Raw genomic sequence first — 72089 nt, 5'->3', positions numbered from 1 at the left:
GGATCATTTGGAGGTCATCGATATCACTGATGGGGTGGTGACCGTTGCTAAGGTTCCTTCCCCTCTGAGGAAGAGAAAAGTGTCACCGTCTGCTTCCACCGTTGCCGAGGAGAAGGCTGCCCCAACCGGCCCTCCGACTAAGAGGGTCCAGACTGGTACGGACCTAACCTGCGGTTCAGACTTAGCTGGTTCGTTGGACATTCCTGATGACCGACTTTCTGATGTGTCGATGCGTGTTGACGTGGATGCTCTGTGTAAATTTTTTGTAGATCCGCCGTCGGCACTAGCCGTTCTAATCGAGCGGCGGCTCGAGAAGCGGCTGAGAAGACGGGTGATAGAAATGTCACCGTTGACTCCTCGATTCGAAAGATTTCTTCCGACGAGCTCGTGGCGGAGGGTGAGAAAATATATAAGAGGTGGCGAAGTGGACCCGTATAGCCGCTCTCACATCATGGAGCAGGAAAAAAGCCGTGGCCCAATCGCCCCGCCGATCGCAAAGCTTAAGCTTGATCTCTCCGCTGCAAGGGTGAAGCCGGAAGGCTAAGCGGACCTCTTTGCTTTGCCAAGAGGCGTGTGGGGGAAGTTGAGAAGCTGCTGGAGGCCGAGAGGGCCAAAGTCGAGGATGCTGATGCCGCCACTGCCAAGATGATGGAGGAGCGGGACCGGTATAAGGGCGCTTATGACGCCGTGGTTGCCAAGAGGGAAGAGTGGAAGCATTTGTTCCATAACCAGGCGGAGGCGCTCAGGGACACGCGGGCTTCCCTTGCTCAAAAGGAGAAGGATATCGAAATGCTTCAAGATGATCTCCTCCCTAAAATGTGCGCCCAATACCGGGACCAGGCCGAGGAGGCGACCGGGAGGCAATCAAAAGCTCATCCCGACGGCTCCTTCCCGTGGGATAAATTTAAGCGACTTACGGATGAGATGGTGATCTTTGCGGAAGCGGCGGCGGGAGAAGGCGGCGGCGGCGAAGGCGGCTCGGATAGGCGAGGCCAAGGCGGCCTATGATGCAAAGGTGAAGGAGGGTGAGAGGTCAAGGAACTTGAAAATGTCGAGCCCTCTTCGAGCCGGCCACCGAAGATTCTCGCTGCGATGGAGGGCGAAACGAATGGCATAGGGAGACGGGCGGTCGTCACGGACTCACCCGGCATCTCGGATAGCTTTAGCTGTTCGGGGGCCAACTATTGAGCATTTCCTCCCTGCCACTTTTGGCGCTTCAAATGATATGTCTGTAATCTTTTGCTTTTCTTTCCCGTGTTTTGTTAGTAAAACTCTTGGTAGGTTGTGTTTAGACTTATCCCTACGGGGACGGCCGTCGTCTGTACTCTCTCTGTAACTGTTTTCAATAAAGTTCGTCTTATTGGCCTTTGGCTTGGCCGGGGCTTTGATCACAATCCCTCACTTGTCTTTTTGCGTTATTAATTGAGTGCCTTCGTTTTTACCTTCGGTATGACCGAGGCAGTTTGAATGCATGTCCCAACTGTGTTTAACGTCTTTAGCGTGCCGACCGGCGTGTTTCCCGTCGCTCTCGGCTTTGACCGAGGTAATCGGGGTTGCGGTTCGACAGCGTTCGTAACTGTGTAGGCACATTGACCGCTAGATTTGCGTCTCAATTGCACTGAGTATACGTTTCTTCTAGCGTATCGACCGACGTGTTCCCCGTCGCTCTCGGCTTTGACCGAGGTAATCGGGGTTGCGGTTCGACAGCGTTCGTAACTGTGTAGGCATATTGACCGCTAGATTTGCGTCTCAATTGCACTGAGTATACGTTTCTTCTGGCGTATCGACCGTCGTGTTCCCCGTCGCTCTCGGCTTTGACCGAGGTAATCGGGGTTGCGGCTCGACAGCGTTCGTAACTGTGTAGGCATATTGACCGCTAGATTTGCGTCTCAATTGCATTGAGTATACGTTTCTTCTAGCGTATCGACCGTCGTGTTCCCCGTCGCTCTCGGCTTTGACCGAGGTAATCGGGGTTGCGGCTTCGACAGCGTTCGTAACTGTGTAGGCATATTGACCGCTAGATTTGCGTCTCAATTGCACTGAGTATACGTTTCTTCTAGCGTATCGACCGACGTGTTCCCCGTCGCTCTCGGCTTTGGCCGAGGTAATCGGGGTTGCGGCTCGACAGCGTTCGTAACTGTGTAGGCATATTGACCGCTAGATTTGCGTCTCAATTGCACTGAGTATACGTTTCTTCTTGCGTATCGACCACGGAGGAGATAAATACTGGCGGAAAATTTGGATGTTTCTTCACTAGATATAAACACGCGCCGGGGTGCCGACAATGGTTTTGGACACCTCCGCCGCTTATACAAAGTATTTTCTTAGGTTGTCAGTGTTCCAGTGGCTCATCAATGGCACGCCCCCCATGTCGGTCAGCCGGTATGTACCCGGCCTCATCTCTTCAACTACTTTGTAGGGTCCCTCCCAGTTGGCCGTTAATTTACCATGAATATTTCCTTTGTTGGTGGCGGCCGACTTCCTTAGGACCAGATCTCCTATTTTTAAGTCCCTTTTGTGGACTCTTCGGTTGTAGGCTCTTTTCATCCGGTTTTGGTATACTGCCAAGTTGAGGCGTGCCGTATCTCGGCTTTCTTCGACCAGGTCTAGGGAGGCTCTCAGGCTTTCTTCGTTTTCAACTGGGTTAAAGGTAGCCGTTCTGAATGTTGGCACCGTCGCTTCGATTGCGGGATCGCCGGAGCCGTAGACTAAGTGGAAGGGGGTGTACCCCGTTGCTTCTTTCTCCGTGGTCCGAAGGGACCACAGGACGCCGGGTAGTTCATCGGCCCACCTTTTCTTAAGGTCTTCAACTGTCTTTTTCAAACCGTTGAGGATTGTTTTGTTGGCCGCCTCCGCCTGCCCGATGCTCTGTGGGTGACAGATGGAGGAGTATGCAAACTTGATGCCAAGCTCTTCTAACCAGTTCATTATCAGGTCACTCCAAAACTCTCGGTCGTGGTCAAATACCATAACTTGGGGTAATCCGAAACGAGTTATAACATTTTCCCAGATTACCTTTCTGACGGCCGCTGTGGTTTTTGCCGGTACTGCTACAGCTTCAACCCATTTGGTGAAGTAGTCAACGGCGACGATCAAAAACTTCCTTCCTCCGGAGGCCGTTGGAAATGGCCCTAGCATATCCATCCCCCACTGTGCGAAAGGGAGGGGATTAAGCACCGGTTGTAGGTCTCGGGAAGGGGCGTGTATCACCGGAGCATGCATTTGACAGTTCGTGCATTTCTTGGTTTTAGCCTTGGAATCCGCAAGCATGGTGGGCCAGAAATAGCCGGCTCGGAGAGCTTTGTGGGCCAGCGTTCTTGCCCCCATGTGGTGACCACAGATGCCTTCGTGAATTTCTGTCAAAATTAGCTCTGCGTCGGTTTGGGCGACGACATTTCAAAAGTGGTCTTATTACGGACCTTCTGTATAATTCTCCTTCAAACAACAAGTACCTGGCGGCGATCCTCTTTATCTTGGCCGAGAGATTGCGGTCCTCCGACAACTCATTTGCAAGTTTGTACTTCATTATGGGAGTCATCCACGTTGTCACGGCCTCGATGTTGCCCACCGCGCAGAGTGCGTCAGTGATGCTTTTAGCGGTCCTGATATCCACTAGCACGGTTCGGCTGATATTTTTGATGGTTGAACTGGCAAGTTTTGAGAGAGCGTCGGCCCGGTTGTTCTCAGATCTGGGAACGCATTGGATTTGGAAAGATTTCAATCTCGCTATGTCGGCCTTTACCCTTTCCAGGTACCTTACCATTCCGTCGTCCCGAGCCTCAAACTCTCCTCTGATTTTGTTAGTAACCAACAGTGAGTCTGTCTTCAACACAATGTGTTCTGCTCCAGCAGCCCTAGCTAGCTCGACTCCGGTTATCACCGCCTCGTATTCGGATTCGTTGTTCGAGGCCGAGAAGGTGAATTTCAAGGCATACTCAAACTCGTCCCCGTTTGGGCTGATGATAAGGATGCCGGCGCCTGAGCTGTTCGTCGTGGAGGAGCCGTCGGTGTAAACCTCCCATACACCTGGGTTTGGCTCCTCTTGATATGTGCATTCGGCTAGGAAATCTGCAAGTGCTTGCCCTTTTATCGAAGGCCTTGGTTTGTACTGAATGCCGAAGGCAGAGAGTTCCACTGCCCATTTGACGAGCCTACCGGATCGTTCGAATTTCTCCAAAGCTTTCTCCAATGGCTGATCGGTTAGGACCGTCACGGGGTGTGCGTCGAAGTAAGGTTTTAACTTCCTCGCGGCAACGACGACGGTGAAGGCTGCTTTTTCAATCAGTGGGTAATTTCTCTCGGCGGGCAACAGCGTATGGCTGACAAAGTAGATTGGGTGTTGCTGTTTGTCCTCTTCCCTGATGATCACAGCACTGACCGTGGCCGAGGTAACTGTTATATATAGGTATAGCGTCTCCCCCAGCACCGGCCTGGACAGAGTTGGGAGAGTCTGAAGATGAGCTTTCAGTTGCTTGAAAGCCGTGCTCTGTTCCTCCCCCCAGCTGAAGTCTTTATTCCCCTTCAACACTTTGAAGAATGGGGTGCTTTTGACGGCTGACCGAGAGATGAAGCGGGCGAGAGCCGCCATTCTCCCGGTCAGCATCATAACCTCTTTTCGATTCCTTGGTTCCGGCAGGTCTAGGATTGCTCGGACTTTGTCTGGATTGGCATCTATGCCTCTGGCACTGACAAGTACACCTAGGAATTTACCTGCCCGGACACCGAAGTTGCATTTCATTGGGTTGAGCTTCATCTTGTATTTCCTTAGTGAACAAAATGTCTCGTGTAAATCGGCCAAGTGCTCGCTGTCAGACTTGCTCTTTACAATAGCATCGTCGACGTAAGCCTCAATGTTCCGTCCTTTTTTATTTTGGAACACTTTGTCCACCAGCCTTGTGTACGTTGCTCCGGCGTTCTTCAAACCAAACGGCATCATTTTGTACATGTATGTGCCGTTAGAAGTGATAAATGCGCATTTAGGCATGTCTTTCTCGGCCATGAATACCTGGTGATACCCTGAGAAGGCGTCCAGCAGGCTCAGCATGGTGTAGCCCGCCGTGGCGTCAATTAAACTATCTATTCGAGGCAAGGGATAACAATCTTTGGGGCATGCTTTATTAAGGTTGGTAAAGTCTACACACATTCTCCATGCCCCCGATGACTTCTTCACCATTACAACATTGGCTAACCACTCAGGATAAGTACAAGGCATGATGAAACCCGCCGCTAGTAATTTATCTACTTCGGCTTTGATGGCTTCATCCTTCTCGGCCGAGGAGTTCCTCATTCTCTGCTTGACTGGGCGAGCGGTGGAGAGTACGTTCAGCTTGTGAACAATCACCTCCCGGCTCACGCCTGGCATCTCGGCCGCTGAGTAGGCGAAAACATCTTTATTCTTCCTCAGCAGGTCCAGGAGGTCGGCTCTGAATTTTGGTTCCAGGTTGACACCGACAGTTACGGTGCGGCCCGGATCAATCTCTACCTCCTCGGTCTCTGCTCCTTCGACCATGCCGATGGTCCGAACGTTTCCGGATCTGGGGGTGTACTGTATCTGGAAGGATTTTAGTTCTGAAGCGCCAGCTCTCACCCTCTCTAGATACTTTATCGTCCCATAGTCCCGGGCTTCGTACTCTCCTTTGATCTGGTTGGTCACTAAGAGTGAATCTGTCTTCACCATGATGCGCTCTGCCCCGGCGGTTTTAGCTAGCTCAACTCCGGTTATCACCGCCTCGTACCTGGATTCGTTGTTTGAGGCCGATGAGGTAAGCTTCAAAGCGTGCTCAAACATGTCTCCGTTTGGGCTGACAATAACGATGCCGGCCTTCGAGCTATTCGCCGTGGAAGGGCCGTTAGCGTAAACCTCCCATAAGCCGGGATCCTCCTCGGTCTTCGAGACGAGCTTATGCGCCTCCCCCCGGTCCGAGACATACACTAATGTTAGGGCCCGGATGGACATCACAGCGTCGGCTTCGCTCAAAGTGACCCGGCCTATGAGGGCGTTGTGGGCAGACGAGCCGTCAATGACCACGAACTCGGACATAACGTTCCTGGCCGCACTTCCCTCGCCGAACATTACTGGCAGCTTGATTGATCCCAGGGGTACCAGGCCGGCCCCAGAAAAACTGTACAACGGTTTGGTGTAGGAGCTCAAGTCTTCAACTTTCAGACCGAGGTCGAGGAAACATTCTCTGTACATAATGTTCGTGTAGGCGCCCGTGTCAATCAGGCATCTCTTCACCAAGTGGTTGGCTATGTCCAGGTGGACCACAAGTGGGTCACTGTGAGGGGCGATGACTCCCTCGTAGTCTTTCTTCCCAATGGTCATATCGGGGATGTTGGAAGCGGGGGTTGCTGTGTTGGGCACAAAGTTGATGGCCTGATATAGTTCATTCAGGTGCCGTTCGTGCCCATGAGCGGACCCACCGTTCTCGTCGTCCCTGATGACGACATTGACTACTCCTACTCGCTCAGAAACGGATTCCTTATTTGACCTGTCGGTATCTGTTTTTCGGCCTCCGGCTACGTATTTGCCGAGACTTCCCGTTCGGATTAGATCTTCAATGGCGTTTTTCGATGCCTAGATCATTTGTTAAGTGGCGGTGTGGCCGTGGTACTCACGATCGGCTCGTGTCACCGTCACTTCTCGCCCTAGGGGGCCTTTCCCACTTCTGACCTTCGTTTTTGCTCAGGGTGAAGACCTCGGCGGCGGATACGACCAGAGGGGTGTGATTATTGTACTGCTTCCGGTAGTACGGTGCCGAACTCCCCCCGGCGCCCGCCGAGTCCTGTTTCCTGGCAGGCTGGCCAGACCGTGACCGATTATTGTCACGGCGCTCTTCATTCGGGTTGTTCTCCCGGTGGCTCTTCTTCTCTGAGTGGTCGGCCCCGCTGGGGCCTACCCAGATTTTGTGGTAGTCCTCCACTTTAATGGCTTGATCGGACCCTTCCGCGACATCAAAGGTCAGGCCGCCGCGTTTGATGAGCTCGTCTTTTAGGTCTCCCCTTGGGAGGCCTTTCATTAGCGCGAAGGCTGCCAGTTCGCTGTTCAGCTCACGAATTTGCTGAACCTTGGCGTCGAACCTCTTCAAATAACCTCGGAGAGACTCGCCTCCCTCCTGTCTGATAGTCAGGAGGTCCGATGTTTCCACGGCCCTCCTCTTGTTGCAGGAATACTGGGCTAGGAATGCGTCCTTTAGGTCGGCGTAATAGTATACCGACCCGTCGGGCAGCCCCTTGTACCAACTCTGTGTCATCCCATGCAGTGTCGTTGGGAAGATTCGGCACCAAATCTCATCAGGTTGCTCCCATACTGACATGTGAGACTCGTAAGCCTCGACGTGGTCAGTCGGGTCACCTTCCCCTTTGTATGCTATAGGTGGTAACTTCAGCTTAGTCGGCACCGGGGTATCTAGGACGTAGGCGCTGAGGGGTTGCCTGACTACATGTCGGACGACACGCGGCGATCGGCTCCTCGCATTCCTAGTTCGGCTTCTCTCCTCGTAGCGAGAAGGACTTCTCCTCCGACTCTGGCGAATCGGGCTTCTTCTCCAACTCTGACGAGTTGGGCTTCTCTCGCTCCTCCGGGGTGTGCCTCGTTCGTGCCGCGGCGACACAGTCTTCTCACGAGTGCGAGAAGGACTTAGGTCCACCACGACCACTTTGGGCTCCCCCGGTGTCTTGACAGGGTCAGCTTCTCCTAATGCTCCGTTCAAGTTTCTTGGGGTCACATTTTGGGCCCTGGTCTCCTGGACGGTTTCCGCCGCTCTTGTCGGCGTCACAGTGTGAGCCGGCGTACTCCCAATTAGGTCCAGGAGCATCTTCAGTTTTGCTATGTCAACCACATGTCCCATGATGGTGACCTGGTCGGCAGACAGCGGAGTGTCTGGTATTATTGGCATCCCGTACTCCGGTTGAATCACTTGACCGGCGGAGGGTTGCACAGCTCCAGATTTGTGGACGGTATCATCTTGGTAGAATTCGGTTTCGTCGGTCACGAATGCCTCTTGTTCTTTCGACATCTTCTTGGCTTTTGGGGTGGGTTTTTTGTGTGTATTTTTGTTTGGGAATGAATGTGACTAGCTTCTAGTGTCTATCCCCACAGACGGCGCCAATTGTTCCGGGTGTAATTCCAGAGCAAGTATTGTTACCACCCGTGGCTTGTAGAATGATGTCTTGAGTTGGATTCCTTACGTCTCTATCGTTCCTCTCGGCCTCTCCTGCAACAATGAACGAACTGAGGGCTTGGCTTTGTGCCAAGCGTACTCACTCCGACGCTCAAGTCAGTGAACTTAATGGGATAAGTTGCTATTACCTGACTAAGGATATATTGTAGAGAGATAAGGAAGATATTACCAGATGAATAGTGATTCTTACGTTAATTTGTGGATCCTTTCCTCAATGAGGGTTGAGGAGTATTTATAGGCTTTCACCTTTTGTCACGTAGTGGCCAAGTGGCCAAGTGGCTAGCAGGTGGAAAGACCGTTCTACCCTCGGCCGATGGACCTATGGTAGGCCGTAGAGGGGTCTTGGATATGAGTACGCGGATATGTGTCCCGACCGGTGGTTGTCGCCGAGACCCCAGTTGACAGGCCGATGGGTTGCATCGGCTAGACTGTCAAAGTCGTTGACTTGTTGTGGATATCTTTGACCTTGCTCAATATGTTGACTTGGTCAGCGGTGTAGAATATGCCCCATTAGAAGTTAATGTGATATATAAACCATTTTATAAATTTAACAAGTTACACTTATCCCTATATTACACACGCCTTATAAGATTTTTAAATCCAAGTTAAATTTATGATAATCGAACTAAGATAAGTGGTGATATTATCATCAACCTATTAGACACTCAATACATTCCGCTATTTTTACTTTTGACAAAAAATGACTTATGATATCACCACAAATTGTGAGATGTCATAATCGTATAACGCATCACAAATCAGAATTTGTGCAATAAATTACTCAGCTAGTCTTGCTTGTGACGGGCTAATCCCGTCACAAGCTTGTGACCTCTCACAAAAAGGGAGAGGGGACAAGGTGGGGCACCCCCCATATGCTTCCCACTGGCCTTTTCATGAGCATTTTGTGAAAGAAAACGGTATCCGTCACAAGCTTCTGACAAATATCGCCTGTCTTCAATGAGATTTTGTGTAAATTACTGTACAATTGTTGAAATGTTGATTGGTTTTTCCTTGAGTAGCAAAGACAAGGGGTGTGGTCTTCATGTCACTTTGACCCTTCAATGCGTGTTGGTGGAACCCTAATTATATAGTACGTACGAATGACTCAATAATACTACTAGCGTGTAACTACTAGTTTACACATTAAATATATAGTACACTTTTGTTTGTTTTTAGAGTCATGGTAGACCTCTTACAATAGGTAATATCCATTTGTCGGGTCTCATTTTGAGACTAGCTAGTGATCGATGCATCACAATATTAAGGTGGTGACATTCAAGAATGATTAACTTCTACAACTTATTATTGATGGTATATCATTGAGAGCAATCGAATGTTCTCGTAACGTATTATTCAGCTAGATTTACATAATAAGATTACCCTACGATTAAGACAATAATAATGACATACACAACGTCTAAATATTTCCCGCCGATGATTCCACATAGTTTAAGACGATATTGTTCACCCTCAGTTCAAGTCAATTGTCTAGGGGACTGATATTTTCACGGGAGTAATGTTTAAAGCCACGATAAGTACGTCATGCATAAATTGAAAGATTCTTTTTTATTCATGTGTCATGGGATTTGTGGCATTAACACATTAGTTGTGACATTATGCCAGCACTTTGTTTACATATTCCATTTTTAGGTATTTCATTCATTTATAATTTATACGTTTTTATGTTAAGAATGTTTCTAATAAGATAAACCCTAATCACCACTGATTACCCTACTATTACGAGGGTTTCTAATTTCCACATAGTTTAACACGATTATATATGTAAATACTAAAACCCTAATCATCACTGATTTTATCGTAGATTCAATTAATTTATAATTTATATATACATTTTTATGTTAGGAATGTTTTTAATAAGATAAACCCTAATTACCACGGATTACTCTACTATTAGGAGTGTTTCGACATAGTTTAACACTATATACTTATGTAAAACACTAAAACCCTAATCATCACCAATTTTACCGTAGATTCGACTAATCATAGTATTTTTTTTTTTTCTCACAAGTCACATCCAATTTAATTGGAGTTTGTCCCAACCCTAATATAATGTTTTAGTTTTCAGTACTTATAGTAATTGTACTAATTGTCGTATACAATATTGTGTCTAATTGACATTGGTCAATAAAAGTCATAAATTCAGTAATATATGTACGAGTACGAACTGTCCAATGGTTTGTTACTTTTGTCATTCCATTTTTTCCTCTATTTTGTCAGTAAACTAGTTTATATTGTCCCTTTTACTAGAATTTAATTCTTATTATTCAGTCTATTTGCATGTGCACATAAAGTTATGGAGTCAAGTCTCAATCTATATTTGCCCATACCTTATACCTATTCACCTATTCAGCTGTTTCTTGGACTATTCTTCATTTATATTCAGCCTCGGAGCAGATAGATCGGTCCATGGAGAAATAAAGAAGTAAATTATTCGGTTCATCCCGGTTAATTGTTTGCATTTTTTATTTGACACAAAGATTAAGAAATAAAGACGTAAACTAAAATGTTCATAAAGCCAATAACTTTATTAGTCTTAAGAGATAGCAAAAAATCATGGAGTAGTACGTAGTACTAAGAAAATGTAGTGATCAACGTAATCTGTACGTGGGGGCGTCGCAGATTGGTTACCGGTTCTCCGAAGATTATGTCGATGCCTCATCTCCTCATCTTCTTATACTGCTTTTCAAAATTCGACTTCCGCTTCTCCCATTCATCTTGCAGGGAAATGTTATAATTCTCTCTACTCTATTGTTATGCTATTAGGAAAATATTATTATTGATATTACGAAATTAGATCTTTAATAATATTGTATCTTCAAGTTTAGGTAACTATAAAAGTCTATTTTACTTTATAAATATGCTCTTATGTATTCATCTTATTCATCAAATCATAAAAGTCTATTTTACTTAATAAAAATTCTTATAGAGGGGACACATTAATGATCACGGAAGACCTAAGACTTTTTCTACAACATAATTGTTCTCCTCATACAATACATACCCTTTTTTGTGTAAAGCTAGTTAGTAGTCACACTGTTAAGATTATAGAGAAGGGAGGAATTCATAAATGATAACTGTATTATTGAATGATCTGATTTGATGACAATACATAGATAATATATATAATAGATGACGATATCAGAAACCCTAGATTTTTAGCCGCCTAATGGGCCTAATATTGGACCTATTATCCTAATACCCTCCCGCAATCGTAAAGGCAGTACATGTACGAACTTTACGATTGGAGAAATACAAAGAAAACATAAAAAGAAATCGTCATCTATTCTTCATCTTCGTGAATAGACAAGAAAATCAAAATCTTCATCTCTTTTCCATCTTCATTAATTTCTTCGCAAGGTTGGTAAGATAAACGAGTATTAAGACTCGTTAGAAATTTATTCGAACAAGAACGTTAAGTTTTTCGGACTTGTCGAAAAAAAAGAGTTAATTTGCAGGAACCCTAATCGAACCTGACAAATATCAATAAAACGGAAAATTATCCGTTAATTTCAAGATTTGGAGAACGTTGAACTTTTCGAACTCCAAATATATCAAATTAAATACCACCTTGAAGAAGAGAATTTAAATCAAATTTCAAAGAAAAAAAGAAATTGTTTCTTTGTTTTTTTAGATCTATTTAGACAAAATTTTGAATAACAGAAAAGACATCCGTTTAAAGGTTGAACGGCAAAAAATTATACGGAGTATTAGAACCACGATTGATAACATCAATGCTATTATCAAATTGGCATGTGCACCATAAGGTGGCTTGACATGGAATGAAGATGAATTGTGGTTCCCTTGATCTTAAATCCTTGGAAACCTTTGCTGCAAACAATGATACGAGTAATTTTTTTTTTTTTTTTTTTTTTTTGATTGGAAATATGAAAAGTACAGGTAATTGGAAATTGATTGTGAAATCCCGCCGGTGGGCTAGGTTAAACACCCACCGGCAGGGCAGCGGAATTTATTTAGGCCTCAAGAGCGAGAGGCTCTGATACCATGTTAAGATTATAGAGAAGGGAGGAATTCATAAATGATAACTGTATTATTGAATGATCTGATTTGATGACAATACATAGATAATATATATAATAGATGACGATACTGTAAACCCTAGACGGTAGCCGCCCTAATGGGCCTAATATTGGACCTATTATCCTAATACACACGGACGATTTTAATGCTGACGGAATTGAACTCATATCATAAGAATTTTCATACGAAATTACCAAATCATTGCATGTTTCAGGAAAAAAAGATTAACAGTGAAATTGAAAGGCCTGGAATTTTACCGACAACTACAGCCAAAGTAAATCAAAACTTGTACTCGGTATTTTTTTACTGTAAAGAAAAATTTTACTGTAAAGAAAATAAAAATCATGACCCTTCAATTCTTCAAATAATGCGACCTTTAGCTGTGATAACGATGGTGGGATCGAACATTACTACAATGCTTTATTTTGGCATACTTTAGCTTCTATGTGTCAATTATTAGATTCTTAGACGTACTAGAACATTTTTTACGTGAAGAGACATAACATGTCCACTTGCCATGCATCTTCTGGCCGCCCCCTGATGAGTCACAAGCTTGTAACGTCTCACTATCGTTTTAAATAGTGATAAAAAGGAAAGGTAAGTAACTTTTCATCATAATTAATTACGTTCGATTATAATTAATTACATTAGTCTTAGTTAAGTTTGATTTAATCTATTCAATTTAGCTTATTTTTATTTTTGACAATTGATTAATTATATGTTGTAAATGATTGGACATATTGTAAATTTGCTTCCACTCATTGTCTCATTTCATCAAAGTTTTTACGTTCATATTAAATTACCTTGGCCCAAACCCAAGTTTGAATTGCTGCAGTGCAATGATAAAAGTATCTAATCGAAAGTAATAAAACGTGCATATATCATATACTTCCTCCATTCAACTCCACTCTACCATGTTTCTATTTTCATCCATTCAACTCCACTCTACCACTTTCCAAAAAAAGAATGCCAAATGACCCTTTTGACCTAATGACAACATCTTATTTACACAAATTGCCACTAAATAGCCCACTAAGTTTAGCCAACAAGATTTAATAAACCAATTTGCACAAATCCATTTGTACTTTAATTACTTGTTTATTGTTACCTTAATACTTGTGCATTTTATAAATTGGTAGAGTGGAGTTGAATGGAGGAAGTATGACATAGAACCAAGTGACATTAAATAAAAGTAATAAATTGTGCATACATGGTACAAAAGGAATTATTATTAGTAAAGATGGTTATGGCCTATATACGGTAGGAATTATTATAAATAAAGATGGTTACGGCGGTACGGCCTATGGTGAAAATAAAACGTGATAGTCATTTTGAATCATGATTTAATATACTAAATGTAAAAGTCTTTTGAATTATGATTTCATATTAGGGTTATAAGAATGGTTATAGATCGTTCTTAATAATGACTGATAACACCATTTTAACCCCCATATTTTGATATCCCGGACCCATTTTTGTCATAATAAATGAAGCATTATAAACTCATTTAGTTAGTATTAGCTTTACCCGATTACTTTCCCTTCACTCTTCGCGTAGGACATGTTTTGGGCATTTTTTCCGTACTTATGAACCCTTTTTGTAGGTACCGTGCTCCAAGATATAAGAAGAACGAAGTTGGAAGGTGATTCGCTTGAAGAATGGGAGTAACTAGGAGAAATTACGGCCGAGGGGCAAAACTTTGCCTGGACCGGGCATAATTATACCCGCCGGTAAAACTTTGCACGACCGGGCATAATTATACCCGCCAGGTAAAACTTTGCCTGGACCGGGCATAATTATACCCGCCGGGTAAAACTTTGCCCCGGACCGGGCATAATTATGCCCCTACTGCAGATTTCGTTTCTCTCTTGTATTCTCACCTAACTCTTTGTACTTGATATAAATACTTAATTTCCCAGAAAATTAGGGATCCAATCCTAGTTTGGGGAAGAAATTTGTAAGGTTAAGAGAGGAAAACTCAAATCCTTTGTAACTTGGCAATCATTTTTCATCAATCAAAGATTATTATTATTGTTCTTACCTTGTTCTTCCTTATTGTTCATCCTTTCAATAGTTGGTATTGTTTCTTTCCTTTTTCTCTTTTCTCCCTTGTTCTTCAATTGTTTTCCATTGTTGTTTGTTGTTGTTAGATTTCTTTTTGTTGGAAGTTGTTGAAACTTGTTGTTTGTTGATAGTTTAGTCAAAGTCTCTCTCTCTTGTTTGTTGTTCATGTTAAATTTGCATCTTTCTTGTTTAATTGTTGTTGTTTCCACCATTGTTGCTCTTTTCATTGTTTATCTTTTCATTATTTCTCTTTCCTTTGTTCATCCTTGGATAGTTGTCCTCAAAGACTTAATCTTTGAGTTGATTGAGTAAAAGATTGTGACTTTTAGTTTAATCAACCTTGTTATTAGATTAAATCACTTTTCCTCATAATTATTGTTGGATTGTTGAATGTTTGGTTGTAGAATTCATCTTCCACCCATGTTCATGTTTAAAGATTCCATCTTTATTGTCTATTTTGCAATTAGGACCATGATTAGTGAGTAGTCTCCCACTAGGGCTCGGTTTGACCCAACATGAGTAATTTCACTAATTGAATTTCATAAAGGCTAATTATTTGGGGAAATTGGTGAGGGTAGGTTAGAGGATTGACTTGGTTTATGGGTTGACTTTTGGGTAGTGTCGATTTGTAACCCTTGTCCACCAACGAGAGTTGGTTAGGTTGTGATTTGGATACCCGAGATTTGACCCTATTGTTGACCTTGGTTGAGACCGAAAGGGAGAACCGGGGTAGGACACCTCTAATCTAGCGTTTGAAATCGACCCTCGAGAGAGGGAGTGGGATGACCCGGGAATTGACGGGGCTTAATGACCTTAGCAATTATTGGACTACCTTGGGAATAATGCATGTTTTTGGGGTAGTCGGGTATTGAGTTAGGGATTCCGACCTTCGAACCCGAGAGGGGGGTTGGTGGGTAGTACTAGTGTCCTATTTCGAACCCGAGAGGGGGGTCTTAGGCGAATTAGAGTCGTCACCTCCTCACCTAACTACCCTTGTGATTAGCCAAGAGATTTGATTGTGTGGAATTACGAATTGCTTGGGAAGAACCGAGTCTTAGGTTTTTAAATCATTTGAATTACATCCATTTAGTTTATCTTGCTTTTTCTCCTATTTTCTTTATTTAGTTGTTTTACCTTGTTGTCGGTAGTTCTAGTATAACCTTCTCCCGTTATTGTCGACTTAGCTAAACCATAGAGTTAAAACGATTAGTAGTCTTCCTTGCTCCTTGTGGGATCGACCCTTAATAGTGTACAACGATAGAATCGTGCACTTGCGAGGTATAGCTTGATACCATCAAGTTTTTGGCGCCGTTGCCGGGGAGTTCGGCTAGATATTAATTGTTTTCGTTCTTGTTTAGACTAAGTCTTTTGTTACTAATCCCTCTCTTGAGTGTGTAGGACTTTTTGCATGGTTAGGAGAGCTCGAAGAGGTCAACCAATACGCCCGATTGACCACGAGATCGAAGCAACCGCGAGAAGACTAAATTCACTCCGTAGAAGAGGGCTTATAGAAACACCGATTCCTCAAGAAAATCCAGTAATTGAGAACCTTCAAGAAGGACCACGGGTCTTTGAAACTTTCGAAAATCCTTTTGCAACACCGGAAACGGAAGTAACAATGGCCGCGGTTCCAATGAGAGATAACTTGGCTCCGAAAAAGGTGGTGAATCCAAGTATTGTGAAGCCACCCATTCAAGCCAACAATTTTGATGTGAAAGCCACCTTGCTACAACTTGTCCAAGGGAACCAATTCGGAGGGGGAGCCACCGAAAACCCCAACGAGCATCTCAACGAGTTCTTGGATAGTTGTGACATGTTCAAGGCCAATGGAGTGACGGAGGATGCCGTACGCCTTAGGCTTTTCCCTTACTCTTTGAGGGGAAGTGCCAAGGAATGGCTTAAAAGTTGTGAACCCGACTCTCTTCGGACTTGGGATGATGTCTCTAAGGCTTTTCTCAACAAGTATTTCCCACCCCAACGAACCGCAAGAATCAAGAGTGAGCTCCAAGGGTTCACCCAACAAGAAGATGAGACCCTTTATGAAGCATGGGAGAGGTACAAGGGCCTCCAAAGGCTATGTCCTCACCACGGTATTGGGGATGATGAGCTCATCAACAATTTCTATGAAGGGTTAAACAATGAGATGAAGATGAACCTTGATTCCGGCTCGGGGAAGGGAGCTTTGGATAAGATAGATCACAAGACGGCGAAAGAGCTTATTGAAGAAATGGCTTCTCGTACCTTTCATTGGAACAATGATAGGCACAAGAGGAAAGGGAAGTCAACGGTCGAATCGGCCAACAATGTGGAAGTGAAAGAGATGATAGAAGAGCTTAAGCAACAAGTTGCCTTGATGAGCTCAAGCAAAACATCTAGCAATTCTTCTATGAGGAACCAAGTCTATAGTTGTGAGCTTTGTGGAGACCAAGGACACCCACCCAATGAGTGTCCTTTGGTGGTTGGAGATGGAAGTTGTATGGAGCAAGTGAACGGGATATGGGAGTCTAGTCCGGCCAAGCAAGCATTCAACAACAACCAATATCACCCCGGATTGAGAGCCCACCCAAACTTCTCCTATGGCTCTCAAAATGTCCAAAACCCAACCTTCCAACAAAAATCACAACAACCAAACTTCCAAACTCAAAAACAAAACACTACATTCAACCAAGGTCCACCGGGTTTCCAAGGGAGAACCTTCCAACCAAGGCAACAACAATTTCAACCACTCAACCCACCAACCAACCCACCTTTTCAACAAACCACCCAACCTTTCCAACAAAACACCCAACCTTTCCAACAAACCACCCAACCAAAGTCAAGCTTGGAACTCATGACGGAACAATTGATGACTTCACAAAACCAACTTGTCAATACTCAAACACAATTCATCAACCATTCCACTCAAAAACATGACGAGACAACCTCATCCATCAACCAACTTAGAACCCAAATGCAAGCCTCTCAACGAATGACGGACAACCAAATCTCCCAATTGGCTACCCAAATGAGCCAACTACAAGCCTCCCAAGGGAAATTCCCGGGTAAAACCGAGGAAAATCCGAAAACCATGAATGCTATCCACTTGAGGAGTGGTAGGGATTTGGAAGACCGGGAATTTGTCAAGAAAAGGAAGAGTAGTAGACCGGGTAATGTCATTGAACCTCAAATTTTGGTTGAACCTCCTAAGGTAATTGAAGAAAAGGAGGGAAAAGATGAGCTTGTGGAAATTGTTGTGGAAACTCCAAAAGTGATTGATGAACCAACAAGGGTAGTTGAAGAGCCTCAACAACAAGTGGTAAGAACTTATGTACCACCGGTTCCCTTTCCACAAAGGTTGGCAAGAGCCAAACTTGAACAAAAGTACGGGAAGTTCATGGATATGATGAAGGGTATCAACATTACTATGCCTTTCATTGATGCCGTAAAGGAGATTCCAAGCTATGGAAAGTTCTTGAAGGAGCTCATCTCAAACAAAAACTCCTTGAGCCCGACAACTACGGTGAACTTATCCAAGGAGTGTAGTGCAATTCTCATGAATGAAGCTCCTCAAAAGCTTGAAGACCCGGGGAGTTTTTCCATACCTTGTAAGATTGGGACCGTGCACATTGAGAGGGCCTTGTGTGATTTGGGGGCAAGCATTAGCCTTATGCCTCTCAAAACTTTCAAGAAATTGAAGGGTTATGAGCTTTCACCAACAAGGGTTTCTCTCCAACTTGCGGATAGGTCGGTAAGGTACCCAATCGGTCTTGTGGAGGATGTCTCACTCAAAGTGGGTAAACTTGAATTCCCTTGTGACTTCTATGTAATGGACATTCCCGAGGACTCTAATATTCCCATTATATTGGGGCGCCCTTGCCTTGCTACGGGGGGTGCCATGATTGATGTTAAGAGTGGAAAAATCTCACTCCAAGTGGGTAATGAGAAGATTGAGTTTGAACTCAACAATTCCATGAGGTCTTCTTCTATGGGCAACTCTTGTTGTAGGGTGGATATGGTGGAAGATAACTTGGATGAACTTAATTTAGAGCCTTCATTTTTGGATCCATTAGAAGCTTGCCCAACAAATGAGAAGGGAAATGGAGGTGATCTTGAGTTGAGAGTTGATGTGAAAAGAGAATTGGGTGAAGATGAAAAAGGGAAAGAAAAGTTGAAGCTTGAGGGTGGAGGGGATCACCCCAATGTGATTCCTCCCAAATTTGATTCTAGCACTAATACCCCTCCAAAAATGAAGCCAATGGTTGAGAAGAAGAAACCAAGAAAATGGAGAAAGAAGGTGAAAATAAAAGGGAAATGTGAGTCAAGCCTTGAAAATGAAGAAGTTCTTGTCCATGACAAGAAGAAGCTTGAAGAAGAAATTGACCGGAAATGGTCGGAAGTGCACCACGCCATAAGCGGTGTATATGAAGTGTTGTCAAGGCTTGGAAGCGCTTGCTCCATGAGAAAATTTGAAGTTGTTAAAGGGATAGCGGGATTCCAAGAGGGGGATCCCGGTTGATTGAAGACTCTTTGATGAAGAGGTTTGGTGGAGTTACTTAACAACCACCACAATGTATATATTCTCCTTCTCTTTAATTAAGTTTTTATCGCATTTTGCATTTAGTGACGTGACCCAAATAGGAGTTAATCTAAATTAGCTCTCTATGCATTCATGTAGTATAGTTTGCATTGTCCTTTCAATTATTGCATATAGTATAGAGCATGCATTGAACTCTTATTTTTTTTAAAAAAATCACAAAAAAATTGAAAATGACAAAAACCACCAAAAACATGTTACTTTATTTCACTAATATGCCCTCCCATGTCTATAAATAAGTGTGGGGAGGGCCTAAAAAAAAAACAAAAAAAAAAACATGTCTTTTAATTTGTACTCCCTCCACACATTTATTTCCATTTGGAAGTAATATAAATAAATAAGTGTGGGGAGGGAGTTCTCATATCAAAAAACCCAAAAATATGTCCTTTTAATTTTTCAAAACCAAAAATCACAAAAATATGTTATTTTCCCTTTGAAAAATCAAAAATCAAAAAAATATGTTCGTTTCTTTTTCTTATTCACTCCCTATGCTTTTGTCCATTGAGGACAATGTACATCTCACGTGTGGGGAGGGAAATATCCACTCTTGTGCATATTTGTTTATATTTGTAAATGTTTATTAATTAGAAAAAGTGCCTAAAAATTGAAAAAAAATTCTGAAAATCAAAAAATTGCATTGTATATATATGTTTTGTCTAACCTTTTGGCTCGGCGCATTGACCACTTGAGGCAAAAAAGGAGCTTGAAGACCGCTTGGTATAATCCTTCCTATCTCTTGCTCCTTTTTACTATTCTTTCTTTTTGGTATCTTGGATATTTTGAAGGAGAATGGGAATTTTGTTCCTTTGGGTGTCTCCTTGGGAGACCGTTTGGAATTTTGGTGTTGATGTGCTGCTAGGTTTAGCCAATTTGTTGCACGTTTCATTTCATGTTTGTTTAAATTTCCGCATGCATTTGTTCACATGTAAATATATGTTGCATTCCTTTCTTTTTGCATTGAGTTTGTAAATAAGTTTTTAAGGAAGAGCATGGTCAAAGGAAGGGAACCAAGTACCCCCATGATGAACTAATGTGCCCAATTGTGCCTTTCCCCTCCTCGTGACTCGCGCCCGTGGCCTCTTAGTTAGCCGAGGAAGGAGGGCTTGACCAATGAGTTTGGACCGATCTTGTGAGACCTAGGACCGTAGACTAGACCTTTGGCTCGACTTAGCTACTCAAAGGCAAGGGTAGAGCCTCCTAGGGCGGGTACATTCATACCCCGCCCTCATCTAGGTTCGAGAGTAGGTCTCCTCGCGAGGCGTGTCACATCATTACGCATAAGTGTGTCGCATCGTCCTTAGATCATGAAATTGCATTACATTTTTGTGCATATGATATGAAGCAAAAATCAGTTTATATGAACCTCACATAGCCAAATAGCCTTGTTTTATTCCCTACATTGATTCCCTTTTTGATTCACCCCCTTTGAGCTTAGCCTTTTCATTTGGCAAACCCACCAAAATAGCTACATTCCCATAACCACCCTCCCTTAATCAAGAATTGGTCGGTTTTTGTAGTTGTGTTGTAGGAGGCGATTTGGGGCATAGTGATGGATAGTATACATATCCATTTGGGTCGGAATTTGGTATGATTTGGCTTTATATATAAATAAGAGGTTTTGAAAAAAGAAATGAAAAACAAAATAGAAAAGTGAAAAAGTCATGAAAAATTAAAAAAATGAGTTGTGTTGTATATATTTGTTTGTTGTCAAGAAAAAGAAAAAGGCAAGCAACACCCCTACTCATCATTTAAAGGGGTAGAAAAAGCCGTTGCTAGATAAAAAGGGGCAAATTGATGTTTTTCCAAAGATGAGTCGGGTTTGCACATTTTTTGCATGGCTTGGGAAACCGAGTCGTTGTTACGGTGTAGACGTTACCATTTGTTGAAATAAAAGGAGTTTTATCAAATTTTTCCTACTTGAGTTGGGTTTATGCAATTTTTGCATAGTTTTGGTCATCATTGCTATGTTAGGGCATAGACGTGTCTCATATGTTGCAATAAGAAATGGGTTTAGATGTGTCGGCAATTGTTGATTTGAACTCCACATATCCAAACGGTGCTTGCACCAATCCCGTTTCGACCTACTCCCTAGCCCCGTTACAACCCTTTGCTTCGTATTGTATGCATTTTTATCATTGCTTGCATTTCATTGGACATAGGACGGTCTTACACATTAGACTGCGGGCACGTTTTCGCCAGTTGAGTTAGTTGAGTGATTTTGGTTACTTAATCACAAAAATCACCCCGTTCTTTCATTGAGTGACGAGCGAAAACCGTGAGGATGTCGTTGCCTTGGTCCCCTTAGTCATGGGTCCTTTGGTTGAATCTTGTGTCGGTTTTGTAATTCTCGGCGGACTTGCCCTTTCTTCCCTTTCCCCGCTCTTGAATTTGTTTCTTGAGCATTGGTCACACAAGGGTTGCTTTTGTCACATTTAGGGGGTTGGCACCTCAATTGGCACTCCTGAGACGGTACTCCCGACCATGACCATGTTTTGTTGTTTGAAAAATCCGACCACTTAGATGAGGAAAGTGGATCATTTTGTTAGATGCATTCTATTTGTTGATTACGTGCTTTCATGATGAATGTGTCGAAAGTTTTGTAGCAAGACCCAACTTGCCTTGCAATAGGGCACTCTCCCCTCATGGGTGTCAAATTGCGAGTTGAAGGGGCGTTGAGTGCGCTAATACTCGATCGGCTTAAGTAGTAGTTTAGTTGAGTGATGCTTATATTGTGCATCCACTCTCCATATCTATCATAATGATGCTTTGTACATTTGGTTTTGGACTTACTCGGGGACGAGTAAGGGTCAAGTGTGGGGAGATTTGATAACACCATTTTAACCCCCATATTTTGATATCCCGGACCCATTTTTGTCATAATAAATGAAGCATTATAAACTCATTTAGTTAGTATTAGCTTTACCCGATTACTTTCCCTTCACTCTTCGCGTAGGACATGTTTTGGGCATTTTTTCCGTACTTATGAACCCTTTTTGTAGGTACCGTGCTCCAAGATATAAGAAGAACGAAGTTGGAAGGTGATTCGCTTGAAGAATGGGAGTAACTAGGAGAAATTACGGCCGAGGGGCAAAACTTTGCCTGGACCGGGCATAATTATACCCGCCAGGTAAAACTTTGCCTGGACCGGGCATAATTATACCCGCCAGGTAAAACTTTGCCTGGACCGGGCATAATTATACCCGCCAGGTAAAACTTTGCCCGGACCGGGCATAATTATGCCCCTCGGCTGCAGATTTCGTTTCTCTCTTGTATTCTCACCTAACTCTTTGTACTTGATATAAATACTTAATTTCCCAGAAAATTAGGGATCCAATCCTAGTTTGGGGAAGAAATTTGTAAGGTTAAGAGAGGAAAACTCAAATCCTTTGTAACTTGGCAATCATTTTTCATCAATCAAAGATTATTATTATTGTTCTTACCTTGTTCTTCCTTATTGTTCATCCTTTCAATAGTTGGTATTGTTTCTTTCCTTTTTCTCTTTTCTCCCTTGTTCTTCAATTGTTTTCCATTGTTGTTTGTTGTTGTTAGATTTCTTTTTGTTGGAAGTTGTTGAAACTTGTTGTTTGTTGATAGTTTAGTCAAAGTCTCTCTCTCTTGTTTGTTGTTCATGTTAAATTTGCATCTTTCTTGTTTAATTGTTGTTGTTTCCACCATTGTTGCTCTTTTCATTGTTTATCTTTTCATTATTTCTCTTTCCTTTGTTCATCCTTGGATAGTTGTCCTCAAAGACTTAATCTTTGAGTTGATTGAGTAAAAGATTGTGACTTTTAGTTTAATCAACCTTGTTATTAGATTAAATCACTTTTCCTCATAATTATTGTTGGATTGTTGAATGTTTGGTTGTAGAATTCATCTTCCACCCATGTTCATGTTTAAAGATTCCATCTTTATTGTCTATTTTGCAATTAGGACCATGATTAGTGAGTAGTCTCCCACTAGGGCTCGGTTTGACCCAACATGAGTAATTTCACTAATTGAATTTCATAAAGGCTAATTATTTGGGGAAATTGGTGAGGGTAGGTTAGAGGATTGACTTGGTTTATGCGTTGACTTTTGGGTAGTGTCGATTTGTAACCCTTGTCCACCAACGAGAGTTGGTTAGGTTGTGATTTGGATACCCGAGATTTGACCCTATTGTTGACCTTGGTTGAGACCGAAAGGGAGAACCGGGGTAGGACACCTCTAATCTAGCGTTTGAAATCGACCCTCGAGAGAGAGAGTGGGATGACCCGGGAATTGACGGGGCTTAATGACCTTAGCAATTATTGGACTACCTTGGGAATAATGCATGTTTTTGGGGTAGTCGGGTATTGAGTTAGGGATTCCGACCTTCGAACCCGAGAGGGGGGTTGGTGGGTAGTACTAGTGTCCTATTTCGAACCCGAGAGGGGGGTCTTAGGCGAATTAGAGTCGTCACCTCCTCACCTAACTACCCTTGTGATTAGCCAAGAGATTTGATTGTGTGGAATTACGAATTGCTTGGGAAGAACCGAGTCTTAGGTTTTTAAATCATTTGAATTACATCCATTTAGTTTATCTTGCTTTTTCTCCTATTTTCTTTATTTAGTTGTTTTACCTTGTTGTCGGTAGTTCTAGTATAACCTTCTCCCGTTATTGTCGACTTAGCTAAACCATAGAGTTAAAACGATTAGTAGTCTTCCTTGCTCCTTGTGGGATCGACCCTTAATAGTGTACAACGATAAAATCGTGCACTTGCGAGGTATAGCTTGATACCATCAATGACACAGAACCGTTTTGTACTGGACCGTTCTTGTATCTTATGATAGTGGTTATAGAGTAGTTAACGCATTCTAGTAAAAAAATAAAGGGGTACGGGCATAAGAGCAAGTCCAATGGTTTGATTTGGGGACTTGCTTACAATTTTCTAAAATTGCAAGAAGCTAGCCCAACCATTGGAGCCTTGCAGGTAAACTAGCTTAGTTTGGACTAATAGCTTCATAAAGCTACTAGTTTAAATGGACCCACAAGAATAAATTGACCAACAGGGAAATAGTGGTGATATAAAAAAAAATAAAAAAAAATGATATGTGGGGTTCATCCAAACTACTAGTATATTGGCTAAATCATTGGAGTAATTTGTATCTTAAAATTATTGTAACTTAAAATCTAATGTGACAAAGTTAAGCTAGTACATAATTTCTCAATCATTATACTTAGTTGTTCGTTTTAAATTCTTCCAACTTTTAACTAGATGCAATATAAATGACAAAAATAATAGTACCAAATAACCAATAGTTAAAGCCTACCCAATTACCTATTGTTAGTGATGTTATAAATTCAAAATAGATGTGACATCGTCCTACATTAATTAAACAGGTTGATAGATAAGCTTTAATAACTAGTGCTTAAAAGGATTATTATTACTTATATCAATAAAATACACTTTATGTTCTGGAAGCTCATGATACGAACTCCATAGTTAAGCGTGTTTAACCATGCATGAGTCTGGGTTGGTTTGGGCACCCACGAATAATGGCCATGACCCAATCCTAGGGGAATGGAGAGTTGACGGGAAAGGGTCGGGTGAGCTTATATCGGACCCTGACTTGGACTGTTAATTGGATGGCCCAGGTCAGCCCGAGTTCAGGTTGATCGTCATTGGAAAGCCATATAAAAGAAGGATTATACCAGGGTTGGTGGCGGGTTAGAAATCAAGCCAGGATAGACCGACAGAGTAGAGTTAGGGTCAGAACGAGTCGGTTAGGGTTTGGTCTAAGTTTGATGGGCTGGGCCAAATTGAGATTGGACAAGCCGGTCGCGCTAGGCAAGGTTGCGTTCACCCGCACCATCATTACAAAAGAATAACAATTTAACAACTTTGCTTGCTTGGAATGAGAGTAATTATTAAGGGAGTAATAAGAGCTAAAATAAGAAGAAATGGGAGGAGATTGGTGGTTGTGGAGGGTGGAAAGAGGAGGTGATGGAGGAATTACTACCTCCATATGGAGGTAATGCATTACTTGAGGGGGGAGGGTAGTAACAATTACTCCCTTAATGGAGTGACTATTACATTATATTTCCCCATTTTTATTCATTTCTATCTCCAACCTCTATACATTCCCTCCATTTTTTAGTTCATTTGAGCTCTATTACTCCCTTAATTATTACTCTCATTTCAAGCAAGCCCTTAGTATTTGTGGTGTACTCTAGATACACAATACGAGTACTAGTGTAAGCTTAAGATCCAAATTAATACAAGAGAATGAGGATTTAACAACTTTTACTCCCTTCGTCTCGGTCAATTGTTGTCATTTGGTTTTGGTACAAAGACCAAGAAAAAAAGGAGGGAATCAATTGTTAGATGACAAGTGGATTAAATTGAGTGTGAATGATCAAATTTCTCGATCATCAAATGCACTACTAAAATACGAAGTAGAAAGGAAAACAATTGATTGAGACGCCCAAAAATAAAATAGGAGAACAAATGACCGGGACAGAAGGAGTAGTATTTAACAACTTTTAGTATTTGTATTTAGTTAGAACTTTATATTTGTATTTTCATAATGTAGTATGAGTGATATGACTTGAACTTAGGTTGATTGACCCAAATTTCAACAATTTGTTTTACACAAATTCTTATTATAGACGGGAGATATTCGTCTATAGTTATAGACGGACCAAATATTCACCCACTTTAAGCATAAGACAAGCAACAAGTTGTATTTAGTTAGAACAAATTGAGTATGAATGATCAAATTTCTCATCAAATGCACTAATAAAATAGAAAGGACAACAATTGATTGAGACGCCCAAAAATAGAATAGGAGAACAAATGACCGGGACAGAAGGAGTAGTATTTAACAACTTTTAGTATTTGTATTTAGGCTTTTTTTTTTTTTTTTTGGTGAGATAATATTTGTATTTAGTTAGAACTTTATATTTGTATTTTCATCATGTAGTATGAGTGATATGACTTGAACTTAGGTTGATTGACCCAAATTTCAACAATTTGTTTTACACAAATTCTTATTAAAGATGGGAGATATTCGTCTATAGTTATAGACGGACTAAATATCCATCCACTTTAAGCATAAGACAAGCAACAAGTTGTATGGTGGGGCCCAAAAATGTCACTATTTTAAGCATATTTGACTCGTCTTTCACTTTAGACGGTTATATCGGTCTATACTCAGACTATTTGTTTTTTTTTAACATAACTGATTATGTGATTTGTTACAGATTAAATGATTTTGGCTGTTTAAAGTGCTCTTCATAACAGTAGATCAAGTACTAGAGTCGACAACATCTAAGTTACAAACACAAAAAGTGATGCGTATTCAAATCATTCGTATAATCTAAACACTATGATCAAGAAAAAAATGCAGTGATGTGAAATAGTACTGAAAGGAAACATCACTGCTTGAAAATAAAAAACATTTTTACCCTAAGATAACTGCGATTTACTGTTTGCAGTAAGCTATACGGAAAACTAGCGTACACTTCACCTCCTACATAGACAAATTGCTACTGTAGTAATTTGCATAGTATGTGTTGACTTTCTTCTCAACTTTTGTAAGGTGAATTAATTACCAATTGTTCTTTCCAATAACAAATACAATTGGTCTCCCTTGTGACGGGTTACCATTTGTGACGGATATTTTGTGAGATAAAATGGTAACAAAATGGGTTAGTGGAGAAAGGGGACCACATGAATAGTGTTGCAGAGAGAGAAAAAGTGGGTACATTGTGAGGTAAAATGGTATCCGTCTTCAGCTTGTGACGGATATGTCATGTCTTCAATGAGAATTTGTGTAACAAATAAAATTATCTGAACCTTTTAATTAGCGGTGGATTTATGGGGCTAGCACTCTAGCACTGCTCGTCCGGACATTGAGAATTTCGTATTTTTTAATTAAAAATTTCGATTTTTTTTAGGTCTACTTTATATGGCATTGTCATTTCGCCCCTATTGAAATTTTTTGCCCCCTAATTTGAAATCCTGGTTCCGCCACTGCTCTCAATGTAATGAGTCAATAACTAAACTTAAAATAATTAGCGTTGATTAAGTAGTAGCAGAACCAAAATTTGAAGTTAGAGGAGCTAATAATGTCAACCGGAGTGAACTTGCTAGCTTAAGTAATTGTGCAAAATCAAACATTTTGTTTTGAGGTCAGGTGCGAAAGATTTCAACAGGGACGAAGAAAGTGTAATAGTACAAAGGAAATTTGAAAAAAGTTCAAAGGTTGTAACTAAAAACTTTGATATTTCTATTATCGTCCAAGGTAGCGTGCGCCCATACTTCCTTAACTCCGCTACTACCTACAAAATCTCAATTTCATTATAACACAGCTAATCATTGATCACAATTCACACATATGAATGTCATTATTTGGGAATTAATGACATTTATATGTGTGATTAATGATTACTTGTGTAATAATGAAATATTACACAATATTATTATACAACTGATCATTGATCACACATAAATGTCGCTAATTCTCAAATAAGTTGATATCAAAATCCAAATTCCCAAAATCAAACATTAATATTACTTAACTTCAATTGATTAATCAAATTACACACGTCCGAAATAACAAAGCTTATAATTAACCCTACTAATCTAATTTAATCTATTTTACTTATAAATTCGACTTACAACAACTAATATTAAAACCAACATAACATACCTAAATTACACTTCTACAAATAAAAATATTCATAATCGATAAATATTACTCCGTACTCCGTACTCCATACTCCATACAAACATACTCCCTCCCATTCACAATAAACCTCCCATTTCATTTTGGCACAAAAATTAAGGAAACACACTACCCCACCATATAATTAAATTTGGACCACACAAATACACTACCCCACCATACAATTAAATTTAGACCACACAAACACTTACCAAAAAAGGAAATAGGGAGGTTATTGTGAATAACCGAAAAAGGAAATAGGGAGGTTTATTGTGAATGGGAGGGAGTATTAATTAAATATCTGGTGACGTCCTATCATTATTCTTTATTCCGAAACAACCTAATCAACTAACCCGCATTAGCAGCTGAGAAAACCAAACTTGGCGAACCCCCATTATTCTGTGAACCCACTCCAACTCCGACTCCGATTCCGATTCCGACTCCGACTCCGCGCTTACGCTTCTTCTTCTCATAACTAATACCTCTAGCCTTAGACTGAGAATCCCTTACCTCCCTAAGGTAAAGTCTAACAGCACGTGCCCCAAACGGATTTTCCTCAGGCCGACCACCATTCTCCTCAAAAGCAGCCCGTAACCGCCCGATCAGCGCATCGAGGGATCCCCAAGCCTGTCGAAGCGGACACGGGCACGGAGCGGGCGGGTTTGGGTGTCCGTAAAATGGACATACTTGAGTATGTACCTTAGTTTTACCAAATTGGTCTAAATAACGTAGGAATTCTAACACGTGGGCCCCACTACATCGGTTTAGTGATAAAGGTGGTCTATGGTTCTTAAGGTATTGTCCGAACGTGTTCCAGTCTCTTCTCTTTTGGTTCTCGTACCTTGATGAAGATGATGTCGGGTTCAGGTTCGTGTTCGTGTTCGTGCTCATGGTTAATGTTGAAGTAGTGGCAGTAAAACCTTCATGGTTATTATTATTATTATTATTATCATTATTGTTAATATCAATATTATTTGAAGGTAATTCCATTTTTTTTTGGAATAAATGGGAGATAATTATTTTTGTGGGAGAAAATGTAGAAATGTGTAATGGGTTATAGTATGAGGGGTTGATATTTAAGAGGGAAAGTGGGAAATTTGTCGTATTAGAAAGGTAGGTTAATAGGTCTCTATTATTGATGATGTGATTGGACTAGTAAGCAATTTTAACCACATCGTTTTATCTACTATAAGTAACAAAGGTACTTGTCCACTCATTAAAATGTTTGAAGGAAGTTTATAATGTAATGAGTACGTAATTTGATTGGAAATGTAACAATTAGTGTTATTGATTGATTGATAATCAATTTTCATTTTGTTATTAGGAATCTTTGAGGAATTTATTTTCATTATAGAGATCTGAAGTATCGATTTTTTCAATTTTGACATGATATTAGAGGTTAACGATTTTGAAATTTCAGATTTAAATCGTTCGAGTCTTTTAATCTTATGAATTGAGTATCAATAAATGGTAAGAGACTTGTACATTATCCAATTTTTAGCACCTAAATTTACTTCGTAGGCTTGAAAAATGAATAATGTAGAGTTTATTAATAAATTTGGCTGGAATTTTACAAGTGGAGTTTTACAAGTGAAAAGTTAAGAGCTTCTATGTGAATCGATCATGTAAGCTGATACTTAATCCTTATCCATCATTGATTTATATACCTTAATATAATAAACATAAAAAAATGGCGATAGAGTAGAGGTGGTCAATGGTGCGGCCTAGCTTGGCCTAACCAAGTTCATTGGGCTGTTTTTTTAGAAGTTTGTCCTTAACCCAGACCAGTCGCTTCTCCTTTCGGATCAGCCTTATTAAAAAGTTTCATCACGGCAATGCCTTAGTCCCGCCAAAAAGTAAAAGACAAACAACTTTACTAATATCCCGTATTCGAGACAGGCCAGTTATTTAAGCAATGAGGGAGCCTAGTCCCTTTCGGCCCCTACCCACCTCCCATCGCAGCCAGCCTAGGATACAAGCAAGCCATACCCAATCTAAGCGAAGCGGCGAAGCCCGACCCGTGACCACCTCTTATGTCCAAATCACCATAAAGAAAGGCCTAAATCCATGGAAACAATGACCTCACAACTCACAAGTGACATGACCTATGCTAGATGATGGAATTTTAATTATTAGTGAGTTGTATTATTATCATCACAAATTATTGTATGGGACTGTCTTATAGTATAAGACCAACCCATAATCCAAAAGCCCAAACAATTACTTAAAGCTCCCTTTTTTTAATCAAATAACCAAAAGTCCTTGATATACTTTTAAAAAAAATATTTTATTTTGATAACCTAAAATTTTATATTAATAAATTGTATATTTAAATATGTTAGTTTTTATCATAAAATATCGTGCTGTTAAAATAAAAATAGAATACTAATTAACTTAGAGGTGTTATTTTTGGGCTTATCTCCTTTTGGGTCAGTCCTATGCTATAGGACGGTCCTATAGGAAAGTTGGTGTATTATCATTTATAGCTTTAATTACAAGAATTGCTGAAATTACAAGTGTAATAGGTCTTTTTCCGTACAACACAAGTCGAAATCTAAAGGCCCAATGGTTGCAAATACACGGGGGGCCCACACCACGAGTAGGAAGTGGACATATTTGACTTGCTTGTTCCTTGATTTAGAGTCCCCCAATAATGGAGTAATATTCATCCATTTGTCACAAAACTTGACAAATCTTATGATAATTACTGTCTTAAATCACCAATTATGATCCCTACGCTAAAGCCAACACTTTTAGCTGATTGTGATGGAAATAATAATACTCGTAATGTAGGATGTCTCACCTTAATTCATTTATTTTTATTTTATTTATATCGGTTTGAGTATTGTCTTAATTTAAGACAAGTTTCAAACAAGAATTTTGTGATATAAAAGGGTTATAACTTATACGGACCACGCTTATATATACTCTGCAATTTAGCGAGTGTAGTTGGTCTTGAGTAGATGTGTTTAATTAGTCTGTAGACAGTTTATTACGATACACGTATATACTTATACATAAAGAGTTCATAATTGCATATCGTCTCTCATTTCCTTTAATTTCAACAATCATGATCGGCAACAATTAATGGTTCTAAATTTAGGGTGTATATTAATACACTCTTAAAAACTAATGGAACACTAGAATTATATGTAATGGATAGGAATACCCCTAATTTTATTATAGTAACAAGTTGAAAATTGAAGGGCAAATCAGTCATATAAAACATAAATCTAGTATCCCCGGATATCTTTTGCGTATATTTACGGCCACTCTAAATTTATGCTTAAAAATAAAGGGATAGTGGAGTTTAGAGGAGGAAAAATTATTAAATGAGTTTGAAAAAGGAAATGAAAAATTATTAAAAGAGTTGAATGAAGAGGATCATAATTCAATGATTGTACGCAAATAACTACGGAGTAACAAAATATAATTCTTCATTTAAATAAGATAATAGGGGTTGATAGTACAAATACTATCCTACAACCAGTTGTATAATAGCATTGTACAACTGCCTCAAAATTGTTGAGCTTTTTTTACAAAGTTGTTAAGCTATTTTTCAAGTTATTGAGCTATTTTACGAAGTTATTGAGCTTAATAATTATTCTGTTAAGCTTAATAACTTTGTACCATAGCTCGATAATTTTGTTAATAGAGCTCGACAACTTTGTAACAATGCTCAATTACATCGAATAAATTGTATATACAACCAGTTGTATAATACATTAATTGGGTTGATAGCATAAATCCTTTCGTACAATTTTCTGCCATAGATCTTTATTATTAGTTGTAATTTATTGCTTAATTTATCTATCTACATCGTCATAATTAATTGGGTAAGATCTTAATTAATCAAAGACGATAAATAGTGTTATTGCTATAGCTAGGTTGAGCAATAATTCAATACTCCGTATATGTTTGTTTTGTGATGATCCTTAGCTGCCTATTATTCACGTGTTTACGTATTGCATGGTTTAAAATTACGATTATTAATCCATCCACACATGTACTTAGGCCCTGTTCTTTTGGACTTAAAGTCACTTAATTTAAGTTCACTTCAGATCCATAAGTTCGATTCGATTCAAATTAGATCCTATAAGTTCGATTCGAATCCTATAAGTTCGATTCGATTCGATCCTATAAGTTCGATTCGATTCGATTCGAGATCCTATAAGTTCGATTCGATTCGAGATCCTATAAGTTCGATTCGATTCGAGATCCTATACGTCACTTAATTTAAGTTCAATTCGAATCCTATAAGTTCGATTCGATTCGATTCGAGATCTTATAAGTTCGATTCGAGATCCTATAAGTTCGATTAAGTTCGAGATCCTATAAATTCGATTCGATTCGATTCAAATCTTATAAGTTCGATTCGATTCGATTCGAGATCCTATAAGTTTCAAATTAAAAAAATGGGCCTTACAAGCTACAGTGTGATTGTATAGATCTAACCAAAGTTATTCAATGTTTTAATTCAACTAAACCTTTCCCCATTAAATATTTTACGAGGCGTTTGGCAAGATGGTATCTGAAAAGACGTTCCAGTTGAGATAGTTTGTTATTAAAAGGGTAAATTGAATTAGGGCAAACTAGTTTTTTCTGGTTGCAATTACACATATAGGCTCTACTTGTCCACCTTCAAATTTTTAATCTAATTTCTTCTTTCTTCCTTTTGAAATTGTATCTGACCTAGAAAATGCCTAAACGACATGTTAGTATATTTTTCATGTTCGTCATGGGTATAATTTGTGATGAAGGATTGTTATAATTTCTTGGAATCTCATACGGGTTTTTCACACGAGGTCGAGTTATCGTTATATTAAAAAAGAAAAAATATAAAGATCCTTAATTTCTAGAGTAGTAGTATAATAGTAATATAGTATCTCTAGTAGGGCACAAAAGCTTTAATCCATGATTAATCAGGTAGGACATGTTATATATCTGATTTTAAAAAATTCAATATGCAATCCCATAGATTTAGCTATACCACTCACGCCACATCAATTATAATATGCAATTAATCACTAACTTCCAAATCTATTGTATGGTCAATTTTTCTCTAAAATAGGTAAATTAAGTCTCTCTTGCTCAAATGCCCTAAAGGGAACAAACAATGTTCAAGTCATCTTTATAGGTGAAATGTTATTTGATTTATTCATTTTGTTAACTACTAAAATCAAGTTAATTAAGAGATAAAACTAAATTGAATTATATATGAAAAATGATTTAAATTAACCATCATTCCAACCCGTTCAAATGATATGTTTAAGAGCTCTTAAACATATTATTTGAATGGGTTGAAATGATGACTAAATTAAATAACGCGGGAAAAGGTGAGTAGGACATAAGAGCATCTCCAATGGTTACCTAAAAGGACTTGCTTGCAAATAAAAAAGATTTCAAGCTACTTGCTTAACCATTGGAGCACTCCACATCAACTAGCTTACATTGAGCTAGTAGCTCCATGAAGCTAGTAGCTCAAATGGCCCCACAAGAAAATATAACCAATAGAAAAATAGTTGTCTCATTTATTTTTTTATTTAGTAATTAAGAATTAAATAAATTAATAAAAAAGTGTGTTAGTTAGGTCTCATCAAGCTAATACTAAATAGGATTCACCATTGGAGTAACTTGTAGCTTGAAATTGTTGTTGCTCAAAAAAATGATGTGGCAAAGGTAAGCTAGTACCAACTAGCTTACCATTGTGGATGCTCTAATCACTTTGACAGTTATACAAGTTACAAACACATATTTTACCTTTATATTTAATTTGGATCGATATTTCAAGTTAAAACAGTTGGTAGGAATATTTTTTATTTTAGCCTTGCCTGAAAACAAAAAAAGATAAATGTCAGTTTAATTTTATGTGCTAAATCTGCTAATTATTAAGATAATTTGCTATCGAGTAATCCGTCAATTGAGTTAATATCAAGTTCATGGGTCGGTTCAGATCGGGTTAGGTCAAGTACTGGCTTGTTGTTCGTATAACCTTGTCTCGAGCTGGAACGATATTTGTTCACACAATTTTTGCATTCTATAGGCATATTAAGTAGGATTTCTCGGGACAAGTCAAATCAACTCTACAATTAGGCTTAGCAAATAGGTAAATCGAGTTGGATACTTGGATTCGGTCGGGTCAGTTTTATCGGATCATTTTTCTGTTTTGCAATGATACAAGTTAGATCGGGTAGGGTCGGGTCAGGTCAGGTCATGTCGATTATTTCGGGTTTAGGTTATTTTCGATCTATTATTATTAAGTTCTTAATAGTCAGATTGCTGCTATAAATATTCGAATCAGGTTATATTAGTTCGGATAAATTCCGGTGATGAATCATGTTAGGGTGTTGGATCGGATGCCGGATCGAGTTATTCGTGTTGGGTCAGTTTTAGAGTTGGAGGAAGAAGCATAGTCGACAAAAAAGAAGAGGTTGCACGTGGGAGATAAGAGGGCTCCGCACGGCTGGTGGGGTTTATACGTATAGAGGAAAAGAGAGGAAGAGTGTGAAGCGCAGGCGCAGAGGTCAAATCCAACATAAGGTCGCATCTGATTGACCGCAGATTCCGGGATTCTCGTGTCCTGCTTCTTTAATCTTTTCCCATTTTTTGCTCTTTTTTGGGCCCACTCTTTTAACCTTTCTGGCCCGTTTTAGGAGCCCATTTCCCCCGTCTACCCTCCTTGATTGTCTTTCATTCATTTTTTACTTCATCCATGTCATCCATCTCCTTTTTTCACCTCATGACTTAGTCAGTGGTGGAGGTAGAATTTAATCACAGGGCACGGAAAATTTCAGCTACAAACAAGTAATTGTATAAGGGAAACTTGGAAAAAGAAAAAAAGTAATTTAACTAAAAATTTGAAATTCCCATGCTCCATCGGAGCTGAGTGTCCTGCTAACCCTCTTCTAACTACTCCCTCCGATCCACACCAAAGGTAACATTGACTTTTTCACACTTGTCGAGGCACGTTTTGCAACGTAAATATCTTTAGTTACACATTATTAAAAATTATAAAAATTTGATATTCTTATAGCATTCATGACGATGAATCAAACAAGATCTCACATGAATATATTTTGTCTTATAGATTAAGAATAATGTTAAAGATTCCCTACGACCATGAATAGTGTCAAAAAGTCAATGTTACCTTTGGTGTGGATCGGAGGGAGTAACTTCTAACTAAAGCACTAGACTTGACCAATGAGTATGTGATATCTCAGCACTTACAAACATATTCCATTTTAATATTATTTTAACCAGTTGTGACGTGTTTCAAACTTGTGGCTCGTTATAAGATCATCCCCAGGCAATGGTCATGCTAATAAGGTCACACCATTTATACTTTACTCTTAATTATTTCCATTTCTCCAAAATTTTCTACTTTTCCAATCATTTATCATTTATTCTCCCTAAATAAACTCTCTCTCATCCTATTACTTTTACTCCTACCTAATAAAAATAGAATATCTCATTTTCACTAGGTCATGAAGAGGGTCATGAGGAAGGTCAATTTTGTATATGTTATTTAGATTGGATGAGAAATGTCTAATTTCGTCGAGATTGCTTGAAAATTAGATATTTCAATTCATCTTTATGAAAGATAAAATAGGCAAGTCTTATTCTAGATAATACATTGATCTATCTAAATAAATATGTTATTTATTGTTGATATTATCAGAACTACGTTTCTTTTTACTTGGCACAAAAAATGTGAAAAAAAACAAAAAAAGAACATTTGTAATATCGTTAATACAACGTCCAACACCTTGTAATTTCCATACACCTCATGCATTATTCTCATAAAATGAGATTAATAATTTGATTAGATCACTATAAATCATACAATAATCTTACACGATTATATTACTAAAATATTTATAACCAAGAAACTAAAACCCACTCAATTACAATTTAATGACACATTACTAAGCAATTGAAGAGCCATGTAATGTGAAAACCACCTTTGTAAAATCTATCCTATTATATCGTTAATTCAGCGTACGACGACCTTGTAAGGTTTGCACATCTCATGCATTATTGTTATAAAATAAGGTTAAAAATTTGATCAGATTACTATAGATCATAGAGTAATCTTACTACACGATAATCACAAATAGGATTATACATCCAGTTGTACCATAAGCATGGTACATCCAAGTATAAGAATTCGAGCTTACTTGTAATTTTTCCTGAGCTAATTTAAATTTCATGTTTTTAATGTGTAAATGAATGAACTCAATACTTTCTAATAAAGCTCATATTCTTTAATATAAAGCTCGGATACTTTGACACAAAGCTCAGGTTCTACACCGTACAACATATACATCTGGTTGTATAGTCCATGAATTGCACGATAATTACTAAAACATTTATAGTCTAAAAAACTAAAACTGGCCTAATTACAATTTAATGACATATTTCTAAGCAATTGAAGCCTCATGTAATGTGAAAACCACACTACATTTGTAATATATATCTTGTTATATAATTAATACATCATACAACAACCTTGTAAGATTTGTACATCTCATACATTATTGTCATAATATAAAATGAGATTAATAACCTGACCAGATCACTGTAGATCTTACAGTAATCTTACATGATAATTAATAAAACATTTATAATCCAAGAAACTAAAACCTACCCAATTACAATTTAGTGACACATTACTAAACAATTGAAGACTTTTGTAATGTGAAAACCACACTACATTTGTAATATATATCCTGTTATATAATTAATACACCATACAACAACCTTGTAAGATTTGTACATCTCATGCATTATTGTCATAATATAAAATGAGATTAATAAACTGATCAGATAACTATAGATCTTATAGTAACCTTACATGATAATTACTAAAACATTTATAATCCAAGAAACTAAAACCTACCCAATTACAATTTAATGACACGTTACTAAACAATTGAAGACTCGTGTAATGTGAAAACCATAAAACATTTATAATATCTATCATGTTATATTGTTAATACAACGTACAACAACCTTGTAAAGTTCGTACACCTCATACATAAAATAAAGTTAATTAATAATCTGATCAGACCACTATAAATCATACAGTAATCTTACTATACAACAATTACCAAAACATTTATAATCCAAGAAACTAAAACCCACTCAATTAAATTTTAATGACACATTATTACTAAGCAATTGAAGACTCATTGAAGATGGTGGTTATAATTGAATATTTTAGATGCTTTATTACAAATATTCACCACACCCTACAATCAATCAACTGTAAACACAAGTTCAACATAAATATTGTCGATCCAAGAGATGATAATTCAATGTACATGTTTCACCAATTAAGGAAAATAATTGTTAGAAAGAAAACAAATAAAAGAAAACATTAATGGAGTTCTATATTCCAAAAGAAAAATATGCGTCGCCTCTCTCGGGTGCTTTCTCTCCCGTCATTCAAAGTGATTGATCATACAAAGATGACAATTATAATAATAATGCTTGGTGTGACATGAAGAGACAAGTCCGTCAAAGAATCTCTTGATCATCATCATTAATCATTTCATGATATTGCAACCAAATAAATAAAGGCAAATTCTCAATTAGGACGGGCCTTTTCAATATGAAATCAAGACATAAAAATATCGTCATTTTATAATAAAACTGTTTAATGACAAAATGTTGCCGTTAAAGTTACCGCTTAAATTGTTCTGATAAATTTTTTTATCAAGAAATTGTCACATTTTATCGTAAATGGGTTATGGGTCACATTTTTTTTCATCCTAAATTAAAACGAAAATGACCCGTCTCAAGGGATACTAGCCGAAAAAAGAATTAATACTCCCTCCTGATCAATAACTGTTTATTTTCTTTTTTGAGTGTGTTAGTCAAGTGTGATAATTTCCATTTCTGTATGCCAAAAACGATAGATTACTATTGACCGGCACTGAGCGAGTGGTTATTGTGTGTGATGTTTTATAGAGTAACAACTACTCCCTCCTATTCATTTTAACTCTCCCCTTTCCTTATTTAGTAAAGTTTTATACTTATTATAATCACTTTACCCCACAACAATATCACACAATACTCATACTTTATCTTATTTTAATCAACTTACCCCACAACAATATTTATTTTAATCATCTTATCCCACAATAATACCTTCCCTCTCTCCAATTACCTTACATCACCACAATACTTTACAATAAAATAACTCTCTCCTTAATTTGCGTGCCCTTTTGAAATGGGAGAGTTAAAATGAATAGGAGGGAGTATAAAGTAACCACTTTAAGATAAACTGTGACTTTATTTTATTTTAACGCGAGTTTATAATATTAAAACATCATTTTTTAAATATTAAGTTTTATGCATACGTATCATATGACGGTCTCATATTATAATTTGTGAAAAAATAAAATAAACATTACCATAATTATGCTACGTCGCTTTTTAATGATATAAATCGAATTTATGCCATTTTGTTGACTTTTATTTACCTTTTTCAACTTTGCACGAAATGAAATGTAATTTTCATCATTATTTACCTGCTTTGAAAGAAACAGATTATTGAGATGGATGATATTACACGGTTTATGTGCGTTGAGTTGACTACATGGACATATTCATTAGCTACATGCATGCATGATTCCATTTGAGTACATCGTATGCCATCTTAATATAAAGTTATGATCTAACCCTTCAATACAAAATATCAAGTGCGAATCTTACTAAATTTACTTTCGTGGGGATTGTTTGATAGACGTGGCAGTAATCAATTTATGTTTTTGTATGCTCGATCAGTCGATCCAGCACACTCTTTCTTTTTGATGACGAGGTGGTTGAATCCTCTCGGACCCATGCATTCCCGCACCACCTCATGGACCATGTAAGCCACCCCTTTCGGGGGACTGTAATGACCAAGTGATCATCGCCTCAGCTCGTAGTCGAACCCAGGACCTCTTAACTCCTGCATTTCTGCAGGTTTCAAAATTTAATTCGGCTACCACTGAATTAACACCAATTGATTTCTAGTACTCTTTCCGTTCCAATCAACCCTTTAATCGCACGGTTTCGGTAAGAGATCTCTACCCGTTAGTCTAACTCTCATTTTAAAGCCCATCTATTAAAGAGGGAACTAAACACCATCTTGTTTTGTGATAATGGCCTTGGAATCTCTTGAAGGAAGGTCATATTCTTTTCGTCTGAAATGAGCTGAACTAAATTGAATGGAGTAGTAAAGCTGAATTGAACTTAACTTAATGGAGTTGAGTTGAAGTGAATGGAGTTAAAGTAAGAGTTAATTTCATAAAGATATGAGTTGAACAAAACTCACTAAAATTTGACCTAAAGTCAACTGAATATAGCTGAACTAAATTAAAATGAGATAAAATTACGCAATAAACAACATGGCCTAAGAGGGTATCAAAGATAACAACCAATCATCATGATTGAAAATAGCCACTAATTATCATCGTTATATTTGAAATACTACTCCATTAACGACCAAATCTAGGATGATGATTAGATGGAATAATCAAATTAATTAGATTAGATGAGATGACATAATCCAATCATAAGGAACTGTCGGCCGTCTTGCATGACAACTTTGGTCTTTGGCACTCATCATATATACCCTCCGTCCCGGTCAATTGTTGTTCTTTTGTTTTGGCACAAAGACCAAGGAATGAGAAAAAGGCTAATAATTAAATGACAAGTGGAACAAATTGAATGAGAATGATCAAATTACTCATCAAGTTCATTCTTAAAATAGAAAGGACAACAAATGACTGAGATACCCAAAATGAAAAAGGACAACAAATGACCGGGACGGAGGGAGTACAACACAAAGTATATGTCGTCGGTCATGTAACTTGTTAACGCAATGGTTCACATTTGCTAGACCAATTTTGTGTTTTATTATTAACACTTAGACAAAGTTAGTATTTTGTAAAACCGTACACATTTTTATAATGTAAAATAAAATACGTAAAACACTAAAATTATAAGCAAGTTCGCAAGATTGTCACATTTAGATATGAAAGATGAATAGTACAATTACAAAAGTACCTTAGACATGATTACTATTTACTTCATAAGAATTAGTATAAAGAAATTGTCGGGATATCAAAAGTCTCAAAACATCTCTAGCGAACAACGTTATCTAACTAACCATGCTGGCTCATTCTTTTTATTATAAGAAAAATAATAAAATAAAATTAATAAAATCTTATTTGTCATGATGTGAACCTTAACATCTAAAACATATTACGGATTATATAAAACAAATTTTCAAAAAGGTATTATAAAATCCTCAATGATTTTTATTTATTTATTTTATGTAAACCCTTATAAATGTACTTGTCAATTTCGTTACTGTGTCGGTTATAATAAGTAAAAATGCGGCGAATCCGGTGATAACTCAAAACTGTCTCATAATAGACCTCGTGATTTATCTTTGGGCTCAAGCTCTGATCTAAACATGGTAATTAATGTGGTAATGAGATCACTCATTTAGGTTAAAACAGAATCAATCATATCAAGTTTGAATCCATGATGAGTTATCGTTGAGCCGAGACACTATCAGTGAACATGACGGTTGGATTCAGACAAAAGAATTGTTAACACTCTTAGTTTAACCTTAAGCCGAATAGGTTTTCATTCACCAAAATTCTCGGTTATATATGTAACACCAGGCATTATTGAACGTCTTGGATCACGTCACTTTTAATTATCGACTCTACAATTCTATGAGTATCATCTCTCATTTTCTTATGTAAGCAGGGGCGGAGCTAGGAATCGAATCCAACGAGGGCGAAAAATTCCAGGTAGGGCGAACAAGTAACGGTTTAAGGGGATGTCGGAAAAAAATGAAAAATTTTGAATTTTTCATCCGCCAGCGGGGACGAGCGCCCCTCCTAGACCTGTCAAAACTCGACCCGACCCGAAAACTCGACCCAACCCGACCCGTTTTCTTAGGGTTACAAACCCGGTTTTTTCGACTCGCGATCCGTTTGACCCGAACCCGAAATGACCCGATATTTTAGGGTCGAGACCCGACCCGAACGGGTCGACCCGTTGGGTCAAGGGAAAATCATGAATTTTATTAAAAATATTATTATTTATATATTATATTTGAAAATATAGTTAAAAAATTATTTTTTTATTACTTAAAATTAAAAATTCAACTCAAAAGTCAATTTTATATAACTTTTATAATATTTAATAATAAAACAATTATTAAAAAAACTTTATTTTAATAATTATATCAATATAATTATTGTATATGATGAATATGACTAAAATAATAATTTTAAACATATTTTAATTTTTAAAAATATATTTTTAAAATTAAAAAAATCATTTAAAAAAGGCGTTAAAAATTATTTCCTGACCCGTATTCTGACCCTAACCCGACCCGTGACCTGTATGACCCGACCCGTATTCTGACCCGACCCGGGACCCGACCCGCCCGACCCGTTTGACAGGTCCCCTCCTAACCTCTTAACTCCACGTCTCCACCACTGGTCCACTATATATGTAAGTATGTAAGTACTCATTATTTTTAGCTTTGTTAATTAAATTAAGGAGTTAATTATGGCGAGTTAGGTGGCAAATGATTTAGGAGGCAATACACAAAGGGTAAAAACTAATTAATGGACATTTAAGCACTAGATTATGGTTGGGTTGCAGTCTGACAATCATACTATTCATAGCTAATCGACTGACTCGATCATGCTCCAACTTTTATGATCATCTTCATTATTTTCAGTGACTACGCTTCCAGTTTACTTACACAGTCTTTAGTACGGTTTATTTGGACTGGTATTGTTTTTTCCAAATACTTTTCAAGTGATCTCTCTATCTTAAACATAAAACGAGTTAAATATTGTTCTATATAAATAGTTGGATAAAAGCTTATTATTCTCTAGGCAGTCCGACTTTTTCTCACATTTATTTATTTGACTCATTCTATTGTTTAAAATAGATATGTGCCTTTTAAATAAGTATTGACGATAATTTCCCAATACTTGTGAAATTAGTAATAGGAATATTTATAATAGTTGGACCTCAACCATCACCTTAAAGTTTTGGTTGAGTTGGTTCATCTATTATGGTATCAGAGCCAGTGTAACCGAAGGTCACGGGTTCAAATCCTGACAACCTCAAAACCCCTCAAAAACTCGAAGTTGAAACCCAACACACGGTACGGGGGAGCCGGTGCACAACTAACCACTCTTCAAGTCCGGCGGGCATTTGAGTGAGGGAGCGTAATAGGAATATTTATAATAGTTAGGCCTCAACCATCACCTTAAGGTTTTGGTTGAGTTGGTTTAATTATCAATTAGTACCTTTTGATAAACCATTATATCTATATATTTATATCATAATAAATTCTTGTTTAAATTCTTGTTTATAGTGGAAATATCCTTTTTTACTATAAAATAGGTTAATAAATGAGATTAAAAACAAAATGTTTATGCAATGACAAACTCTAATCCCCTATCTAGCCATGTTCTAGAGAACGACAACATATCATTTGTTTCGGAGTGATTAGTTGGAACTTGGAAGGAATTATTAGTGAAAAAAAAAAGTGCAAAACAGGTAAATTCAAAGGCATAAAATCCTCCTTATAATAAGAGAATAAAACTTATCTAAAATTTCCATCTAAAGCGCTCAAACTTATATATGGCAACAATTAGATTTTCATTTACTAAACTAATTTTCCATTTAAAATAATTTATATATAAAAACTGTATCTCCTATTATTAACTTCTTGACGATTTTTTTTAAAAAATAATTTGATGTAGTTAAAATATTTTCATAAAATGCACAATTCATGAATTATTCGATTCTTTTGATTAATTTTAATATTAGTTATTTTTTATAAAAATCCATGAGATATAAATCTAAAATTTATAACTAATACACTAATATTTACCGCGCATTTGCGCGGGATCTACACTAGTGAAGGATTAAATGAGCGGAAATAGCCGAAAAAAATCAATTTGATATCAATTCATGTTAGATAAAAAAAATCAAACATAAACAAAAATGAACTATTATTTTTTTTTTATTACGAAAAAAATCGAATTTGATTCAACATAAAGAAGAAAATATTTAATACTCCCTCTATTATTTTATATATGTCATTCTCACATTTCAAGACACTCACTTCTCTCTTCAATATCTCTCAAAATATATAAGTTAATAATATGAAATGTATTCTCTTTTGAAAGAAAATTTTATGACGAATCTAATGAGATAATTTTCATAATTTTTTCTAAAGTATATTTTTATATAATTAAAAGTCAAAGGTTTACCTCGTAAAACGAAAACGTCATATATAAAATAATGGAGGGAGTAACTTACATTGAAAACACCTAACACCTAGACAAAATTCCTCCTCCCTTCATTTATCTCCTTTTCCTTTCTCTTAGCTGTTATATGCCCTAATTATAACGATGAATGCTGAATTCAGTCGTCTGATCCAAAGCAATAATACAAACCAACATTCAATAGGTGTATGTATGTGTATCTTGAATGTATATGTTAAGAACTAATTAAACGCATACATGCAGTTTATGCAGAACAAGGAAAAATGTAAGCAATATGGTACGAGCTCTAAATGCAATCTTAAGTGATATACATGTGTATCATGTTTTGGTTAAACCTTTATCTTCTTATATAAATAATATGCAATGAAAGTAATAATTAAGCAATATGGTACAAGCTCTAAATTCAATCTTAAGTGATATACTTACATGTGTATCATGTTTTTAGTGAAACCTTTTATCTTCTTAATGTTATTGTATGTACATTTTGTATTTCAAAATATGTTAGTATCTTTATGAAAGATTCAACGTGTTTGTTAGACTAGAATCGATTATATCATCAATTACCAACAAGGCTTAGCCCAACGGTAAAGAGTCTAGCTTCTTACTTTGAGGCCAGGGGTTAGATTCACATTATGTACGTTAAAGTATAACCCTGTTACAAGGCAATTTGTAAATACTACTGTAAGCCCGCAAAGAAGTCAGTGGTTTGCCCTGACCCTGGCCTCGTAAGGTGGCTAACCCTTTGAAGTTTGACCTATACTTGTTTGTACCAAAAACACCAATCAATTATCAACATTGTTGTTAAACTCTTGATCTGGATGTATTTAGGATCTTATGATTTAGCTTGCCGCAATTTTTTATAATAAGTAGAATCTTAACCCGATTCTAAGGCTATACGGCCCGTTCCTACATCATTAACATTTCCATTCTTTTTTGTTTACTAAAATTTATATATGACTTTAAGACAGAAACGAGTATAAGATAATAGTGTTTTGAGATTTAAACACGAGAATTTAATAAATTTTGATAAAATAATTATGTATTTTAGTTAATTAAAAGGCGGTCTTACGATTCAACGATCCGATTTTAAAGATTCAATCCTAGTAAGTTAATCGATCCAATCCTAACAACATTGATTATCACTTATCAGAGTTGCTTGTATAAACATGTAATCGTTTCTAGTTGACAAATAAGTCAATCTTTAGTGGCACAAGGTGTAGGTGTGTAATTACAATCTCTAAAGTACTTTAAGGTATTGTAAACGACTTAGACTATCATATGTAAAAATATTATAAATAACCATAGAGACTCCTTGCTCAAAATTAACTAATGAGTGACTTCAACTAATATAAATAAATTAATATACATACTAATTCAATTTTAAGAGGGCATAGGTATATATTTACTACGGAGTATAACTGTATAAGACATTAATGAATGTGAGATTGACTCGATGACTTATGTCGAGCTATCCCCATTCCCCACCGTGTTGTACGTGTTACCTCTTTATTTTTGTCATGTTCGTAATTTCATTTTCATGTACTTTGTAGTGGGGAAAGAGAGAAAGAATAATAAAAAAAATTGAATAAAAGAACGCATCACTTAACTTTGCATTTCTTATAACAAACTTACAGAAATAAATGTGCTTTATTGATATGAGTAGTAGATATTTTAAACACTAATTACTTGAGCTTAGAAGTGAAATTATTCAATTGACACGAGATATTACATAAATAGCGCAAAATGACAAATAAACGTATTAGATTAAACTAAGAGTATGTAGTTGCCATGACATTGAGGGTGGCAGCCTCCGCGACGCTCATTCCGTCCCTCCGTGTGCCTCATTAGCGAATAAACATGTATATATATGTAGTGGTGACGTGGTGTAGCCAAATAGAGTAAGTGTAGAGCTTTTAGGACAATAAACGTATTTTGCCACTCAATCTATTTGATTAGAAAATTTTACGTCTTTTAGCCTAGACTCTATAGTTACGTCTTTTAGACTATAACATAATAAAAAACCTAACAATTATAATGAAATTGACCCCATCTCTAACAATTCTGGATACGTCACTATAATCACATGGACGGATTTGGGGACTAGGTAGACAACAAAATTAAATCTCATTATTTGTTAATTGTCCGAGTTTTAGGCAAAAGAATAGTTACATTTATAGTAGTACTATTAGGTAAAATAACATTAAATCTTTTAATATGTTATCGGAATCATGAAAAAATATTTTTCTAGATCGGCCACTGCTTCACTTCAAATCCCCAATCAAAATTGAGATATTTTTTCAGCTTCAATCTAATTGCAAGTAATTAACAGATCTACTTACACAAAACTATTTAAACAAGCATTCACAATTAAACTCATGTTTGCAACCTAAAAACAAAAAAATTAGAAAATAAAACTCATACGAACGTTGAAGCAGAAATAATGAACAATAACGAAATAAAGATATAATCAATTTAAACTTCTTATTATGCTTACCAAATATTAAAAAAAAAAAATACATATAACATACTACGTACTACTATTTAGTACTCGTAACGTAACAAGTACGACTACGTACGTACTCCGTAACATAATAATGAAAATAACATATATCTAACCGGCAATCTGGTGGTGATAACAACGGCGGCCCATGTTTTAATCTAACCGCCACCAGGAGGCGGTGGCGGTTGAGACGATGTCGAATCAATTGAAAGCGGAGGCGGGGGTGGAGGCGGTCCAACCCGCCTCCGCTTTTTTTTCTCATAACTAACACCTCTAGCCTTAGACTGAGAATCCCTAACTTCCCTTAAATAAAGCCTAACAGCCCTAGCACCAAACGGGTTCAACTCGGGCCGTCCCCCGTTTTCCTCAAAAGCGGCCCGTAGCCTCCCGATCAGAGCGTCGAGGGATCCCCACGCTTGTCGGAGTGGACACGGGCATGGAGCGGGCGGGTTTGGGTGTCCGTAGAAGGGACATACTTGTGTATGTACCTTAGTTTTACCAAATTGGTCTAAGTAACGTAGGAACTCTAGGACGTGGGCCCCACTACATCGGTTTAGTGACAATGGTGGCCGGTGGTTTCGGAGATATTGTCCGAAAGTGTTCCAATCTCTTCTCTTTTGGTTCTCATATCGACTACTACTATTACTATTACTATTATTCGGAGTAGAATTAACAAGATTAATACTATTATTATTAGTATTAGTATTAGTATTATTAATATTATTTATTAGATTGATATTAGAATTTGTAATAGAAGAGGAAGAAGAGGATTTGGATGGTGAAGAAATAGAAGAAGAAGAAAGGAGAAATGAAGTTGAATTACTAGTTTGGTGAGAATCCATGTTTAATTTTCTTGCTTTATTTGTTTGTTTTTTTGTATATATGGCTAGGGTTATTGGGATAAAGCTTGTGAATAATATTGTAGAAAGGGAGAAGAATAGTGTAGTAGTAAGACTAGTAATAGTAGTAAGAAGTGACAAGTGAGTTATTGGGAGAATTGATGAAGTTATATATGGTATATTTATGGAGGAACCACTACTACAAATATGTCCAAAGGAACCATAAATAAGAAACCGGTTAAATTATATAACCGGTTTCTTTAATATAAGAAACCGGTTAAAAGTGAAATGGGGTTTCTTTGTTAATTCATAAGATACCGTATCCTTAAAACCGGCCTCTTAGAAATGACGTGTCCCATCTCTCACTCCTCAACCTCAAAAGTGAAAAAAAAAACCTACCTCAGTAAAAAAAAAAAAAAAAAAATCACTCGATCAAACCCACATTCTCCACACCTTCATCTCCATTCTTCTCTCAGTTAACCCCCTCCCTCTCTAATCAATTACGACCGACCTTCTTCTCTAGCCTCGCCACCGACGACCTTCTTCTCTAGCTTTGACACCGACGACCTTCTTCATTTGCTTTAGGCTCAAGCATGAACAAAATCATAAATCTAATCAATGGTCGATAATTCAATTCCACGAAATTAGGGTTCTCTATATAAGAATAATGTGAGGCGATTATTGAGAGAACTTTCTGCTATCAATCTTCGGTAGTTCATGCACAATACTAAGTATATCTCATTTCAATTTATGGATTATTTATGGCTGTTCTGTTATTTGCGAAAATCAGTTGGTAAGGGCATTATACGAATTCTATTTGTTCAACCATATATTTTTAGGAATTAAAATATCATATAAAGTATGTACTTGTTTGTTTGATTGCAGTCGCATCTTTTGAAATCAATCAGTCGGATAGTGTTTGGTTGATTGCAGTTCCATCTTTTGAAATGAGGTCAATCTTGACATTGTTGGTTAATGAATTTTGTTTCTTTCGATCATATTTGTAGGTTATGAGATAATTGTGTCTTGGTTTACGATTTGATTACTCACTTCCTGTATCTACATGTTTCTTTTTGGCTGTCAGGTTTTCTCATCACTTGATAGAGAACCATTCCCTTATATCTGACCACAATGCAGGTGGGCAATGCACTTTCAGACCCTTACCTCTCTTTTGCAGCTACATTGAATGGTTTGGCAGGCGCACTTAACGGATTAGCTAACCAAGTATTACCTCCTTCCATGCCTCCCCGGTACTAATAATTAATGTTGATGTGCTTCCTGGTTGTTTATCTTTCTATTGATCTAGTAAGCCAGCCTATGAAAACATTGGCAATAATAAATTGATCTTTCTTACCTGCTCTTCCCCTCATCCTCTTTCTCTTTGGATGTTTGATCAGCTGGTGTGATGTTTGCACTTTTAGAGCTCATGGTTTCTTCTTTAACTTCTCGTGCAATCAAGGTTACTCTGGCTTCAGGCTTTTCAAGTTTATGTCTTTTATCATGTTTAATACTAACCCTCATATATATTTTTTTAGCCCTTAAACATACACGTGTCAAAGGTGTTATTCAAATTTTTTTATTGATCATGGAGATACATCAATTTTAGATTTAGCTATTGCAGCTTAAACATGTTCACAATGATTCGTGACTATCACAACTTTTTTTTTTTTGTCTGAGAAATGATTTGTTGTCCTTTCTTGCCACAAGTTTTGGTCATAGAGAAAGCTATTTCACGTTTCATCCGAAGCACAATCATGTTGGTGTTATTTACTAAGGATCCCCTCATATCTGGAGCAACCAATTTATGACACTATTTTTTGGGTTTGGGTTGTGTTTTATTACCCATTTATTTGTGTTTTGTGCATCCCTTCTTTTGTTTTTGTCTCGTAGTTACCAGTGATCATGATAATCACGTTAATTTGTGTTATGGATCAAATAAGTTGATTATGAATGCTGAGAAAGCATCACTACTGAGCAAATGAAAGATTATGTCTGGACACTAAACAGTGGCCAAGTGAGTCTATTATTTTTAGTTACAGGTGAGTCTATTACTTTTAGGTATAGTTGGGGTTGTTTTGAAGTTGGGATTTCTAGTGTAATTTTAATTATATATTGTTCCCACTTGAGATTGAGAATTTCGTCAGTGTTACGATTTCTTATTAACTATACTTGCAAACTGTTGTTAATTTCCCTGCTCAGTGTCTCAGACTTATGTGAAAAATATTATCGTTATCATTTTTTGATGTGATGTTGCTATTGTTTTATTTTCCTGAAAACAATAATAATTGTACCATATACCTGTTACAATGGTGAACCTGTATTCTTTTCCTGTGTTGAATTAGTAGAGTATTAATGTAACTCTTTTATTATTATCTCCATTGTAGTGACCCAGATACAGGTTGAATTTTTTGCGTCTGGTTGTAGACGACACACTGTTAAAGACAGTTGCACCACCTTAAAGTCCTTTAGTTTTTTTCACTGCATCCAGGTATGCATCACCTTCTTTAATGTGTTATAGTTGTACACCTACACCATACTTGCTTTTATAATAGTCGTTGTACACATTCAATATTCTAAGGGGTAAGTGCTTATGCACTATTTTGGTTGAATTAAGGGTTGTTGGTAGTAGAAGATGGAATTCCCCCTCTTGCCTCCAGTTAGTAGTAGGTTATTGTTGGCTTGTTGCTGTTAATCATACGGCGAGTCCTTGATTTTGTGGTTTTCTTTGATTGAATAACCGTATAATAGAGTACAGTAAGAAGAACTGATTTAGTTTCTTCATTCTATATTTGAATATGATTATAGATCTCATAAATAGCCAATTGATGAAGGTTTAAAATTGTGAAGACTGTAAATTTTTTAATTAGATTCCTCTTACACTGCCCATTTATATTGATAAATACTAAGAAAAATGAGCCTTCTGTTTGCGTGATTCTGTTGATCATAATTCGTAAAGACCTTGTGTTCATCCTTCGAATTTTTATCCTAGTTCATAGTCTAATGTAATGTAACAGAAAATTGATATTGTTAATAACAATTTATATATTTTGATATTTATTTATCCTTTTCTACTGCCCATTTACATTGATGTTGTTGATCCTTGTGTTCTTGTGCAGGCTCATCACGTTGTCGAGCAATTGCGAGGACTTAGAACATTCAGAACATGTGCGGTAGAGCTGATGACGATCTCGTGGTGTTGCTTTTTTTTATTTTTTATTTTATTTTTGTGAACAGATACTGTATTGAAGTTCAGAGATATAGAATGCATAACTACGTGTCTATATTGTAAAGTGTATAAGCTTCCTATGATATGCGACTCAATTGATTTTGTAAGCCATGGTGATGCTGTAATTTCAATTTTAAATATTGTAACTTTAAATAAATTTTACCTATTGATTTTATTTATTGGTATTTTTTTTTTGATTTTACAATAATCAAAGAGACTGGTTTTGGTAAAAAAACGGTTTCAAAGATGAGATCAAAGAGACCGGTTTTGGTCAAAAACTGGTTTCAAAGATGAGGTCAAAGAGACCGGTTTTCACTAATGACTAGTTTCTTACCTACTAATCAAAGACATCAGTTCCTTTTGATAACAGGTTTCTTAAATGTGACAAAGAAACCATTCCTATAACCGGTTTCTTAGGCTAAGACACCTATGAGATATAGACCGGTTATGGTACGGTCTCTTAGGCCATTTTTAACCGGTTTCTTAGGGATTTTTTGTAGTAGTGAACTTGTTGGGTGTTAATAATGGAGATGGTATGCACATATGATGTGTCTTGCTAATTTTTAGGCATAAGTGGTACAGATCTGGCTTAAGACGGTTTTAAGTTAAAAATTTTTATAAACTTTTTTTATTTTCAACATTATTTGAATCTGTTGTGAATGTCATCTTAATTTATGACGGTCTTAAGTAAGAATTTGTATTTAGTCATATGTTAACGTTTATGCAATTGATGGACATACACTGTTCTTTTTTTGTTGAAAAGAGCTTAACTAAATTTAATGGAATTGAAAATGGAGTTGAAGTAAGAGTTAATTTGTGAAGAAATACACTGATCTGAATTGAATTGAATAAAATTGAACTGGATTGAAATGTATTGAAATTAAGTCCAAAAAAAACAAAACTTATATATATTAACAGTTTTACATACACATGATTATGTGTTTCTAAACTTTGGTACATAGTATAAATTTTTTGATGTAATGTTTAAATGCCCAACATACAAATGTTGAGCTTTGTACCCAAAAAAAAATGTTGAGCTAAAAAAATTACATTATGTGATTTAGAAACAATAATACACATCAGCTTAGTTGGATTTTTCACAGAAATATTACTCTCCGTCTCGGTCAATAGTTATCTATTTCTATTTTGGGGTGTATAATTGATTAATTATCTAATTCCATTTTTGGTAATCTTTTGTGGGCCATTTTTTCTTATGTGCATGTGGGGTTAATTAATTTGTGTGGTCCAAATTCACCAATACTTATTTTCTTATTCTTTATGTCAAAAGCAATAGATAACTATTCATCGAGATGAAAGGAGTATACTAAAAAATTACGATGTAACTCAGAATTAATCAATATAAACTTAGTTAGGTTTGACTTATAGGGTTACCTCTGATTCTCTGAGGGTATGTTTGGATTGATGGATTTGGAGGGAAAAGAAAGGGAGGGAGAGTACAGTGTTGAATTAATCCACTTTTGCTATCCAAACATACCTGAAGATATAATCCTTTTTTTCCATGTTCACGTACAGTTGTTACTTTTGAAACATTGGTACCAATGTACTCCGTATAGTACTCGTATTAGTTTGATCAATTAAATTATTTAGTTAGGCGATATCTTATGATAGTGTTGAATTTTAAAGGAATACTGTTTATATGATGTCAACATTTAAAGCCAACATGACATCTCTTTTCACGTCCATCGTATATAGGAACTTCGGTCCAACCTATACAAATAACGAAGTTTATTGAGTGAGTAACTAATTGGTAAAGATAAAACTTTTCACGTCCATCGTATATAGGAACATCGTCGATGACACGTAACATTGATATTATTTGATTATTTGATAACATAAAATGACTTTAAAAAATGGTTGTCGGTCTTAAGCGAAAGTCAGATACTCGTTAAAAATGGATTAATACTTATTATTTGCTGAAGTCGAATAAAGCAACTCCTGGAGAGACCTTGGACACATGCCAGAAAAATTGGGAGCGAAATAAACATGACCCAACACGACCTCCCGAACGGCTCAAATTGAAGTGTATAATACACGATTTTCGGGATTTCAGGATCTCGGGAAGAAAATGCCCGTAAATTACACGGACGGTTACTCGTGTCAGACAAAGCGTCCACACAAATTTTGAGGAGTAACAAAGGACATTTGTGGGTGCCGGTATCAGATAAACAAATCTCGGGTGAAAGTCGGATACCCGTTAAAAATGGATTAATACTTGTTATTTGGTGTTGAAATCGAATAAGGCAACTCTTGAAGCGACCTTTGACACATACAAGAAAAAAAAGGACCGAAAGAAACATGACCCGACAAGACCTCCCGAACGGCTAAAATTAAAGTGTATAATACACGATTTTCGGAATTCCAGGGTCCAGAATTAAAGAAATTGTTCGTAAATCACACGAACGATTTCCCGGGGCAGATAAAGCGTCCACACAAATTTTGAGGAGTAACAAACGACATTTGAGGCTGTCGGTATGCAATAAACTAATCTCGAGCGAAAGTCGGATACTCGTTAAAAATGAATTAATATGTTATTTGATGCTGAAGTCAAATAGAGCAACTTTTGAAGCGACCTTGGACACATGCAAGAAAAGTTGGGAGTGAAAGAAACATGATCCAACAAGACCTCCCGAACAGCTAAAATTGAAGTGCATAATACACGGTTTCGGGATTCGAGGGTCTAAGAAAGAAAATGCATGAAAATTACACGGACGGTTACTCGGGCCAGACAAAGCGTCCAGACAAATTTTGAGGTGTAAGAGAGGACATTTGTGGGTGACGGTATCAGATAAAACAATCTCAGGTGAAAGTCGGATACTCGTTAAAAATAGATTAGTACTTGTTATTTAGTGTTGAAATCGAATAAGGCAACTCTTAAAGCGACCTTCGACATAGTAAGAAAAAACGGGAGCGAAAGAAACATGACCCGACAAGACCGCCTGAACCGCTGAAATTGAAGTGTATAATACACGGTTTTCAGAATTCTAGGGTCCCAAAAAAAAAATACCTGTAAATCACAAGGACCATTACTTCCGTCAGATAAAGCGTCCACACAAATTTTGAGGAGTTACAGAGGACATTATTGGGTGTCGGTATCCAATAAACCAATCTCGGGTAAAGGTCGGATACGCATTAAAAATGGATTAATACTTGTTATTTGGTACTGAAATTGAATAAGGCAACACCTAAAGTGACCTTGGACACATACAAGAAAAAACGTGAGCGAAAGAAACAAGATAAGACAAGCTTTCCCGAACTCCTGAAATTAAAGTGTATAATACACGGTTTTCGAGATTATAGGGTCCCGGAAGAAAAATGCCCATAAAATACACGAACGGTTACTCGAGTCAGATAAAGCGTCCACACAAATTTTGAGGAGTAACAGAGGACATATGAGGCTGCCGGCATCCAATAAATAAATATTGGGCGAAAGTCGGAAACTTGTTAAAAACGGATTAATACATGTTATTTGGTGCAAAAATCGAATAAGACAATTCCTGAAGCGACCTCGGATACGTGCAAAAAAAATCGGGAGAAAAAGAAACAAGACATGACAAGAACTCCCGAACGGCTCAAATTGAAGTGTACATTTTTCACGATTATCCGAGGATGACGAATGCTGGTTTATGGCATACCGACACCCCCAAATGTCTTCCGTTGCTACTCAAATTATGCGCGGCCGCTTTACATGACTCGAGGAACTTTCGGCGCGATTTCCTGAGAATTTTTTCCGGTATCCTGGAATCCCGAAAAACCGTGTATTATACACTTCAGTTTGAGCCGTTCGGGAGGTCGTGCCGGACCTTGTTTCTTTTTTTCCCGGTTTTTTTATCACACGTCCGAGGTCATTGCAGGAGTTAACCTATTCGATTTCAGCCTCGGATAACGAGTATTAATACATTTTTCCCGATTATCCGAGGTTCCACGAATGCTGGTTTATGGCATACCGACACCCCCAAATGTCTTCCGTTGCTACTCTAATTTTGCGCGGCCGCTTTTATATGACTCGAGGAACTTTCTGCGCGATTTCCGGAGAATTTTGTTCCGGTACCCTGAAATCCCGAAAAACCGTGTATTATACACTTCAGTTTGAGCCGTTCGGGAGGTCGTACCGGACCCTGTTTCTTTTTCTCCCGGTTATTTATCACGCGTCCGAGATCATTGCAGAAGTTAACCTATTTTATTTCAGCCTCGGATAACGAGTATTAATACATTTTTCCCGATTATCCGAGGTTCCACGAATGTTGATTTATGGCATACCGGCACCCCCAAATATCTTCCGTTGCTACTCAAATTTTGCGAGGCCGCTTTATCTGACCCGAGGGACTTTCGGCGCGATTTCGGGAGAATTTTGTTCCGGTATCCTGAAATCCCGAAAAACCGTTTATTATACACTTCAATTTGAGATGTTCGGGAGGTCGTACCGGACCCTGTTTCTTTTTTCTCCCGGTTATTTATCACGCGTCCGAGGTCATTTCAGGAGTTAACCTATTCGATTTCAGCCTCGGATAACGAGTATTAATACATTTTTCACGATTATACGAGATTCAACGAATGCTGGTTTCTGTTGCTACTCAAATTTTGCGCGCCGCTCTATCTGACCCGAGGAACTTTCCGCGCGATTTTCGGAGAATTTTATTCCGGTAACCTGGAATCCCAAAAAACCGTGTATTATACACTTCAGTTTGAGCCGTTCGTGAGGTCGTACAGGAACCTGTTTCTTTTTCTCCCGGTTTTTTTATCACGCGTCCGAGGTCATTGCAGGAGTTAACCTATTCAATTCCAGCCTCGGATAACGAGTATTAATACATTTTTTGCGATTATCCGAGGTTCCACGAATGCTGATTTATGGCATACCGGCACCCCCAAATGTCTTCCGTTGCTATTCAAATTTTGCGCGGCCTCTTTTATATGACTCGAGGAACTTTCTGCGCGATTTCCGGAGAATTTTGTTCCGGAACCCTGGAATCCCAAAAAACCGTGTATTATACACTTCAGTTTGAGCCGTTCCGTAGGTCGTACCGGAAATTGTTTATTTTTCTCCCGGTTTTTTCTATCACGCGTCCGAGGTCATTTCAGGAGTTAACCTATTCAATTTCAACCTCGGATAACGAGTATTAATACATTTTTCACGATTATCCGAGTTTCGACGAATGCTGGTTTATGACAAACCGGCACCCCCAAATATCTTCCGTTGCTACTCTAATTTTGCACGACCGCTTTTATATGACTCCAGGAACTTTCTGCGCGATTTTCGGAGAATTTTGTTCCGATATCCTGAAATCCCGAAAAACCGTGTATTATACACTTCAGTTTGAGCCGTTCGGGAGGTCGTACCAGACCTTGTTTCTTTTTCTTCCGGTTTTTTTTTTATCACGCGTCTGAGGTCATTTCAGGAGTTAACCTATTCAATTTCAGCCTCAGATAACGAGTATTAATACATTTTTCACGATTATCCGAGTTTCGACGAATGCTGGTTATTTATGGCATATCGGCACCCACAATGTCTTCCGTTGCTACTTAAATTTTGCGCTGCCGCTTTATCTGACCCTAGAACTTTCTGCGCGATTTACGGAGAATTTTGTTCTGGTACCCTAGAATCCCGAAAAACCGTGTATTATACACTTCAGTTTCAGCCGTTCGGGAGGTCGTACCGGACCCTGTTTATTTTTTTCCCGGGTTTTTTATCACGCGTCCGAGGTAATTTCAGGAGTTAACGTATTCGATTTCAGCCTCGGATAACGAGTATTAATACATTTTCACGATTATCCGAGGTTCGAAGAATGCTGGTTTATGGCATACCGGCACCCCCAAATGTCTTCCGTTGCTTCTCAAATTTTGCGCGGCCGCTTTATATGACTCGAGAAACTTTCTGCGCGATTTTCGGAGAATTTTGTTCCGGTACCCTAGAATCCCGAAAAACCGTGTATTATACACTTCAATTTGAGCCGTTCGGGAGGTCGTACCGGACCATGTTTCTTTTTCTCCCGGTTTTTTTTATCACGCGTCCGAGGTTATTTCAGGAGTTAACCTATTCGATTTCATCTTCGGATAACGAGTATTAATACATTTTTCACGATTATCCGAGGTTCGACGAATGCTAGTTTATGGCATACCTACCGTCACCCCCAAATGTCTTCCGTTGCAACTCAAATTTTGCGCGGCCGCTTAATTTGACCTCAGAAACTTTCTACGCGATTTCCGGAAAATTTGTTTCAGGTACCCTTGAATCCCGAAAAACCGTGTATTATATACTTCAGTTTGAGCCGTTCGGGAGGTCGTACCGGACAATGTTTCTTTTTCTCCTTGTTTTTTATCACGCGTCCGAGGTCATTGCAGGAGTAAATCTATTAGTTTTCAGCCTCGGATAACGAGTATTATTACATTATTCACGATTATCTGGGGTTCGACGAATGCTGGTTTATGGCATACCGGCACCCCCAAATGTTTTCCGTTGCTACTCAAATTTTGCGCAGCCGCTTTATCTGACTCGAGGAACTTTCTGCTCGATTTTCGGAGAATTTTGTTCCGGTACCCTGGAATCCCAAAATACCGTGTATACACTTCAACTTGAGCCGTTCGGGAGGTCATACCGGACCCTGTTGATTTTTCTCCCTGTTTTTTTAATTACGCGTCCGAGGTCATCGCAGGAGTTAACCTATTAGATTTCAGCCTCGGATAACGAGTATTATAACATTATTCACGATTATCCGAGGTTCGACGAATGCTGGTTTATGGCATATTGGCACCCCCAAATGTGTTCCGTTGCTACTCAAATTTTGCGCGGCCGCTTTATCTGACTCGAGGAAATTTCTGCGCGATTTCCGGAGAATTTTTTTCCGGTACCCTGGAATCCCGAAAAACCGCGTATTATACACTTCAGTTTTAGCCGTTTGGGAGGTCGCACCGGACCCTGTTTCTTTTTCTCCCGGTTTTTTTATCACGCGTCCGAGGTCATTTCAAGAGTTAACCTATTCGATTTCAGCCTCGGATAACGAGTATTAATACATTTTTCACGATTATCCGAGTTTCGACGATTGCTGGATTATGACATACCGGCACCCCCAAATGTCTTTCGTTGCTACTCAAATTTTGCGCTGCCGCTTTATATGGATCGAGAAACTTTCTGCACGATTTCCGGAGAATTTTGTTCCGGTACCCTTGAATCCCGAAAAACCGCGTATTATACACTTTAGTTTGAGCCATTCGGGAGGTCGCACCGGACCCTGTTTCTTTTTCTCCCGGTTTTTTTATCACGCGTTCGAGGTCATTTCAGGAGTTAACCTATTCGATTTCAGCCTCGGATAACGAGTATTAATACATTTTTCACGATTATTCGAGATTCGACGAATGCTGGTTTATGGCATACCGGCACCCCCAAATGTTTTCCGTTGCTACTCAAATTTTGCGCGGCCGCTTTATCTGACCCGAGGAATTTCCTACGCGATTTCCGGAGAATTTTTTTCCGGTACCCTGGAATCCAGAAAGACCGTGTATTATACACTTCAGTTTGAGCCGTTCGGGAGGTCGCACCGGACCCTGTTTCTTTTTCTCCCGGTTTTTTATCACGCGTTCGAGGTTATTTCAGGAGTTAACCTATTCGATTTCAGCCTCGGATAACGAGTATTAATACATTTTTGACGATTATCCGAGGTTTGACGAATGCTGGTTTATGGCATATCGGCACCCCAAAATGTCTTTCACTACTACTCAAATTTTGCGTGGCCGTTTTATCTGAGTTGAGGAACTTTCTGCGCGATTTCCGGAAAATTTTGTTCCGGTACCCTGGAATCCCGAAAAACCGTGTATTATAACACACGGTTTTCGGGTTTCTAGGGTCCCGGAACAAATTGCCCGTAAATCACACGGACGGTTACTGGGGTCAGATAAAACATCCTTACAATTTTGTGGAGTAACTGTGTACATTTGTGGGCGTCGGTATGCAATAAACTAATGTCGGACGAAAGTCGCATACTCGCTAAAAATGGATTAATACTTGTTATTTGGTGTTCATATTGAATAAAGCAACTTTTGAAGCGACTTTTGACACATGAAAGAAAAATCGGGAGCGAAAGAAACTTGAATCGACACGACCTCCCAAACGGCTGAAATTGAAGTGTATAAACTCGGCCCGGTCCGACCAGCACTTGGCCCGTTATTTTAAGAAATTTGGCCCAGCCCGCCCCGACCTGAACAGCCCTTGGCCCTGGTCATAAATTTTCAGGCTGGCCCACCCTTGGCCCGCAAATAAATTAATAAATTAGGAAGGCCCGTCAACCCGGCCCGCCTAAAACAGAACTCGGGTTTGTCCCGGGTTATATCTCGCACAGCCCGGCCCACCTCACTCACGGGCCTGGTCAGGGCTTGACCAAAAGAGCCCAGCCCGAGAAAACGTCTAATTTGAACTTATGAAATATGTTTGATCCCAAATGGTATTATACACGTGCAAAAACAAGTATGATATTACATTTTACCAAAGCCGATGATTAAATTGAGAAATCGCGCAAGTGTAATGACTGGGGAGGATGTTTTGGATAAACTATACCTTGTTGGCTACGATGGTTATGAGTTTGTGTTGACAATCTCATCTTAATCTGAGATGTGCATCTATGATTCCAACATACCGCGAAATTTCAGCTCCGACAATATCTGAGAATAATTATCACGGCAACACACATGACATGGTGAAAGCGAGAGCGTTCTACACCATGCCATTTACTATATCTATGTTGTCAAAGCACAGTGGGATGAATAACCGCTGTACGAACCCAAATGGCAGAAAAATAATCATGGGAAGTTAATGTGATTGCTCATAGTAATCAGAGGTAACCGGATTTCAGATGTACAGCTCAGAAATAACACATCTCCGGCTTATCGGACTATGCAATAATTCTTGAGAGAACAATTCAGTTGTCTTCTTTGTTAAGATGGGCCAACCAAAAGTATTCCCACATTTGTTAAGATGGGCCCTTGGGCCTAGGCCCGTTATGCCTACAAAAACCTGCCATCGAGCAACGATACAGCTTCCGCAACCACAAGAAATCATAATTACAGAAATTTAGATGGGTTAAAGGTTCGCATCCCGGCATACGCCATCTTGTGGTGAATCTAAATTTGAATACCGGTCCAGATAAATAAAAGCAAGCATTTTAAGATAATATAATAGATTCTGTACCCAGATATACAATTATACACAACATAAAACAATCCATGCAGGGTACAAAATTCAATAATCACTAGTTCACTACAACGCCTAATATTCTAGCAATATCCCTTACACAAAGCTAGTTATGACATTGACCTAACTGAGCATATACAAATACAACCACCAAACCGAAAAGACGGAGGACAAAATAATACCTGACGTAGAGAAAAAAAGAAAGGTTACCTTGAGATGTCGATCGCATAATCTAGCATTGAGATTTATATTATATAGAAAAGGGTAATATAGACTAATTATAAATTTATCTCATGACCGCTTCTTGCTAGTCCCTTCACGTTGGTTGCGAAAATGACTCAGAAGTTGTTGAGCCTACATGACAATGAATTAAACCCGGGTTAATTCTTCCAAAAATTTAGACGGGTATCGCTAGATGAAGAGTAAAATCACAACATATAGGGTGTTAGTTCCTCGTATTGGTGCATGATGAAGACTGAAGAGTAAAAATGAAGAATTTGTATTCCATGATGCAATAAAGCAAATGGTTCATTACAATGTATGCGGTTTTCTTTATGTAGCAGTCGGACTGCAAATAACAGAAATAACCTTTCGTTTACACACAGGGATAGTTTTTTTTTTTGGTCTAAACCATCCGGTAATCCGAACCACATTGGGCCGACTAATCCGGATTTTGGGGCGTGTCCAAGGATTACGGTATTTAAACCCCTCCCAATCGCAGTTGTGGGGGATCGATCCGCAGACCTCCCTACCAAGCGCAGCCCCATGCTACCACTGCGCCAACCAACGATTGGTACACACAGGGATAGTGCAATGTCGTTATAAAACATATTGGATCCAACAATCGAGCACAGTGAGGTTCCAACATCGCCTTTAGAGAAAACAAAAGTTACCATTCAATATAAAGTTTCGCCCTAGTGGGCGTGTACTTATAGGCGTTGGAAATAGCATTGGTACACTAGGGCAATCCTATGGCTAGGAGCCTAGAACGGGGGCAACTAGCTCTTAAAAATCCCTCTAGAGCGAAATTTCCAAATGTTCAGTCTTCACTCTTATCCTAACGCATGGCGAAGCATTTGATGTATAATGGCAAAACAAACTAGCTTGAAATGAAGAAGAAAAAAGAAAAGAGGAAAAACATACTTTCTCTTTTGCTCTAGGGGTCCCGGATTGAGAAAGCGCGACAAGTGGTGGAACAGCGCCTTCTTCGAGAACCAACGTGCAAAACTTGCTACTATTAAGACACAACTGCAACAATACAGAGGCCGCATTTTCCTTCCCTCGTTGTGACCCTACATCAACAATCTCGACTAACAAAGGTATTCCCTTTTCCCGTGCTATTGCCAAACGTCCCTCTGGTATCGTGGAAAGATTTGCAAGAAGAGCAACCGATTTATCAACCATTCCTTTAGAGGGGTCTAAAAGCTGAACAAGATATTTCACAGCTCCAGCTTTAACAATTGGAGCTTTATTATCGTGGCAAATGGACAGATTGAACAATGCAGTTGCTGCGTCTTTTCTTCCCCTAGATGTTCCTCGTCCAAGAAGGTTGACCAGCGCTCTGACAGCGCCCGAGCGACCAATCTTTGACTTGTAATCTTCAAGAAGAGAAAGACTAAAGAGAGTAGCAGCAGAGTTTTCTTTAGCAGCATCACTTCCCGACTTCAGAACATGTACTAATGGTTCAATTACCCCGGTTAATGCTATCATTGCCTTGTTTTCTTCATTGAGTGAAAGATTGAGAAGAGCAGTAACTGCATGCTCTTGAGTTACCTTCGCATCCGAGCGTAAAAGTGAGACTAGTGGGCCCACAGCTCCACATTTCCCGATGATGACACGGTTCTCCATGTTGTGTTTCGCAAGGAGTCGTAACTCCAAAGCAGCTGCATTTTGTAATGCATTTGATGGGCTTTTCAGATTTTGGACCAATTCATCAACATGGACCGACGTGGTTGTTTCATCATATCCCGAGTCTGCTGATCGGAGTGAAATAGCTCGAGAATAGTCATCCAAAGATCCTTTTCCCACTTTTGAAGTACTAAGAAGAGTGCCCTCAGAGATAATGTCACTGCTTGACAGGACACTTGCAGCTGAATGACTTCTGCTGTGAGTGTAAGAATGCTCAATACTCCGACATGTACTGGAGCTTACCTCCTCAGATAGAGACGGGCCACCTACATCTACAGCTTCCAGTGAAGACCTAGACATAGAATCACTGCTATGTACTGAGCAACGGAAACTATCAGTACGAATTATATCTTGAGAAGAGAAGTTATCGGTCTGAGAAGTTTCTTCTTGGTTGACCTTGTCAATTTCAGAGCCATCGGGAGATTTGAGATTATTATCATCCAACCAATTTGCTATTAGTGCTTTCACAGTGTAATTCGGTATGAGATTGATGTGTGAAAGATATTGTCGAGTTTTAGGGCAGACTTTGAGCCCATTTTCGAGCCATTTCTGTATGGAAGACCTCTCAAAAGTTGTGCCTGAGGCCACAATGACTGGATCTGACATGAAATCTAATGATAAAGGACAACGGAAGTATACAGGGATAGTAACACCATTCATTGATCCGGACAGTCCACTTTTAAGAGTATATTGCCGAATCAGGTCCAAAAGATCTACTATTTGGTTTATTTGATCCATTTCCTCGTTAGACTTGCTTGATTCAACTTTCATCCGCTCCTTTTCAACTGCAATACTCTCTGTAAGTAGCTCTTCATTCGACACCAACCCAAGAGATCCCACAATCTCGGCCAAGTGTTCATTGCAAGAAACTAACTCTTCATTTTTACTCTTCAGAGCTTGTTCAATGTGTTTTGAGATTCGCTCGGTGTCCCAGCTTTGAAGCTCCTGCACACAATGCTGGTATGATTTTACAGTAAGTTAGAAAATTGCAGGATTGTACCCAATAATTTGGAAATATAGAATTGAGGACAAGAGAAAGTTATTAAGGGGTTTATTTCAAGCTACCATTATTTCGGTACATACTTGAACTCCAGCTAAACCCGAAGAACCAGACGATGTCCGTAGTAACCTACATAAGATACCACATATCTCCAGGGACGAACTTCTGATTTTTGTCAGTAACTGTTCAGTTTGTAGAACCTGTAGGTAGACAAGATAATTGATAAGTTCAAAAAGGAGAGATGATCACCAATAGTAAAAGACACCGTCAATGATAAAGTGGTCACGAACGCTATAAAAACGTTCAGAGTACTATTCATATGTTTTTTGTTGTCGATTAAATTTACGAGTAAGAGGCTGTCTCATATGAGAATGTGTTCAGAACGAAAAGGACACGTATAACTAGATAACAGCTGAAGTCAAAACTACGACCACAATTATCTGTAAGGCCCTATAAATATGTTATTTCCGGTTCTGCCTATCATTAAATCCTTACCATCCCAGACCCTAATAAACATTCAGGATTTTTTTTTGTTCTGTGTAAAGGGAACCACAAGGACGGTTTCGATGTTGATAGAATTCAAACCCAAGTCATGAGTAGTGAGTACCACCCTCACGACTTTATTAGTTAAGCTGACCGAGTATTGAGAGTGAAAATGGGGTTGGGGAAGAGGGGATGTCATCTACTTACTGAAAGAATCTTGCTTCTTTTTGGTGACCATCGTTCAATAAAATCTCCAGCAGCATTCACAGATTTGTCGAGATTTTCACACGCCTTCCATAAATTTGAATATGAATCTATCTTTTCATCATCAATATCATCTAGAAGAGGTTTCAGGTGTTTCAACAGAGCAGCCATGCTTTTGAGGTATTGAGTAGGCATAGATTTCCATGTTTGACATGACATTAAATGAATGAATCGAGATAAGCTGTTGGTCAAACATCTCACAGAGTTCGTCTCCATTTGACCTGTGTCTGCAATATATGGATTACATTAGATTTTGAATTACGCCATCGTCAGAAACAAAAGCATCACTAATACCAATTCCTGACCAACCACACATATGTTTCTCGCAAATTTTTATATTGCTGGGATTTTAATTAGCTTGCAGTAAGAAAAAAAAAAAAGGTTCCCTCCATTTGTCTCCCCTCAATTTTCCTTCAACCACAATTGCTTCCCTCCAAATCACTCCTCCGAAACAAATATAGGCGTTGTTCAGTTACACCCTTTAAAACAAAGGTGTTCAACATAGACGGTAAGGACAGGGACTGCAAATAAATCATGGAATGTCTTGAAGCACAGCAGCTAAGAAATTGTCTTGAAGCACAGCAGCTAAGAAACGAAAGGCAACGTCCAAACTAGCCAAAACGTAAACCATGAATGTAACTTAACCCATGAAGAGCGGTTTAGCAACTACAGATATTTTAACTAAGATCAGCAGGTACAGTGACAGTAGCAGCAACTCAAGCACAATGACACGTTAGAATGAACATTACAACAAACATCGCTCGAGTGAAAGATGAACAGAAAGTATGAGTAAATGGTTTAAAAAGTGATATACCAAAATGATGGGATGAAAACAACACAGAATGAAAAGAACGAAAAAGCGCTATATCAAAACAAAGTATATGAAAAGACATAATAAACTAGAAAACTTTCTGAATGAGATTTATGAAGAGATTAAAGTGGGAGAAGTGTCCTGAAAAATAGGACTAAACAGTGATACAAAACATTGGTAAAGATAATGAAGAAACTATTCAAAAAGAAAAAGGGTTTAAAAAATAATCAAAAGAAACAAGACAAAGAATAAAGTCTAATCCATCAGTATCTACATTAATTTCCACTTTCATTCCGCTGTATACAGCACAATATTTATTCAATCACAATCATCGATCTCATGAAAACTACAACATACATGATCATAATAAACCAAGTTCCACCGTTCTACTCACTTATCATAATAAGTTGCTTCACATTCAAAAAAGCTCCTCAATTTCCCATCTAGGTACAAAAATTTACATTTAGTCAGGTCCGCCATGCCTTAATCACACTTAATTGCATGATCATTCACCCTGTTATAGTCAACCCAAAATTAAGGAATTTCTGAGGTTCCCAGGATGCGTCAACACCGAACTTGGGACAGTTGGGTTGACATTTTAAGTTCTCATTTAACCCTTTTCATGAATGAATATGTGTATTGACCTCGCTAATGAAGTCGGTCCACTTTTCCATATATACTGCCTTTGCACATCTATCCTAACCCATTAGATATCAAGAAATGAAGATTAAAACAGAAGGAAATAAAAAATGACAGAGCTTGATAAAAGAAAAAAACTAAAGTCGGGGTTCTCGAGATAAAAGCTAAGTTGATATCAAATAGTTTACCAATCAAACAAATTCAGCTCCTTTATTTCCACGACTCGCGCATCACTCAAGTGACATTGCAATCACAGTATTTCAGCTACTCGATTTACAGCTCAAACAGCATCAAGTTTCAAACTTTCTCCCACATGGTTAACAAAATTCGATTCAATTCCTGAACTAGAGATCTTCTTAAGACAGAGCCATAACAAAAAACCCAATTCATGAAAATAATACCCATGAATCCAGTATCCACTACATGTCAGCTACCTTCGCCGATAAAGTCACTGGGTTCAAAACCCGAATAATTAAAATCCACCAAATGTCAGCTAACTCCTCTATGGCTCTATTTACAGCTCAAACATCATCAAGTTTCAAACTTTTTTCCCACATGGGTAACGAAATTTAATTCGATTCCTGAACTAGAGATTTCGATTCCTGAATCAGAGATCTTCATAAGACAAATGTACAAAACCATTACAAAAACCCCAATTCATGAAAATAACAGAAACACCCATGAACTCTATATTTCAGTGAAAGAACACCCATGAATTCTTACAAATATAAACTTTCCACCAGCAACCACCACATATTAGTTCAGCTAGCTTCGCTGGTAAAGTCATTGGAGACGAAAGCCAAATAATTAAAACCCCCTTTATGGCACAGTGGCACACATTACAATAATAAAAAGTCATAAGGTTCAAAACCCGAATAATTAAAATCGCCCTTGTGACTCCCATTACCCACAAAATAAAAACAATATACAACAACAATAACATCATGTATAACAACAATAAAGCAGCATTTACACCAAAATAACAAAACAAAACTCAGAAACATAATTAATTCACAAATAAACACAAAAAATGAAAAAAAAAAATGCAAGAAAAGGGTATTACCTGATGCAGGAAAAATTAATAGGTGAAGGCATTAAAAGACCCAAAAACTGCAAAAGTTTATATTTTGATGAAACATGAGAATAAAAATTGTTGGAAATTAATTAAATAAAATAAATAAATAAAAAACAAGGCTCAATAATTGAACATTTCTGGAAAACCCTGAGATGGTATGCCTTGTTAACAACGCTTTTTCATGAAAACATCAGAAATTTTTCCAGAAATATTATGTGTAGAGAGAGAAAGGTGTTGGAGAATGAAGAGTAGTGTACTCTCAATATTATAATTATTTTTATTTTTTAAATTGTTTTTTTTAGGATTTATGAAATTGGGTCAGAGGGGCCATACCATTTTTGGACAGTATATGCCATGCTGTGTTATTTGTTCCTTTTTCTGTTCAAGTAGATTAATCTTGATAACTTTTTTTGTGGGACGGTTTTAGATTAATATCGTATAAAACGGATATTGTTAGAATATGACTCATTAATGGTAAAAGAGTAGTTATAGAATAATCTATTTTACAATATTTTATGTAAGATTATGTTATGCAAAAAATAAAAATGCGCTTAATAAGAATGTTAAGATGATTTTAATGTTAAATCAATTCAATATATATAGTTTACGTAATATCAACCAAATTTAAAGGATTATTACTGATGTAACTAGTATAGTTCCCGTGCTATGGCACGGTATTTTTTAGATTTATTTTATAAGGAAACTTTCTTATTAAATTAATTGCATAAATATAAATTAACTATACTTGCAGTTTAATATTATAATGTTTGGAGTACTAAATATAATCTTAGTAAGAGGTAGAAAACGAAAGTTTACTACCATCAAAGGACACTTTAAGTTAAGTTATTTTTGTCTCAAACTATTTTTACTTTACTGTTAAAAATAACACTATAATGTTATATCGTTACATGATATGACATTAAAATAAATTTAAGTGATGTAAGATCTAATTAAAATGTGTATTACCTTATAACGAAAACATGTAACAACAGTATACTACGCATTTAAAAAGACAATTTACAAATAATTAACTAATATTTTTATTTTTAATAAAAAAAATACATAAAAATTTGTTTCATTTAGAAAATCATATTTAGAGTCTAACCGATGATGAATAATATAAAAAGGAGATTTGCGTAACTTTAGAGTGTAATTGATGAAGGATAACATTTATGGAAATGATGTATAATAAATTAGGGATGATAATTGTTTCTTGTAAAAGAGGTAAAATATATATGTAATATTCTTTCCATGTATAGTTTTGAGAGTTATTTTCTTAGGCGGGAAAACTATTAAGAGTTTTTATTCTCTTAGTAGTAGGGGGGATTCTCACGTGTGGTAATCTTACGGTAAGTTGATAATATTATTAAGAGATTATATGGTATATTTTCGAATTTGTGGTAATACTTCTAAAAAAGCGCTTGATAGTTGACATATTTAAGGGTAAAAAATTTGTATTTCGAAACTATAATTGTTAACCTCAAAACTACCAGGACTCCCTAATACTAAAATATAAAAGTAGTATAAAACATCTTCAAAAGAAATTGGATAACTAAAATGCTTTTATAAAATATGATCATGTGATAAAATGAGATTTGAAAAACTTTTTTATTTTAAAGATTTGGAAATTAAATTAGTAGCCTTGATGAGCAAGTGATGCTATGATCATATATATTCTTATCCACAAATTCTGGCCTTCACAGTTGTCTTGATCTTTATACAATTACTCTTGGTCAAAGCCTCAAAAGGCATAGATAAAGACCTCTTTGTTTCTACTCTACCTGTAACCTTGGTATTTAGCATCAACAAGTTTTGTATCGTACGCAAATTCTCATTTGTAACGGGCTATTTTTCGTTATAAATTGTGACGGATCTAAGTATGACAATTTTAATGAGAAAATGTGACTATTATTTGATAGTTATAATATTTTATGAGTGGTTATTCTTTATCTTAGAGTAATCACAATTGAAACCGTAATAATTTGTAACCGTTACAAGAAAGACCGACTGTGTCTTGTATTACAATAATTTCATTTTCCTCCTTATATTTAGTTTCACAATTCCAACCACACAAATACTTATTAATTTCGCCCGCAATATTTAGTTCAAGTGTAGTAGCATGCTGCATGCACTGGCTATAGTGGCTACCATTCCCTGGCCTCTAATTTTACGAGTCTTACTTAAGACGGTTTTATTTTAAAATCTTTCACAATCCCTTATCGGCATAAACCGTCTTAAATATAAAAAAATTGACACTAATTTTAAATTGCATTTTAGAGTGTAGAAGTTAGGCAAATTATTTTGTAATTTTAATTTTTACACCACATTTTAAGAATTTATCTCTTAAATACGGGAATTTTTTTCCAAAATGGGGGTTAATAACAAACATTTAACGAAATGGGGCAACTTTGAAACTAATTACCAAAAATGGGTCCACGTAGGCTTGGTTTTAGCGATGCTAGGGTCGGGATTAAGGTCGCTCAGCGGGAGAGCGACTTGAGGCCAAACCGCCGTGCGGCTGAGCGACTTAGCAGGAAAAAAAAAAATTACAGGTGGAGGAAGTTGATAGGAATCGACAGTGGCGGATGCAGGATTCGACTAAAGGGGGGGCACACCCAAAAAAAAAAATTTCATCGTCTAACTTTGAACATACAAAAAAAATAAGCCAAACCTAACCATAGTGAGATTCGAACACGAGACCATCAGGTAAGTTTATAAGCCTCTTACCACCAGACCAAGAGCATCATCATGCTAAAAATAGGCGCTCTAAATATGTAAACATAGCTTTTCAGTTTTTTTTTTCTTTTTTTTTTTCCGTCACGTGAGGGCACGTGCCCTCACTAAACTTTAACATGTTAATAGCTGTTTGGGATTTGAATAATTATTACTAATTATAAAGTTTATGCACTAAACTTTAACATGTTAATTTGTTTGTACTAGTGGTTAGCTTCTACAAGTTAAGTGTTTGTTTTGTTGAAGATTACGGGTTCGATTCCGCTTAACAACTTTTTTTTTTTTTTTTTTTTGCACAGACCCAAGTCGCTGCGGGGGAGGGCAATTTGAGCTGAAATCGCTAACTCCCTAAGCGACTTGCCTTGAAGTAGCATACTAAGGTTTGGGTGGAATTTAAGTGACACTTTGGGTAAGGTCGTTGAGCGGGAGAGCGACTTGAATCCGAGCCTAGCTTCGGTGATGACGTGGACCCATTTTGGGTAAATACTTTCAAACTCAACTCATTTCGTTAATTTGTTTGCGTTTGACCCCATTTTTGAAAAAAATTTCTAAATACGGAGTATATCACAAGGAACTACACGTAGATTAAGCACCATGCACTACATTTAATGTTTCGGGTTTAGTACAAATTTGAGTCAACTAAAAAAATAAAAATAAGTGTATTTGTCTCCCTATATTTTTAGCATGGTGAGCCAAGTGAGGTAGTAAAAATGTATCCCCCATTGCTCTAATATCACTCCTTTAATTTGTGTCCTCTTACTAATATCGTCATAGAGTGCGAGAAATTTTTAAAAGCCTCTCTATCGTTGAAGATCCTGATCTTTGAAGGGAGATTAACGAACTTAATTGCTGATTCTCTTGCTCACTTCTCGCTTCATCATCGATTTTCAAGGGACGTAAACTATCGTTGGCATAGATCACCGAGCTTTATTGAATCTCTTTGTAAATAGATTGTGCTACTTAGCTTTTTAGCTTTATCCAATTATCCCCTAACCCGTCCCCTTAATGTATTCACGGAAACTTTCTGATTTTATTTAAGGGTTATGCTAAATACAACCCAATGGGTTGTATATAAGAAACTAAAAAAGGAAATAAACACTTAATATATGCATTAATTACATTAATTTATGTATAATTTGTTCTCTAATTTCTAAATTAATACCAAATTTGGAAGAATATTAAATGCTTAAATACAACCCACTGGGTTGTATATAGCATTTCCCTTTATTTAATTATCATTTCATTTTCGCCAAAAAAAAATATACTCCCTTTGTTATGATCATTTGTTTGTCTTTTTTTATTTTTTTGTTAGGAGTATTTTAATCAAATGCAAATAAATAATTAGGACGGAGGTAGTAATAGTGTCAGAGTAAAGTGATAGAAAACAAAATTTGTTAATGAATGTCAAGATCTTTAGAGCTATTAAGGCAGTTGGAGTAGGTACTGATTAATTCTATCATTAATAGGTCTTGGTATAGATGGGTGGGGCGAACAGACGGTAAAGACCTCTAATAAAATGGGTAGGGGAGACAAGGTGGGGCATCCCCCATGTGCTTCTGATAAGATTATAGAGAGGAGAATATTTCATAAGGCAATTGTATTATTGATAATGATCGTGTCTTACATGAAATATGGTGAGCTATTTATAATAGCTCACATCTTTATTAAACCCTAACCCTAATATGGCCAACCCTAATGGTAGCCGGGCCTATTATAGGCCCAATATCCTAATAGCTTCCCACTTTATAGCAAATGGGTATTTTGTGAGGGAAAATGGTATCCGTCTATACGTATAGACGGATAGTATCCGTCTATAATGAGAATTTGTGTTCTATCATGGTTGAGTGATTAGCAGAAGCTATATTTCTTAACGTAATTACCGTTCTCTCTTTTATTTTATCGTCCCCTACTTTTACATTAGAAATTCCGTTACATTTAAATCTAAATCCCGACTCTTATTTATTACCCTCGACTCCAAATTCTGACTTTGCCACGTACAACTTTTGATATATAATATACCTCGATCTCGAACTTTATAGTAAATTAATAAATACACATGCATGGTAATCTAAGTACTATACGTCTATACTTTTATATCACTAATCACGATTAATGTATTAAGAAGATCGTAACTCGCACGCATGCAAACATGCAGGTTCCACATATCTAAGACCAAAATCTTTTTTCACCTTTTTATTAAAAAGAAATAATAAGAAAATACTATAATCACGTTATTTTGTTACATTTGCGGGGGCCATTTTTCCAACATTGCTAGTTATGAAATATTACTTTCTAGTACAATGATTGAAATTATCTACTCCACGTTACTACTATTACATTTAATTATTAACTTTATAGAAAGCTGTCTCTTTCACTTTTAATTAATTTTAAACTACTTTGTTTTATTTTCTAACGTCAACTTTTGGTAATACGTACTGTACAAATCTTGGTTATTATCGACTACTAGATAAACGGAGGAGCTTTCGTGTCACTAGGGAAATATAGTAGCCTTATTATATATACGAGTGTACAAATAGAAAGAAATATGAAGTGAAGTGTTAAATCTCAAAAAAGAAATGCATCATAAAAAAAAGGTAAATATACTCATTTACTCGTTATGTTCCTCATTTTCACCTATATTCTGTTTTTGGTGCTAAATAAAACGTAAAATCAGTACAATATATACATCATGCATGGCGGTGAACCTATTATTACGGTATCTTTGTCTTTCACTAGGTCACAATCTCCTCGACTAGTTTTTCTACTATATATATGGACATATCACATATGGTACTTTGTAAGTGTAAATGTGTAATACGAGTGTATATATATAAAATTTCATTGCAAGGTTTTGGTTATGTGAGAAAAATGGTCCATTATTAATGACTAATTGCCGTTTACGCCATGCTGCTACCGGAATGGGTAACGCCAATTAAATGACAAGGGTCACCCGCACATGTGAAAGAATCGCATAATTAAGTTATATGTGAAATTAGATCACGTTCGAATGTCCGATCCCATTTTATTCAATATGTATATTTGTCATTGTTCGAGTTATGTACATTAATGGGATTATTTCGATTGCTTTTGATTTTAATTCGGTAGTTTAATAGTATTGCTCATGTTCTCGCTCACGAATGTCCATTGGGTAAGAGCGAACGATTTTAGACGACATATTGTAAATATTGCTACTAAAAGGGTATATGAGCGAAATTACACTAGGCTTGAGCTTGATCATGACCCAGAATATAACATGGTTCTTGCTGGGTAACACCCAATTGTCCAACACAAGTTTTGTTCAACGTTACAAGAAGTTACATGTACATACATTACAAAGTTACAATGTACATGGTGGAGTTCAATGAATTATATTTGATTCATTGTATTAGCTATGGACAAGGGGGACTAATGTCTTTATGAAGATGTTAGTACATGAAATTTGTTCCATAGGCTTTCCTATATAAAGGATGGTTTTCATTTGGAAAACACAACAACTGTCTTGTTTTGGTATTTTTCTACCGAATTAGGTTAAGTTGGGTCAGAGTGGTCTTATTCCTTGTATATTAATTATGTTGTTTATGTGAACACTGAATATGGGAATTAAAGACGCAAATAAAGACTGACACAAGAGATTTGGTGACGCGGAAAACGACCGCGGGAAGGGACAGTACCCTTCCAATAATTGCACTAGCTTTTAATTTGAGATCGAGTACAACTATACAAGAGATATGGCGTGGTAATGCAGCTAGTACAATGAGTAGTATTCGTATAATAGTTCTTGAATCCCTTTTCTTCTCCATCTCCTTGGTTATTTATAGGACTTAAACCCTAGCATGATGTGGGTTACTTGCGCGGCAAGGAGGCCCATCTTTGAGTTCTGCTGGACTTCTTTCCATAATCCGCCATTGTGGCCGGTATCTATTCTCCATAATCTCCCTAGAATCTCCCTAAGCATCGCGCGGGCTCCTCATGGCCATTAGTTTCCTTGGCCCAATTCATCATACAAGCTTTAATGGACCCAATCCTTTGTTGGCCTAATATGCAGAATTTGGCCCAAACATATCTCACAAAATGTAATCAAACAAAATGACAATAAATCGGGGTTTGGGGGTGAGGTGGAATACGACAGGTGTTTTTATACAATAATTTAGGATTTTATCTTGGCCCAATTCATCATACAAGCTTTAATTTAGGATTTTACTCTAGAGATTGTTATCTTATATTATTGTGGGTTTCGAATTCGTATATTAATTCGGGACGGTTATATTGTACTAGTACTATATTATTATAGTGGATTCTAGTCTATTTGGCTAGTGGGTTTTACTTCCGGTTTTGAAGATTTTGCCCTGGGTTTGACCCTAAAATACCATTTCATCTTAATATTGCTTACATTATTTACTTTTAAGGTTTACTTGTCGAGTGGTTGCTTCCGTTGCCCGTGGGAGATTGACGCTAATTTCCCAACAGTTCTGAGTTGCTTACTGATTTTCAGATGCATTTTCAACTGGCAATGAATTAAATAT

The 72089-nt window shown here is 37.7% G+C and overlaps 3 protein-coding genes, 1 long non-coding RNA gene and 1 other non-coding gene across 8 annotated transcripts; 1 reads left to right on the top strand and 4 right to left on the bottom strand.

Annotated features, from left to right (window-relative positions):
• Positions 1-16293: 16293 nt before the first annotated feature.
• On the bottom strand, positions 16294-16400 carry LOC141654385 (small nucleolar RNA R71). The gene has a single exon (XR_012547946.1). It is a non-coding gene; the product is annotated as a small nucleolar RNA R71 (small nucleolar RNA).
• A 10990-nt stretch (positions 16401-27390) lies between these two features.
• LOC141652485 (protein LIGHT-DEPENDENT SHORT HYPOCOTYLS 4-like) lies at positions 27391-28620 on the bottom strand. The gene has a single exon (XM_074459988.1). It carries the CDS (start codon positions 28554-28556, stop codon positions 27915-27917), a length of 642 nt encoding a protein of 213 aa, XP_074316089.1. The 5' UTR covers positions 28557-28620; the 3' UTR covers positions 27391-27914.
• A 16728-nt stretch (positions 28621-45348) lies between these two features.
• On the bottom strand, positions 45349-46411 carry LOC141652484 (protein LIGHT-DEPENDENT SHORT HYPOCOTYLS 4-like). The gene has a single exon (XM_074459986.1). The coding sequence runs from the start codon at positions 46232-46234 to the stop codon at positions 45551-45553; it is 684 nt and encodes a 227-aa protein (XP_074316087.1). The 5' UTR covers positions 46235-46411; the 3' UTR covers positions 45349-45550.
• Positions 46412-46654: 243 nt separating this feature from the next.
• On the top strand, positions 46655-49632 carry LOC141652483 (uncharacterized). 2 transcript variants are annotated; one of them, XR_012547210.1, is made up of 5 exons: positions 46655-47024; positions 47117-47183; positions 47316-47455; positions 48616-48719; positions 49348-49632. It is a non-coding gene; the product is annotated as an uncharacterized LOC141652483 (long non-coding RNA). The 2 variants fall into 2 exon arrangements; XR_012547209.1 differs by having other exon boundaries at positions 47316-47481.
• Positions 49633-58606: 8974 nt separating this feature from the next.
• On the bottom strand, positions 58607-65189 carry LOC141652481 (U-box domain-containing protein 3). 3 transcript variants are annotated; one of them, XM_074459984.1, is made up of 5 exons: positions 64822-65189; positions 62252-62535; positions 61627-61761; positions 59797-61518; positions 58607-59007 (listed from the first exon to the last, which is right to left on the bottom strand). In XM_074459984.1, exons 2-5 carry the CDS (start codon positions 62522-62524, stop codon positions 58945-58947), a joined length of 2193 nt encoding a protein of 730 aa, XP_074316085.1. In that variant the 5' UTR covers positions 62525-62535; positions 64822-65189; the 3' UTR covers positions 58607-58944. The 3 variants fall into 3 exon arrangements, with proteins under 3 accessions (XP_074316085.1, XP_074316086.1, XP_074316084.1); XM_074459985.1 differs by having other exon boundaries at positions 61645-61761; positions 64822-65182; XM_074459983.1 differs by lacking the exon at positions 64822-65189 and adding an exon at positions 63947-64043.
• Between the last annotated feature and the right edge of the window lie 6900 nt (positions 65190-72089).

The sequence above is a fragment of the Silene latifolia genome, chromosome 4, assembly GCF_048544455.1.
Source record: "Silene latifolia isolate original U9 population chromosome 4, ASM4854445v1, whole genome shotgun sequence".
Taxonomy (NCBI): domain Eukaryota; kingdom Viridiplantae; phylum Streptophyta; class Magnoliopsida; order Caryophyllales; family Caryophyllaceae; genus Silene; species Silene latifolia.
The sequence above is the reverse complement of the archived record's forward strand: the minus strand, read 5'-3'. Positions and strand labels throughout refer to the sequence as shown.

Bases quoted from the DNA above. Each gene is read 5' to 3' on its own strand.
- LOC141652485 (XM_074459988.1), bottom strand. From the start codon at position 28,556: ATGGAATTACCTTCAAATAATATTGATATTAACAATAATGATAATAAT.
- LOC141652484 (XM_074459986.1), bottom strand. From the start codon at position 46,234: ATGGATTCTCACCAAACTAGTAATTCAACTTCATTTCTCCTTTCTTCT.
- LOC141652481 (XM_074459984.1), bottom strand. From the start codon at position 62,524: ATGGAGACGAACTCTGTGAGATGTTTGACCAACAGCTTATCTCGATTC. The intron at 61,762-62,251 runs GTAAGTAGATGA...GTCTACCTACAG, and splicing joins AAAGAAGCAAGATTCTTTCA to GTTCTACAAACTGAACAGTT. The intron at 61,519-61,626 runs GTAGCTTGAAAT...AAATCATACCAG, and splicing joins AAGTATGTACCGAAATAATG to CATTGTGTGCAGGAGCTTCA.